Source organism: Daucus carota, chromosome 3 (genome assembly GCF_001625215.2).
Source record: "Daucus carota subsp. sativus chromosome 3, DH1 v3.0, whole genome shotgun sequence".
NCBI lineage: Eukaryota > Viridiplantae > Streptophyta > Magnoliopsida > Apiales > Apiaceae > Daucus > Daucus carota.
Window position 1 is genome coordinate 11,238,861 of NC_030383.2, and position 54,782 is coordinate 11,293,642.

At 34.8% G+C, this 54,782-nt stretch overlaps 3 protein-coding genes across 3 annotated transcripts; 1 reads left to right on the forward strand and 2 right to left on the reverse strand.

Moving 5' to 3' along the window:
- Window positions 1-14,363: 14,363 nt before the first annotated feature.
- On the reverse strand, window positions 14,364-16,981 carry LOC108212229 (zinc finger CCCH domain-containing protein 42-like). Its single transcript, XM_064089787.1, has 5 exons — window positions 16,673-16,981; window positions 15,302-15,370; window positions 14,705-14,950; window positions 14,537-14,568; window positions 14,364-14,439 (listed from the first exon to the last, which is right to left on the reverse strand). Exons 1-5 carry the CDS (start codon window positions 16,979-16,981, stop codon window positions 14,364-14,366), a joined length of 732 nt encoding a protein of 243 aa, XP_063945857.1.
- An 8,376-nt stretch (window positions 16,982-25,357) lies between these two features.
- Window positions 25,358-29,188, reverse strand: LOC108213093 (UDP-glycosyltransferase 82A1). Its single transcript, XM_017384834.2, has 2 exons — window positions 28,593-29,188; window positions 25,358-26,412 (listed from the first exon to the last, which is right to left on the reverse strand). The coding sequence occupies exons 1-2, from the start codon at window positions 29,074-29,076 to the stop codon at window positions 25,505-25,507; spliced, it is 1,392 nt and encodes a 463-aa protein (XP_017240323.1). The 5' UTR covers window positions 29,077-29,188; the 3' UTR covers window positions 25,358-25,504.
- A 22,984-nt stretch (window positions 29,189-52,172) lies between these two features.
- Window positions 52,173-53,849, forward strand: LOC108210378 (scarecrow-like protein 23). Its single transcript, XM_017381628.2, has one exon. It carries the CDS (start codon window positions 52,384-52,386, stop codon window positions 53,689-53,691), a length of 1,308 nt encoding a protein of 435 aa, XP_017237117.1. The 5' UTR covers window positions 52,173-52,383; the 3' UTR covers window positions 53,692-53,849.
- Window positions 53,850-54,782: the final 933 nt, after the last annotated feature.

The window sequence follows — 54,782 nt, forward strand, 5'->3', positions numbered from 1 at the left end:
AGTTATATATTTTTATTCTGAGAAAGAAAATTCAAAAAAAAAATAATATTTTTAACTACCTGGTCAAAAAACTTAAAAGTGTGTGCCCAAAGTTAAAACATCGAATAAAAAAAACAGAGGGAGTAATTTATTTATCATTAGATCATCTCATCAATCATTATAAATTATTAACTACTAATAACTACATATTTAATATATGTTATTAATTATATCTAATTATTATATCCTCATTAATCCCTCTATCCCAAAATAAGTGTCATTTTGACTTTTTTCACGTAATTTAAGGTGCACAAAAAACATACTTCGACATATTATTTTTGAAATTTTCTCTTTCTGAATAAAAGTTTAACATCTATATTTTTATTTAGAAAAAGAAAATTTGAAAAATAATGTGTAGAAGTATTTTTTTTACATTTAAAATTACGTGAAAAAAGTCAAACCGACACTTATTTTGGGATAGATGGAGTGTCTAACAAATACTAACAATAGTAATTTATTTATCATTAGATTATTTCATCAATTATTATACATTGATAATTACTAATAAATATATGAATAATATTTATTAATAATAATATCTAATACATTATTATAAAATAATACTTTTGAATGAATGTGTCCTTAAAATATTTGTAAAATACTCATAAATATCATTCATTTCGTCAATCATTATACATTATTAATTACGAATAACTACATATTCAAAATAAAAATATTCTTTGCGAGGAATTCACCAAGTTAATCCACTCACAGCAAAAAGTGAACCAATATACGGTTAGGCAACTCGAGTTATAGGTTATGATTATTAAAGAATTGATTTTAGGCAACTCGAGTTATATGTTATGATTAGTAAGAATTTATCTAATTCATCAAACTAATGCACTCAGATCAAAGAGTGAACCAATATACGGTAGTTAAAGACAACTCCAGTTATATGTTATGATTAATAAAGAATTTATCTAATGAGTTAAACAACTCGAGTTATATGTTATGATTAGTAAAGAATTTATTTAATGTAGTTATCGTATTTCTTGATAGATTAAGTTACTGTATCTTGTCAAAAAGACTATGCACACATAATATTATAATAATGGGTAATTGTTTTATGAATTTCCATATGCATGAATGTTAAGGGTTTCATGCATGAATGTTAGGGGTTCTGATCATGCTAATTTGATTTAGTTACGATTAAGACAACTCGAATTATATGTTATGATTAGTAAAGAATTGATCTTTAGGCAACTCAAGTGATATGTTATGATTACTAAAGAATTTATCTAATTCATCAAGTTAAGGCACTCAAATCAAAGAATGAACCAATATATGATAGTTAAAGGCATTTCGAGTTATATGTTATGATTACTAAAGAATTGATATGATGTTGTTAGGCAACTTTAGTTATTTTTAATGATTAGTAAAGAACTGATATAAAGTAGTTATCATATTTCTTAATAGATTAAACAAGTTATCTTGTCAAAAAGACTATGCACACATAATTACAATAATGGCTAACTCTGTTCCATGAATTTTCATATGCATGAATGTTAAGGGTTGCATGCATGAATGTTAAGGGTTCTGATCATGCTGACTTGATTTAGTGTAGTTGGAGTTTGGTTGTCGATAAGATTATTTCACAATATAGTATATAATATCATCAGTTCTCCGCTAATTTTCTTTCGGAGGCATCATCCAAGCAACTGGTTTGTGGTGATCTTTTTTAATCCACTTTGATAGATGTTTTTTTGGCTGTTTCTGCATTACATTTTCAAAACATACAAAAAAACCGTATAAACTCAAATATAGAAATGTTTAGAGGCCTTGCACGGGCTATAAAGCTAGTTACCAACAGTACTAGAACTTAATCATGGGAAATAGAAAAATAACAGAAAAAGAAAACTTACGCCATGTAAGCTGCAAGTACAGCTTGTCCTAGCATTTTAAACTCCAACAATCACAAGATATTCTCATCTATCAAGTAAATTGTCTTTTCATGTCCAAACACACCCGCATCGCATACAATCTTTATCGAAACGCCTGTATTTTTCATCCAGATTGTTGCGTGTTTGTACAATAAGTTAAAGCCTTTTGACACCTTTGGACTTGGCTTCACTTCAATGAACTGTGACTTAATTTTCTGCAACTGATCATTCTGATTTTTTTGTGCACTTGGCCGCAACCTTTCTTTCTTCTTAACCTGTAGATAATCAAACCATAAAAAATGTCAAGAATACACATCACATATATATTCCTACTACGAATCAAAATTCAACATCTCAAACAAAGAATTCACATACCACTGCAGTTGTGTAGCTGATTAATTCCTCAGGCCATGCTATAAAAGAGCCAAGTGCATCGCGGACTGTCACCATTTCACCACGTATCGGCACCGGAAGCAAGGCATCTGGTTTGATGAGGCTGTCGACAGAAACACACTTATGGTCATCTTGTATATCAATTCCATGTACTTTTTCTCTATCCACGCTAGGATACACCATACCAAATGCAACTTTATTTTCTTTCTTGTCCACAGATAATTCACAAGATCTTTGCCCCTACAATACGTAAATGACCAAATTAAAATATTAAGGCAAAAGGAATTTATAAATTCAGAAAATTATTTAATTAAATACAAAAAATTGAGGAAATTATACCGAAACTGCAGGAGGTGTAGGCTTAGGTTGATCATACATGACACATTCTTCCTCATCATCCACATTTGGTTGTGGCTCGGAACTTGCCTTTTCAAGCTGTGGACTTGCCTTTTCAGGCTGCTTTGGGGACTGAGGACCAACACTTGAAGCAAACATTGCCTTTAACTCAGCAATCTCTGCCTCAAGATTGCTTTGGGAACTTGCATTTGGTTTTTTTGAAGTTAGCACAACGTGAACAGGGGCAACGTATCTTCTTTGGGTATTTTGCATTTTCTTCCGCAAAAATCAAGAAATTTTCTACACCAATTTCATTCTGTAAGGAATCTCTATCTGCCTTTATCCAAGACTTGTCCATTTGAAACCACCTGGTATGTCACTAAAATTCAGCCTAATTTCATGATTAAATATTATTATGTATATCTTATGACCTATATTTCATTTAGCCTACATCAACTAAACATACTACAACAGCCTACATTCATTTAATCAAATGCACATATGATTTAACCCCACATGGAAGAATAATAAACAACATATAAACACAGGAACAACAACCACAGTCCTGTAATGCATGGTAACTATCCACAAACTTATCCTAAAAACATATAAGCAAGTAACAAATAACAACCGGAACTAGGGTTTCAGACAAAATAAATAAATTCAAAAAATAAATACCAATTAGCTTAAATAAAGCCACAACCAGAACCTAGTATCAATTAACAAAACAAATAACAAAATTAGGGTTTCAATTTCATGAAACCCCCAATTTTAAGAACTCGGATTTTGATTTACAAAACTATGGCATCAATTCATAAGCAGAAGAGAAGAGACAAACCTTGAAACAGAGAGAGAGTTGAGCAGAAAAAGCAGAGAGAGCGGCGGAGAGAGAGCTGAGCGGAGCTAAGCGGAGAGAGAGCTGAGAGCGGAGGTGGAGAGTGGCGAGAGAGAGCTGAGAGCGGAGGAGGTCGTGAGCGGAGCTGAGGTGGAGAGCGGAGGAGCGGCGCAGAGAGTCGAGAGAGAGGTGTGAGTGAGAGAGAGTCGAGAGAGAGGTGTGAGTGAGAGAGAGTCGAGAGAGGTATAAGTGATTTTAGTTTTTAGTTTTTAGGTTTTAGTTTGTCTGAATGTATGTGTTAGAGGGAAAGAAAAAACATTAAGGAGGGAATTTTCAGCTAAGGGAGGAACAAAAATTGGGAGGTCGCGTGCTTATTTTTAATATTTGAACTTAAGACATCGGTTTCGAAATCTGCGATGTTTTAAAACTATATGGACATCAAATAAAAAAGGGACGATGTCTATGATTATTTAGACATCAGTGGCCAAAGTGACCGATGTCTAATGTGTGATGTTTATTAACAGTTTTCTTGTAGTGAAACCAGCAACACTGGCAAAGTTTTTCACTAAATATACATCATATTTAAATACTTTACTTTTTATCTCAGATTAATGATTGAAGTGAACAAATTATATATATATATATATATATATATATATATATATATATATATATATATATATAGTGGCAATTCAGGGAGGGCTGCTTATATGAAGTTATGTAGTACACCACAATCTGAATCATTGATTTTCTTAAAACAAATAAACGAACAAGATTAAAGGTTATTATCGTAAATTTAACACAAATTAGAAACATAAGCTGATCATTTCAATCGAGAAGAATACACACAGGATACACATAACGCACCGAGCTCTCGCAATTGAAGATCGAAAACTCATTCTCCAAGAACAAATCGAGCAAGCATCGAGCTTGCTGCAAGAACAAATCGAAGCTTTGAAGGACAAAAATGAAGCTATTAGAAGGTAATCGATGTAACTTTCATTGTGACAAATTAGGGTTCCAACATAAAGCTTTTAAATTCATGTTTAATCAAAGATGTTTCTTAGGTAAATCTCTTATTTTCACTGTTTCATGTTTTAGGTTGATTTATAGGAGGAATCAGAGATTATGTAAGACGAAAAGGTATGAGAATAAATTTGATTTCATATATTTTTGTATATATTTCTGTTCTACAATAGAATAAATCTGATTTTGTGAATATATTTGTATATAGTTTTTGTGTGTTCTATAATAGAATAAATCTGATTTTGTGTATATTGTGTATATTCTTAAATTCTACTATGACTTCGATTCTATTATGGAATCATGATTTATTATATTGTAGAATATATGCAATTTTAGAAGATATCATAAATTTATTATTTTATTTAGATATATATTATTTGATTTTATTATGGAAGCTTGTTTTTCATCTTCCTTGTTCTCTAGTAGAATAAATTCATTGTTTATAAGATAAAGCGTTTTTGCTTCTGCAGTAGAATATAGTATTGGTTTATCAAATTTGTTATACAGTAGAATAAATTTTATTGTTTATATAATGGAGTATTTTTACTTATGTAGTAGAATATATTACTAATTTATCAAGTTTATCAAATTTATTCTATGTTAGAATAAATTATTGTTTATAATAGAGAGTAGATTACATGTGTAATGTGGTTGCTTTATGCTTACATTCTATAACTGAATACTTTTTGTATAAACTAGAGAGCAAATTGTTTGCGTATTATAAATGTTATTTAATATATTCTACTAATACATGTTTTTTAAATTCTATAGTAGCTATTTGATAATCATTTTATTGATTAAAATTTTGAATCCAATTAAATCCAATTGATGTGTTTCAGTGAGCTTCCTTCGATCCAATTAAATAGTGTATAAGAGTGTCTTATTTGCTCAATTGGTGGATCATCATGGGGAATTGTATGTGTATTTTGTTTGTTGGGTGTGTGTTCAAGGCCTTGATGTTCACGTTTTACTGCAACTCTAGGAATGATTTCAGTTGATGGTAGATTTTAGGTGGTTTCTGAAGTCTGAGTGGTGCTCTCAGATTCTTTCTTGTGTCTATCAAAGAATTATGTGACTCAGGTTTGATGCTGTTCTACTGCATGCTAATCTGTATTTTTTTTCATGTTTTGCAAGGGATTTGTTGGCTATTTACTATTGCGGCTTCTCCTTGACTTGGTGGAGATTGCCGGGACATTTGCATGCTACTGGCAGAGGTGTAAAAATGATGAAGTTAGATTGCTGGATATGAGTTTTATGGTTTATGTGCCTTCAGGCCCTTGCAGATGGAGTATTGTAACTTTTAGTAAAAAAAAATCATAATTTTTTATGCTTGTAATTTTGCTTTAACTTGTTATTTCATTTCTTAGTTTTTTGTTGGTGGTTTCTTGGAGAGTGTTCCTTGAAACTTTGGTTGAACTTAAGAGCTTTTTTTCCTCATGTTTGTATATATCGTTTAATCTATAAAATTCATATGAGGTGTCGTTTTCATTTATTAGAAAAAATTAAATTGCTAAAAACATAGTGGTTTGATGATTTTACTTTTGCATAAAAAAAATAGATCATGAAGTAGAATTCAAAATCTATTTTAGCATGATGTAGGTGGATTTTTGTTGGCTAGATTCTTTTTTTACGACTAACATATTGTAAAAGAACAATAACCCTATATTACTTTTATCAAAGTTTATATTTATAACATACAGAGACAATATTTAACTTTAGGTTCTATTGTAATGTAACCCATTATAGAAGTCGGATTCTCAAATGCCTTATAATCAACCGAAGAAATTTAACACAATTTTTTTAAAAAAAAATAGAAATTAATAATCATGAATAAAATGATCTTTAATACCAAAACTAAGAAATGCATCATACAAAACATTAAATTAGTATTTGACTAGATGTACCTAGATAAGTATGATATTATCTACAAAGAAGCTAATACAATCAAAGTATGATTTTACATCTGAAAGTTAATCACATAAACTACATTATCTGCAAAAGAAGTTACAATCTTGTCGCCTTCTTTGTGACACGTTCCATCATAGCTTCTCCGCTAACATATAGTTATTGGGAGCTCCAGTTCACAGAGAGTTTATCATCGCTGTCTTAGCTACTGCTTCTTTGCTCTTTGTTGCTCATAAGATATAAATTTTACTTGTTTGAGAAATGAAGGCTTACTCTTTCGATTTGCAAGCACCACGAACTGGTCAGAAGATGTTAAGATGATGATACATGATATGTGGAATGGTAATTACAACATTATTTTTTAGTATGAAATCTCTAAGTGCGCGAAACATGGCTAAGATTGGAGAGTCTTCATGATGCAACTATAATTGTTGAACGTGTGATTCATCTTTCAAAGTAAGCACACAACCGTTGCATGATCTGATTCTCTTTGCCTCGGTAGTAACACAAACAACAAAATCATAACACAAGGTACGCCCAGCTTATTTGATCAGAGTGTTTAAAAATCCGATTCAGGTGTTAGAAACAAGGCAAAAAGCGGTGAGAATGAAATAGAGATGGACATACTTACTAGGAACACATGGTTTTAAGTCAATGGTTAACTAAACAACCTGGATTCCATATCTAACCAATCGTTTCCAAAACTACTTTTGACTAACCAAGATTAGCTACAACAAGGTCCTCACCCTGCAAAGATTTTAATATATTAAAATGCATACAAGCATAAACATATTTAGATTAATGTCAAAAACCTATGTAAATAATCACATGTTTCATATCAGTAACATTAGTGGTTCCACTACAAGTATAGTCCAAATTTTATATGGTTTTTTAGTGAAAAAAACTCTTAATATTTAAACAATAATAACTAATAATATTAACATGGCCTAGATTCTATTATAAAACTGATTAAAAGGCATAACTTTAAAAAGAATACAATGTTCATAAGCAATACTTTAATCTATGGTAGATATTTGTAAGACATTATATGATTCTATAGTGGAACTGAAACTATAACACAAATTTGGAAGATAAAAATTAGAGATTCAATATATTTCTATTTTCGATTCTACAGTAGAACCATCAGAGATACCTAATTTATATTTATATTGTAAACCAAACAGAGCAAGTACAAACAATCAGTTCAATTAACAAAAGAAAAAAAGACAATCATATCAATTACCTTTCATCTTGTAAGAAATTTCTTCAGAAATAAGTGTTTAAATGCATAATAATGTCGGGTTGATACTGGATAGATCTTCATCCTCTCTTCTTGTTCGCTACAAAACTAGCCACACAAACTTAGATTAATCTATCATTAAATAAATTAAAAACCTTAACACATAGACACTTAGATATTATTACAGGACTCACAAAATATACTTAAATAATCATTAAATAATGCTTTAGATTACCATTATAAATTTTATAAGAAGCTACACTAGAAAAAAAAAAGTTAACCACAATAGTCTTAGTTAAAGTTAGAGTATCTAAACTATAAATTGTTGCTCGCTTCGCTACAAACTCGCAAAATTTAAAGGAATTTTCGTATATCCGCTACTACAAATATGCAACAAAAAAATGAAAAAAAAAGCCATCAGATACTGTATCGCACACTCACAAATGTGATATTAGCAATTACCAGCAAAAAAATTATACTCATGTCAAGGACATTTGTTCACAGAACACTACCACAAAAGCACAGCCACACACATTTTCCCCAATACAGCCACAATAACACTAACCACAACACTAAACAACAACAACCAAAAATCAAGGCCTAGATTCTACAAATGTATCATAACCATAGAACAATATTCAAACTACTAATGCATAATTAAAATAATAACATTATATGGTTCTATATTGGAAAAAAAAATAGTTGAACAAGAATATAACAAATATTACATCAAAGAGTATAATAACTATCAAGCAATACAACTTTATCAAATATATGATTCTATAGTAAAATAGAAATTAATAAAACACAAATGCACGAACAAAGCTCATATATAATATTGTTCTGTAGTAAAACAAAAACAAATCATCCACAAATCATATTACACCGTAGAATAAAAAATTATAACGTTACAGATAATATGCCTAATTTGGTTCCTTAGTAGAAGCATAAATTATCCACAACAAAAAATCACAACAAAAAAAATAGAAAATCACCAGATCAATTCTACTGTAGAATACAAAATTAATCAAAAAAAAATACAAATCTCACATATAATATGATTCTACAGTAGAACATAAATATATTATCTAAATTAAACTAAATCTAGTATTTAACTTCAACAATAAAAACACAAATCACATTCAAAAGCACCAGAACAACAAGTTATGATTGTAAAATCATAACTTTCCACAAATTACAATGATTGTGCAGTTTAAAACAGTGAAAGCAAAGAGAATAAACATAAAAATCAAATGAATTTCGAACATCACCAACTGATTTGGATCTGAAATCTGTTGAAAGAAGAATCTGTAATTCGTTTGCTTGCATTAGATACAAAGATCGAAGATAAATAGATCGATCGAGAGAGAGAGAGAAGAATATCGACAACGAATGAGACAGAGATAGCAAGCGAAAGTGGAGGAAGAAGCAACACAGAGAGCAAGAATACAGAGAAGGGAGAGAGTGTAGAGAGAGAAAGTACAGGAGAAAAGACCGTGTTTGATCACAACAGCAATGGGTAAGAATTCTATTTTTATTCAAATGTCATCAGCCGTTGGATGAGATGTAACTGAACGCTGGATATTAAATTTAAAGTTTACTATGTAACTCTATATAAGATGTCCCTCTCTAGAATTTTGGCATATATATATATATATAGGCTCATGATCAAATAGAAACCACTCTTAAAATAAAAACTAGAAACCAGTTTCCCTACCACTATTTATAACTACGGGTATCACTAATTTGTACTGCACTAATCACTGTTTTTATACAGTATATAAACAACGATTTTTATTATCAAAATTGAGAAAATCTTCTTATCTAAACTATTGATAATCGATTATAGATGATCAATTTCATCCGTAGGAAGGTTCTTGGCGGTGGGAAGCCGCAAGAGAAGTTGTATGTTGATGGTAAGTAGTCGTTAGTTTTGTAAGTTATGATGGAAAGTGTATGTGACTATTGGTGATGATAGACAATGGTGGCAAGTCATAGAAACGTCTGGTAATGATGGTAAGAGGTCCATTATTACGATTTGGGTGAAGATGATGGTCATATACGTTGCATATATGTGTATATATATATCTATATCCGCGAGATATGGTATATATAAATTAGTGATATGTTATGTACAAATTACTGATTTCTGTAGTTAAAAATAGTGATAAAAAACTGTCCGGAAACTGGTTTTTAGTTTTTAGGCTAATTTGGTTTCTATTGGAGTAGGACTCTATATATATATATATATATATATATATATATATATATATATATATATATATATATATATATATATATATATATATATATGCCTAGCACTCCATAGCATACTCTCTTATATGAAGTTACGTAGCACACCATAATAAATATATACAATATATACAATATATACAATATATATATATATATATATATATATAGTTAAGTTCTATGGAGTACACAAAAACATTGGAGTATTGGAGTACAAGTCTTAATTTTTTAGTTTAATCATAAATAATATATTTGATTATGCAAATTTATATACAATCTATTATTTATAAGTTGTCTTGCACATAATTGTCTATCAATCGTTAATATCTTTCAACTTTAACAAGTATTAACATTATTGTTCTGCTTATTAGTTATATTGCAGAACATAGAGTCTTGTAATTTATAAAAGTCATTATTCTACCTTTTGATTACAATGTTTATGTTGTAGAACATAATGTGCAGGTTATTAAATGTTTAGGAATATTATTGAACAAAAAAAAATTGAAATTTAGATGAATAGATTACATTTTATCCAACTTTGTACTCCAATACTCCAATATTTTGTGTACTCCATATAACTTTACACTATATATATATATATATATATATATATATATATATATATATATATATATATATATATATATATATTATGAAATATAATTGCAAATTTTGATTATTAAACAAAAAACGAAGTTATACTATTTTTTTTGTTCCAAAGATCATCTAAAATTATGCAATATCTCAACATGATTCTATAACAGAATAATAATCATCCAGAATTATTCTGTTGTATAATCAGTTTCGAAAATTTACTTTTTTCATCAAATTTTCAGCGTTAAATTATTTAAAATAGATATATTTTATAATATTCTATATTAGAATCACGTTTTATATGTATTCTATAATAGAATTTATAATAAAATTGATGATTTATAATAGCGCACTATGTAACTCCATATAAGGTCTATAAGGTCTAAAATTGTCTAATATTGTTATATAAAGTGGAAACCACTTAATCTTGTATAATGAAGTGTTCTTATTTAGTTTAATAAAATCAAGATGTGAAGATAGATGATATTTATATTAACAAGCTTATTGATCTACTAAATAATAAATTTATGTAATAGTTGGATCGAATGATAGTGGGACATATTTATTTGAATAAACAAATGTAGTTGAGTTTGTTAAAACAAATTCAATTGAAAACAAAGGTAGCAGTGTCGCAATCCACTAGCAAAAGCTTCACAAGCAACTTATACAACCCAGGTTATAATCATCATAAGATTAGATAATTCCCAAGAATTCGTAATCAAAAGATAATTGCAAAAAAATTCAAAGTTAAGGCAAAAAACTTTCCTCAAGTCCCAAGAAATTTGCTCATACTTTACTCTACAAGGTCACCTTCCACGATTACCAGAATCCTAAGTTTCGATTTTTCCAATAAAATATTCATTTTAATTTAATACATTTCATTACATAACCACAACAAAAGAATAAATAATAATGATGATACTTAAAATATGTTTCCATTATTAATAATAAGAGTAATTTACACTTTGCATCCCATAAGTTCTTGAGTTTTTTCGATTGGCCTCAAACAAGATTTCTTGTCAATACTCACTCTAATATTTAAAAAGCGCTTTGATCTGCACCCCTTTGACCATATTCCGTCAAGTTCACTGTTAAAGTTAACGGCTGCCCGGGTGCAGTGATTTTGTAGACTTCTTTCTTACTTATTCTTTTCATATAAAAATATTACTGTATTACCTCGGCAACCATTAATTTTAACAGTCAACTTGACGGAATATGGTCAAACGGGTGCATATCAAAGCGTTTTTTAAATATTAGGCTGCGTATTAACAAGAAATTTTATTTGAAACCAAATCAAAAAAGCACTTAAACTTATGAGGTGCAAAGTGGAAATTACTCTAATACTAGCATTTACCTAGTTTTGCTAGTCAACCACTAACATTTGAAAAGATGTGCATGCACTAAATGTATGTCATATTTAAATACCCTTTAACCTCAAATCAATAATGGAAGTTAGTAATAAATAATTTATTAACTTAGTAAACTTTATAATTATTTTTATTTCTAAAATTGTCACTATTTCAAACTTAATAAATTTTAAATAATTTATCTCATCCCTACATATTCTTCTAAAATAACACTTTCAATTTATGCGATGGTCAAGAAAGATAACAAGATTTTAATTTTTTTCAAAATTTCAATTCGAATGGTAAATTCGTTCAAATGTTGTAACTCAAAATACCCTTCTCCCACATTTGCTTCGCCATTTAACCGACGCCTTAGGAGTTATTTAACCGACGCTAAAAGTCCAGTTTGTAGTAGTGACACTAGTTACCTCCAAATTGCCTATTATATGAATTTTCGAACAATTCACGATTCTTATATATGAATTAGCGAAAATTTGTGTCTTGTGAAATCTACTTGCTTAGATGATATTTCTCTCATGCTTTATACATATTGATCGAAATTAATAATAGTTATTGATATCAGTTGAATGAATTCAACAAAATCAACATCCTTCCGTGGATTTTAATTTTCATGGGCCACGTGACTTCAACTTTTCAAGGAAATAAAAAATTTAAGTCACGGATAGAATTTGTTCAAAAAAAAAAGAAGTCACGGATAGAAATGACGGCAAGCGGCCGAATTAAGTTGGTCGAAAATAGCAGCCGAATTTAGATGGTTGAATTTAACGACCGCTATCTCATTTCCAACTAAGCTAAATACCACATATCTCCTGTGAATATGCAGGCACATGAATTATATATATAATCTTAACACTTAAATCATGTTTAATTGTTAGGATCAACATATAAGAGACTATACAATTAAATATCCCATGCAGCAAATAGTATCAACTTTTAGTTTTTTTATGTATCCAACAGGGTCTAATAATTTTTGGAATTTTTTCATAAATAGCCAAGATTAAAAGAAAATTTCAAAAATATTATCATTTTCCAAAAAAAATTGCAAAAATATTATATTTCAAAAAATATTTGTAAAAATACGGAGGTTGCATTTGCAACCATATCTGCAACTGTTATCAACCGTACTTGCAACCATGAATGCAATTTTTTTTAAAAAATGCTAAAATAATATGAAGTTACATAATAAGTTGCAACTTGTTGCAACGACAAAAAAATGAGTATGCCCCTGCGGGATCAAAAACAAAATCAACAAGTTGTAATCAAAAGCAACCTGCACCAACCAAAACTCAAAAACACAAAAGCAAAGTGTAGTGAAGAGAGACGATGAGGGTTAGGGTTAGAAAAAACTGTCGTTGGTGGGAGCGTCGTTATAATCATCGTCCAACGCCCGTCAAGAACACCACAACGATTGTACTCACTATGAATATGCCTAGGGTTTCGCGATTGGAGAAAGTACGGCCGAGGCAATCACCGGATAGAGAAAGAGCAAGGAGAGAGATAGAGAGAGCGAGGCGAGATGGAGGCTGAAGAAAAAGGGAGGAGAGAGAGAGAGAGAGAGAGAGAGAGAGAGAGAGAGAGAGAGAGAGAGAGAGAGAGAGAGAGAGAGAGAGAGAGAGAGAGAGAGAGAGAAAATGAGCTGAGAGAAGGAGATGGGAAGAAACGTGGAGAGGCAAGAATAAAGAACCGTATATAAGCAAATGAATTGTAGATTTTTAAAAAAGAAAGTAAAATGCAATTTTTGGGAGAAAATTGTATTATTGCAATTAAAATGTTAAAAAGAGGTATACTTGGTAAATACCCATAGTTTTTTTTATGTAGCTAACAGCAAATTGTTGGAACAATTTAACTAGAAACACAACTGAAAACTGGGTTTAAATTAAAGGAGACTTATATGTCTGCATCATTCTTAAATAGAGAAATAAGTTGCACTACTTATACTATTTATAAATACTAATAACACTTTAATATGGCGCAGCCAAGGAGAATTAAACAGCAATTACAAGTTCTGGACCAGGCATGTGTTCATTATAAGGCTGCTGCATCAGATCAATACTCAGTTTTTACCTTGAGTGGACTGGTGGGAAAGCTGAGGTGGGTGAGCTTCTTGGGATCCAGCAGGAGGAGCCTGAGCTTCAGGAGATCCCGCAGAGAGAACTTCAGCTTCATCAGATCCAGCACGAGGAACCTGCATGGGTAGGTTTGCTGGATGGTTAAATCTGCATGCTGGTCCCTCCTTGCAGACCCCATAGCCACCATAGAATGCACAGGCCTCAGTATCCTAAATCATCAAGAATTAAAAAAGGTAATACAAATTTTATTAGTCTACAGATATGAACCTATAGTAACCTATAGCAACCTGGTATGAATTACTAATTAATGTTTCATCGAAGTATAAGGGAATTTCACTTACAGATCTTAGAGGCAAGCCGCTGTCCTTTAGAGTGCAGGAGGAAACTTTGGGGTTAAGAAACCCAAAGCCAATATTGAAACTTCCTTCAGGCTGCTCTTCTGGTTTCGGAGATCCTATAGTAAGCAATCTTGCCTGGTTCGGCTGAAAGGGCTCGGCAACAGCTGCAGCAGTTTTCATAGAAAATGTGGTAGGGATTGACGAGGGGCTCCATTCTTTGTAGGGTACCTTAGGTAAAGGAGAAATAGCACAGAAACTTACATTAAGATATAATCTGAACTAATGAAGCTTGTCTGTAACCCAGACATGGAAGATATTTAGTCTTAGGTAAACAAACAAAATCATACGATATCTGGCTCTTATCTTAGCGACCTAATTACCAGTTGTGAGATGCTGCATATATATATAGTCTAATATACTACTAAATACCTGATTACCACTCCATTCAGAGGATGGAAAAATTTGTTCCTGTTGATACATGTAGGGGTTTCCCAGACCAATTTCATTTACTGGTGCAGTAAATGACCAGCTGCATTGCATAGTATCTTCCAACCCTGTATATCCAGAATGAAGGAATCCTCCTTCCATTGATGAAGGTTCCGAATTATCAAACCAACAGTTTAAACCATACTGGCAGGAACCATTTTGCCTGTAGTGAGGGCATTCTTTCGCTCCCTGATAAATTGTAAACAATATCATTTCTAGCCTAAAGTACTTCAAGTTAAATATCCCAATCATTTTGTTTGAGAACTATAGTGCTATGATTTATTGTAGGAGGATTAAGTTAAGATATTCTTTAAAAAACATACATTAGCAAATTTTATCCTAAATCTGACATGATTAACCGCATTACGTATAATACATTTTAAATTTCTTCAGATAACTTTAAAATAGTATATGTCTTACTATAATATATGAGTTTTGAAAATATATATATGAGTTGTCAAAAGAAATTGATAAATATAATTATCATGTCCTATAAGATGAAGTAGAAAATAAAAAGTTAAAGAAATGACTGAATAGTACTTGTGGAACTGGCCGGCCAGTGAAATTAAAGTCAGAAACTGGAGCCACCACGGTTTCATTTAAACATCCCTACATGTAAAAATATTTATTTAGTTAAACATCACGGTATATAAAAAGATCATATATTTTTACGAGGCATTGCCCCAAATTATTGAGTGATTTCACTGTGCCCATAATGGGGTAAATCCGGATCCAACTACAGTGGGTGTAATGATTTCATAGTAAAAACAGACTACATATGTGAAGCTAAGCATAGTGATCCACAATTTGTGAGGCATCATTCGTACTAAAAAATGGGAGGTAAGGTTGAGGAACAAATATGTCAACTTTCTAAAAATGAGTGTAAAGTGCTAATTAAATACCCCTAGAATTTATATATATATATATATATATAGGGTAGCACTGCATAGCATACCCTCTTATATGGAGTTACGTAGCACACCATTATAAATATATACATAATATATATTCTATTATATTTTTTATGAAATATAATTGCAAATTTTGATTATTAAACCGAAAACAAAGTTATACAATTTTTTTATTCCAAAGATCATCTAAAATTATGCAATATCTCAACATGATTATATAACAGAATAATAATCATCCAGAATTATTCTGTTGTAGAAACAGTTTCGAAAATATACTTTTTTAATCAAATTTAAAGTGTTAAATTACTTAAAATAGATTTATTTTATAGTATTCTATGTTAGAATCACGTTTTATATGTATTCTATAACAGAATTTATAATAAAATTGATGATTTATATTGGCGCGCTATGTAACTCCATATAAGAAGTCCCTCTTTGGAATGTTGGCCTATATATATATATATATATATATATATATATATATATATATATACATATACACACACACATATATATACATACACACACATATATATATACATATACACACAGAGATGTACAAAAGATCTGTTCAGACCGGATCCAGATCGGGCCAAAAAAATCCGAATTTTTTTAAAACCAGATCGGGCCGGGCTGGGCTTTTTTTAAAATCAGGCCGGGCCGGACTTTTCCAAAAATACTAGGCCTGATTTAGTTATAAAAAGCCTGGATTTTTCAAAAATCCGGATTTTATTGAAAATACGAGGCTTGTTTTAGGCCCTCGGACCGGGCCGGGCCAGACCGGGTTTTTTTCGGATCGGGTTTTTCAGATTTTTTTTCAGATCGGATTTCAGATTCCAGATTTTTTGAACATCTCTACACACACACATATATATGACCATAACCAATTACTCGGTATCCATTCAAACAAAGAAACTCAAACAATTAAATTCATGTTTGCATTCTAATACATGAATTAACATAAATTTTCAAAAGAACAATCAAATTAAATTATTTATACCTGAGCAAGCTGATTGTATGGATGGTTAAATTTGCAATTGGATCCATACATGCACCAACCATAATTCACAAAATAGAAGCAATTCTTCACCTCCCGCCTTAGTGGATAGGTCTGTTTCCGATCTCCATCTTTGGACACCATAGGACCTCCTCGGGCATCCTCATTTTCATTCACAAGATCCTTCATAGCTGAATTCTGAAGCTCTTGGCTCAAAACATCATCTTTCTTGTAACCTAACACTTCAAGACCCTGATAATCACTAAAATTAATTGTTCCAAACCTCAAGCTCTTGTTGCTAGTTCCCTCCATTGTCCCTCCACCCAAGAATTATAAACCCTAAGCTCAAAAAACAATCTCTTTTTCTCCCTCCCTGGTTAAGCGCAAAGACTTGTAAAAAGTAATACTTCAATGAGGTCATTTTAAAGAAGGAAAAGAAGAGTGTAGAATATTGTAGCATTAAATTTCTAGATTGAAGTTGGATTTTGCAATGAGTGCTGCAAATTTGTCTTATCTACGGCGATATTTATTGCAATCTTAATCTACTAATGTATCTAGGGAGAAATTAGTTAGATAGTTATTTATAGCATACATGACATTTTGCTCTCATAAAAGATAATTGGCCCTCCTGCCATCTGTTTTTGAATACTATGTACTTTTAAGGATGTATGTTTTTCTTTGGGCGAGTGAATTGTCTGTAAAACTGAAATATAGGCCCACTTGATGAATATTAAGTTTGGGCCCCCAAAACATGTTTTAAGTGGAGACTATAATCCCATATAAATTGAAATAATAGTTTATGAATTAAATAATATTTAAATAATTGAATATTATGACACATTCTTTTTATTATTTAATCAAAACATTTCTATTTGTTCGACGTTTAACAATTGATGTAAAGGGCACCTAACTCTCATTCTCATCATAAGACTTCTTGGGCCCCTAGCTTGTTATTGAATTGAATTGCTAAGGTATCATATATAAGGATTCGAGGAAATCTATATCTACTGATCACAGTTTCTTAAAAGAACTCAATTGCAAGAGGTTATCTTGGCTAGAAGATTTGTCTCAATCAAATTTGTCATAGATAAAAATATAGTCACTTGTAAGCAGAATTGGTTGAGCACATAATTGAGTGGGACAGAGGGAGTATATCATAGCAAGATATTTATGATTATTTATTATAATTATAAACAAATATTATAAATTTTGTTACTTTTCAGAGTTGCAATTGAGGTTGCATATGTAGTCTTACCTTATTTAAAAAAAAATAAATTCAAAAGTTGGATAGTATTGAAAAATCCTTAATATTATATATCTTGCAACGGCAAGCCATTTCTGATAACAATAATATTAACGAAACTTACGTACTATCCAGTATTATATTGGTATAAATAAGAACTTATTTAATTAAAAAATCATATTTACATATTATTTTTTTGAATTAAGTTATTAGAGAGGTTTTAACATTCTTATTTAATACAAATAAGTACTTATTAAGTACAGGTTACATACTATTTTCACCTATATATAACTAAAATGTGGAAAATAAGATAAATCTTATGATACTCTCAAGACCTTGAAAGGGGAATCTGCAATGGTACCAGCGGTGTATTTTATAAATTTGTAGGAAAATAATATATGAAAATTCAATGAAGAACATGACAAAATGGAACTCAACATTCTTGCATCCTCTGACATAAGTTTAAGTATGGAACATGATCAAATAAGCTTCGACAAGACCGTGTACAAAACAGAGCCATCGTTTTGCTTATCTAGCCAATCTAGGCAACTATGATCTTCTTCCCAAAAGCTGACATGTTTAGTTCTGTGGTCGTCAGTTGGAAATCCGATTGGGAGAATTTGTGGGTGATCATCAGACTCGTCATTAGTATTGATCAGTTTCGGTTGTTTGTTATTGTTGCAATAATGATTCGGGTAAGTGAAGACTAGGAGCCATCCAATAAGGGACCTGGATCTGTCCATGGTTCTGTTCCAGAAATTAAATCTTGCTTGTCTTTGAGCTGATGTTCCGATTAGCCATGGCAGATCTTCTGAACTTACGCTACGCTCCACTGATTTCAGCAACATTGGACCTTGAGATTGTGGAATACCTGTCAATTTTAGTTGTCGAATCAAATAGATAAGGTGTCCATTTCACCGTGTGCATATTATCACATGCTCTATATAATTTATTTTTAATATTTTATTTTATCAAATAAAAACTTGAATATGGAATTTTTGTTTGAGGATAAAAAAAAATCGACCATTCAATTAATACATCTTAAATTAAGTGTCTAGAATTTCCTAATTTATCCAATTTGGGACGGATTGGGTACATAATACGTTCAACACTCATGAATTAATTAAATTCATATTAGATTCAGTTATAATAAATAATGTATATTATCTAAAACGTATGAAAAGTAAATTTTAAAAAGTTTAACATGTAATTTTTTTATATAAAACTAACATGGACAAAATTTTTGGTAAATGAAAACAAGGAAATGAGGTCAGTATAAACTTGGACGTGGCATATATAAGTATATATAAAAATTCTTCAAAATTTAATGTGTTTTGAGAGTGTGTTCATCAAAGAAGGATATATGAAAATTTCTAAAAAGAATTTGTGAAATGTTATAATGTTAAAATGGTAAGTGAATAAATATGAGAGAGCAAAATCTTCATATTAAATCTTATCTAAAATGTGGTTAAAGATCCAAGTAAGAATTAAGGTAGCATTTTTTTAGATAAAATAAAATGGGCTGAGGACTGAATGAAAATTTATTAAAAAAAACTTTTATGAAGAAATAAGAAGTTACAAGAAAATAATAACTATTGATCAAAAAAAAAAATAACTAAAAGTGAGTTTAAATTTTTTATGATAAAAATTCTAAGAAACATGAATAATAGAGTGACACTTCCAAAATATGTGGGTTACATTTATAATATAAATAGTTAAGAATAAGATGATCAAATAAATGAAAATTATAAATATATTTTCTCATATTTATTACATCTCGATGAGAAACACATCACATTTACAAGTTTAATTTTTCTTAAGATTGATTTCATGTAGGTGTACACATTTCAATAAATAATGTACTGAGCAAGGAATGCTATAAAAAGAATCGCCTCAGCATATTTCGAACGAAGAACTTGTGATTAAACAAAACACTTGAGTAATAATATTGTTTAATTTACTTTCAAAATATAAAGTGATAACAATATTTTATGTAATTGACTTTTACAGATATTGTGCATGTGCCCGATAAAAATATTATCAGTATTCAAAACAAATTGCAAAAATATTATATTTCAAAAATTATGTATAAAAATACTTATAATTATATGTGCAACTGTTATCAACCACGAATACATTTTTTTTTTTTAAAATGCTAAAATTATATTAAGTGACATAATAAGTTGTAACTGGTGGCAACGACAAAAAAATGAATGCCCATTGTAATCAAAAGCAACCAGCACCAACTAAAACTCAAAAACACAAAAGCAAAGTGTGGTGAAGAGAGACGACGAGGGTCAGGGATTAGAAAGAGTTGTCGCTGGTGGGAGCAATTGTCAGTCCAACCAACACCGTCGTTCGATCCAATGCCAGTCAAGAACACCACAACGATTAATGTCCTCACTCTGAATATGCTAGGATTTCGTGATTGGAGAAAGTTCGGCCGAGGAAATCACAGCATCAGAGAAAAAGCGAGGAGAGAGATAGAGAGAGCGAGGAGAGATGGAGGCAAAAGAGAGAGGGAGGAGAGAGACAGAGAATGAGCTAGAGAAGGAGAAGGGAAGAAATGGGGAGAGGCAAGAACAAAGAACCGTATATATGCAAATAAATTGTAGATTTTTAAAAAAGGAAGCAAAATGCAATTTTGGTAGAAGATTGTAGTATTGCAATTAAAATGTTAAAAAGAGGTATACTTGGTAAATAGCATAGTTTTTTTATGTAGCTAACAGCAAATTGTTGGAACAATTTTACTAGAACACAACTGAAAACTGGGTTTAAAAGGAGACTTACCATGTCTGCATCATTCTTAAATAGAGAAATAAGTTTCACTACTTATACTATTTATAAATACTAATTATAACACTTTCATATGGCGCAGCCAAGGAGAATTAAACAGCAATTACAAGTTCTGGACCAGGCATGTGTTCATAAGGCTGCTGCATCAGATCGATACTCAGTTTTTACCTTGAGTGGACTGGTGGGAAAGCTGAGGTGAGTGAGCTTCTTGGGATCCAGCAGGAGGAGCCTGAGCTTCGGGGGATCCAGCAGAGAGAACTTCAGCTTCATCAGATCCAGCACGAGGAACCTGCTTGGGTAGGTTTGCTGGATGATTAAATCTGCATGCTGGTCCCTCCTTGCAGACCCCATAGCCACCATCGAATGCACAGACTTCAGTATCCTAAATCATCAAGAATTAGAAAAAGGTAATACAAACTTTACTAGTGTACAGATATGAATACCTGTCATCTCGAAAGAGACACACCCTCCCAGATAACCTGGTACAAATTACTAATTAATTTTTCATCAAAGTACATTAGGGAATTTCACTTACAGATCCTAGAGGCTGCTCTTCTGGTTTCTCTTCAGGCTGCTCTTCTGGTTTCGGAGATCCTATAGTAAGCAATCTTGCCTGGTTCGGCTGAAAGGGTTTGGCAACAGCTGCAGCAGTTTTCATAGAAAATGTCGTAGGGATTGACGGGCTCCATTCTTTGTAGGGTACCTTAGGTAAAGGAGAAATAGCACAGGAACTTACATTAAGATATAATCTGAATGAAGCTTCGGGTGTAACCCATGACATGGAAGATATTTGACTCCACAAACAAACAAAATCGAACCAAATCTGGCTCTTATCTTACCTCTCGAAAGCAAAGGGCATTTGTAGAGAATGTGTTTTCTCTTACTTAAGACTTTATCTTAGTTCAAAAATGTTAATACTTACACTAACACAAAAGCTAATAAGATTAGACCTCCCTTTAGCATTGCAAAAGGCTGCGGGGGAGAATGATTTTAATTGATTAAATCTCAATGGGACTAGACACATTAAAGTGACAGTTTAACATCCAGGAGCCTCATGTTAAGCGATCTAACCAGTTGTGAGATGCTGCATATATATTTAGTCTAATATACTACTAAATACCTGATTACCACTCCATTCAGAGGATGGAAAAATTTGTTCCTGTTGATACATGTAGGGGTTGCACAGATTAATTTCGTTTACTGGTGCAGTAAATGACCAGCTGCATTGCATAGTATCTTCCAACCCTGTATATCCAGAATGAAGGAATCCTCCTTCCATTGATGAAGGTTCCGAATGATCAAACCAACAGTTTAAACCATACTGGCATGAACCATTTTGCCTGTAGTGAGGGCATTCTTTCGCTACCTGATAAATTGTAAACAATATCATTTCTAGCCTAAAGTACTACATGTTAAATATCCCAATCATTTTGTTTGAGAACTATAGTGCTATGATTTATTGTAGGAGGATTAAGTTAAGATATTCTTTAAAAAACATACATTAGCAAATTTTATCCTAAATCTGACATGATTAACTGCAATATGTTTGATACATATTAAATTTTTTCTGATAACTTTAGAATAGTATATGTCTTACTATAATATATGATTTTTGAAAATATATATTTGAGTTGTCAAAAGACATGGATAAATATAATTATCATGTCCTATAAGATGAAGTAGAAAATAAAGAGTTGAAGAAATGACTGAATAGTACTTGTGGAACTGGCAGGCCACTGAAATTAAAGTCCGAAACTGGAGCCACCACGGTTTCATTTAAACATCCCTACATGTAAAAATATTTATTTAGTTAAACATCACGATATATAAAAAGATCATATATTTTTTTTTGTTATTCTTGAATGTTAATTCATACAGACATATTATTATTCATTATTATTGTTTAGAGAGAAGAAAAAATAATTTCCTAAAATTAAAGAACTTGGGGAGAATAAACTAAAAAGAGAACTCCAATCGAACATGTGCAAAGTTACACAGGTCATGTATGTTTTAGTGGCCTCTGATTCCTGTATGAACAAGCATAATCTCATACACTGCTATCCTTTTATACAATCATTGGAGATTTAATTCGGCAACAAGTCTTTGTGGCAATAATTAAGTAACAATAGGTGTTGTCAGGACAAGCTTTATCACCAACCATCAAGAAAGGATAACACGTTTTTCCTATTTTTTTTTACGAGGCATTACACCACATTATTAAGTAATTTCACTGTCCGTGCCCATAATGGGGTAAATCCACATGCAACTACAGAGGGTGTAATGATTTTATAGTAAAAACATATTATATATGTGAAGCTAAACATAGCGATCCACAATTTGTGAGGCATCATTCCTACTGAACAATGGGAGCTAAGATTGAGGAACAAATATGTCAACTTTCTAGAAATGAGCGTAAAGTGTTAATTAAATACCTCTAGAATTTATATATATATATATATATATATATATATATATATATATATATATGACCATAACCAATTACACAGTATCCATTCAAACAAAGAAACTCAAACAATTAAATTCACGATTGCATTCTAATTAGGGCTGGTAATTTTGGGTCGGGTTCAGGTCGGGTTGACAGTCGCGGGTCAAAAATTTTACCCAACTCGAACCCGACCTGCACTACCCGTGGGTAACCCGAACCCGACCCAAAAATTAATATTTATTAATAAATATATTTTTAAAATAATAAATAAATATTAATTTAATTCAAATAAATTAATTTTTATTAAATTAAATAATTTTTTATTAAATTTAACTAACAAATATTATAAAAATAATATAAATATATATAATATTTATATTATATATTAATTTTCGGGTAATTTCGGGTAACCCAAATTCAACCCGAAAATGACCCGTTTTTTCTGGGTTGATTCTGGGTCCACCCGAATTCGACCCGAACCCGAAAAACTCCAACCTGAATTCGTATTTTACGGGTCGAATTCGTATCGGGTTGTCGGGTCGGGTCCAATATTGCCACCCTTAATTCTAATACATGAATTAACATAAAACTTTCAAAAGAACAACCAAATTAAATTATTTATACCTGAGCAAGCTGATTGTATGGATGGTTAAATCTGCAATTGGATCCATACATGCACCAACCATAATTCACAAAATAGAAGCAATTCTTCACCTCCAGCCTTAGTGGGTAGTTCTGCTTCTGATGATCTCCATCTTTGGACACCATAGGACCTCCTCGGGCATCCTCATTTTCATTCACAAGATCCTTCATAGCTGAATTCTGAAGCTCTTGGCTCAAAACATCATCTTTCTTGTAACCTAACACTTCAAGACTCTGATAATCACTAAAATTAATTGTTCCAAACCTCAAGCCCTTGTTGCTAATTCCCTCCATTGTCCCTCCACCTAAGAATTATAAACCCTAAGCTCAAAAAACAATCTCTTTTTCTCCCTCTCTGGTTAAGCACAAAGACTTGTAAAAAGTAATACTGCAATGAGGAAAAGAAGAGTGTAGAATATTGTAGCATTAAATTTCTAGATTTAAAGTTGGATTTTGCAATGAGTGCTGCAAAATTGTCTTATCTACAGCGATATTTATTGCAATCTTAATCTACTAATGTATCTGAGGGAGAAATTAGTTAGGTAGTTATTTATATCATACATGACATTTTGCTCTCATAAAATATAATTGGCCCTCCTATCGTCTGTTTTTGAATACTATTCCTTTTAAGGATGTATGTTTTTCTTTGGGCGAGAGAATTGTGTGTAAAACTGAAATATAGGCCCACTTGATGAATATTAAGTTTGGACCCCAAAACATGTTTTAAGTGGAGACTATAATCCCATATAAATTGAAATAATATATAGTTTATGAATTAAATAATATTTAAATAATTGAATATTATGACACATTCTTTTTATTATTTAATCTAAACATTTCTATTTGTTCGGCGTTTAACAATTGATGTAAAGGGCACCTAACTCTCATTCTCATCATCTTCAGCCCCTAGCTTGTTATTGAATTGGATTGTTCAGGTATCATATATAAAGATTTGAGGAAATCTATATCTACGAATCATAGTTTCTCAAAAGAACTCAATCACTTGCAAGAGGTTATCTTGGCTAAAGGATTTGTCTCAATCAAATTTGTCATAGATAAAAATATAGTCACCTATAAATAGAATTAATTGAGCACAAAAATGAGTGGGATAGAGGAGTATATTATAGCAAGATATTTATAATTATTTGTTATAATTATAAACAAATATTATAAAATCAGTTACTTTTCAGAGTTGCATATGTAGTCTTACCTTATTTTAAAAAAAAAAAAATCAAAAGTTGGATAGCATTGAAAAATCCTTAATATTATATATCTTGCAATGTCAACTCGTTTCTGATAACAATAATAACGAAACTTATGTAATATCTATTATTATATTGGTGTAAATAAGAACTTAATTAATTAAAAAATCATATTTACATATTAATTTTCTGAATTAAGTATTTCGAGAGGTTTTAACATTCTTATTTAATATCCTGACAAAAAAACATTCTTATTTAATACAAATAAGTATTTATTAAGTATAGGTTTACATACTATTTTCACCAATATATAACTAAAATGAGGAAAATAAGATAAACCTTATGATACTCTCAAGATCTTGAAAGGGGAATCTCCCGTGGTACTAGCGGTGTATTTTATAAATTTGTAGGAAAATAATATATGAAAATTCAATGACGAACATGACAAAATGGAACTCAACTAGTGACAAAGTCGATCAAATAAGCTTCGACAAGACCGTGTCCAACTACATTCTTGCATCCTCTGACATTAGTTTAAGTATGGAATCAGTAAACCCAGCCATATTATTCATCATTCTGAATCTAGCTTCTTTTCCCATCATTCTCTCATTCAATTCCACCAATCTTTTATCTATTGTATCATCCTTCACTAAAAACTTTATACCACTTTCCAAATCTTGCTTTCCCAATCCGCTTAATCTAATGCCGAGTCGCCAAACCTCAACAATGTACTTGCAATTCAGAAACTGATCCCCGGCAATAGGATAACATAACATCGGTTTCCTGCATTGTATCGCCTCCACAGTCGAATTCCAACCGCAATGTGTTAAATAACATCTCACAGCCTTATGTTGAAGAACTTTCAGTTGCGGTGCCCATGACACAATCTGGCCAAACTGTGAAACCTTTTTTATATATCCTGTTGGTAATCCCTGACGCCAGTTGGCTCCTAGTACCCATAAAAATGGTCGTGCCAAGGCTTCGAGGGCTAATGCTAGACTTTTTACTTTCGTTTCTTCAATCGGGCTAACCCAACTTCCAAATGAAATGTACAAAACAGAGCCATCGTTTTGGTTATTTAGCCAATCTAGGCAACTATGATCTTCTTCCCAAAAGCTGACATGTTTAGTTCTGCGGTCGTCAGTTGGAAATCCGATTGGGAGGATTTGTGGGTGATCATCAGACTCGTCATTAGTATTGATCTGTTTTGGTTGCTTGTTATTGTTGCAATAATGATTCGGGTTAGTGATGACTAGGAGCCACCGAAGGGACCTGGATCTGTCCATGGTTCTGTTCCAGAAAATAAATCTTGCTTGTCTTTGAGCTGATGTTCCGATTAGCCAGGGCAGATCATCTGAACTTATGCTAGGCTCCACTGATTTCAGCAACATTGGACCTTGACATCGTGGAATACCTGTCAATTTTAGTTGTCCAATCAAATAGATATTATGTCCATTTTACGGTGTGCATATTATCACACGTTTCCTCCATAACAACTTAAAGAATGGTTGATTTTTTTATCAAATAAAAATTCGAATATGAGATTTTTGTTTGTAAAGAAAATTTATCAAACTACACCGTTAACACTTATATCCCGAGCAAATTTTTATATCCAGAGCTAAAAAAAAGCATGAAAAGACGAAATTACCCTCACACTATTTTTTTTCTTTTGTTGTTATTGTATATGCACGGGACAATTTTGTCTTTACATACTTATTTGCTCTGGATATAGCATTTCCCTATTATGTGTCCAGAATCTCATAATTCATCCAATTTAGGACGGATTGAATAAATAATACCGTTCAACACTCATGCATCAAGTAAAGTTCATATTTTATTCAATTATAATAAATTATATTATTAAAAGTGTATATTATTTTTAAAAAGTTTAACATGTAAGTTATTATATTAAATTAATATGGACTTAATTTTTGGTAAAAGAAAACAAAGAAATGAGGTCAATATAAACTTGGACGACATGGCATATATGATATATATATATAAAAATTCTTCAAATTTTAAGATTTTTTGAGGGTGTGTTCATCGAGGATATATGAAAATTTCTAAAATGAATTTATGATACGGTATAATGTAAAAATGAGAAGGAATAAATATGAGAGCAAAATTTTCCATATTGAATATCTTATATAAAATGTGGACAAAGATTGACGTTAGAATTAAGGTATAGCATTCCCTTAAATAAAATGTAACGGAAAGAGAGGATAATAAATATATATTAAAAAATATGGACAAAAGAAAGGTATAACAAAACAGTGACTAAAGAAAATTATGACTAAAAGTGAGTGAGTCTAACTTTTTTATGATGAAAATTTTAGAGAAACATGATAAGGAAGTGAAATAAACATTTTTAGATTTCTAATTCAAACAGTTAAGATTTATTGATTATGAAATGAAAATTATAAATATTTGCTCTAATCATCTTCAATTTAAAATACAAATTTTATTCTATTTTCTCATATTGTACGACATCTGCATTAGAAACACATGACATTTATCAATTTAAATTTTCGTAAATTTGATTCCATTTAAGTGTACACATTTCTATGTATAATAATATACTACTGAGCAAGGAATGTACTATTAACAGAATCGCCTCAGGATATTTCGAACGAAGAGCTCTTGTGATTAAACAAAACACTTAGTAATAGTATATTGTTTACTTTCAAAATATAAAGATATGCTATGCAGAGGTTATTTATTTAACTTGAATGTAGTATTTTAATTGTACGATTGCATACTAACATATATAGTACATACTGCCTCTATTGTTATCTTCCGAAAGAGAAATTTAAAAAAAAATGAAAGGAACGAACAGAATAATTGATTACTAGTATTTGTTATGTACAATCGTCATTATACATGCCAAATCAAGAGTTAAAAGGATTCGTCAAAATTAATGATAAAGAATATTAAGAACTATGCAACATGTCTTCGGATCATTCCCCGTTTATCCCGTGATAGGTATTTTAAATTATATAATTAATAACTTATGAAATATGTGTCATAGATTAACAAGCTCATATAATTAAATTTTAAAATATGCATCAAAATTCAAGTGATTAATATAATTTGAAATGGATGAAGCAACTTTACAGAGAAATATTTATAATTTTGTTAGTATCTGTCAATTCATTCCCTCCGTACTAATTAATGGTTTGTACAATTGTCAATTATATCCTCGATTTATGATAAAACAATCGCTGAGATTATACATCAATGACTATAGTGTGACAGGTCAAAGGGCTGTTCACCAAACGAGCGGTGAACAGCAAGCTGGAGCTCGTTTCGATACCTCTCGTTAAGAACTCGAGCTCATAGATATATATATGAGGTTTTCCTTACCTTTTTAACTTTGGGTTGAATATGTAGCTTTATTTTTACGAGAACACAAATTGAGTTATTCATCATTTATTTGATTACTATAAAATCTATGATAATGTATAAGCTTAACAGAGTCTGTGTAAGAAACTTGAAGAGGTAACAGAGGAATGATCAGAACGAGAATTCTTGGAAGTCGGATGAAAATAACAATTGTATTTGCGATGATTAACATGTTAAAGAACAGAAAGTCACCTGAATCAGAAATAAACCCGGTTCGGATCATGTCAGGTATGGCTTTGATCAAATGATATATTTCGACCATAGCGGGCCAAAATCCCGCTACTGGTATCCCCCTTTGCCTGCCAACTTTAATAGCCCATGAAGCCAACAAATCTACCATCAAACATGCAATTACACCCCCACCTTGTTCCTCCTCTGCTCGAGACTTCACAAGTATTCTTTCCAGAGACGCGGGCATAACGTTTTCCATAGCTCTTTCCGTGGCAAAGAAGTCACGAGGACTCCCTTCTTCGATCCCGTCCGGTATTCCAATAAAGGAGATCTCATTCCACCTGTCGATTTGATGTGATATCGAACGATGAATAAACTCTGTGGTGATGACTACAGGTTCGAAACCCTGACGAGCGAGAAGCGAAGCTAATTTGATTATGGGAGTGACATGCCCTTGTGCCGGATAAGGAACTAAAATGATTTTTGGTCTGTTTTGGTTAGTCATAGATTGTTGCTTTTTACGTAGAAGCAACTCTGTTTTACATGGGAGAGGAATGGGACTTGGTTTATTCTTAATTTATAGGACTCATGATCAGAGGAAAAGGGAAAGGATAAATAATTAAATGTGAAATTGTAAATCCATGTTCTTATTGAGGGGCATAACTGTTTGTTTGGCTGGTTACAGTTGCAAATAGTTATATATACAGTTGCGCATAGGGGGAAATTTGTTCCAACCATCAACTTAGAGCAAATACACAATGTCCTAGCAAATGCCTTATAAATATAATAAAATAATGTGTCGTAGTGATTTAGGACATCATCTTAATATATTAACTCCAACAACATGCCTCATTATTGTGCCTTATTATTAAAATATTAATATATTTGAATTGTTATTGAAGGGAAATGAAAAGGAGAGAGGAGAGAGATGTAGTGGAATGGTAGGATACTATTTTTTTTATTGAATAAGGCATGCATAGTGGTGCCTCAAAAATAAAGCATTTGTTACATGTCCTAGTGTTTTAAGGCACCACTAAGATATTGTTGGAGCATCGATTTGCTTCACATACCTTAAATTTTGATTTAGGACGTCAATACAGGGCACTCTTGGATTTGCTCTTACTTTTCAGTGACATGTCTAGAAGGTGCTACTAAAAATTCTAAGTATCTCCAACTGATCTATATATAGTATATTATATTATTTTTCATTAAATATGCGGGATAGGATCCTTAAATTTACATTACCTTTTCTAGGATAACGTATAGTTAAAATCATTATTTAAAAAATAATAATAATTTTAACTAAACGGTCAAAAGAGTTAAAAATGTGCGCCAAAAAATCAAGCGACTTGAGTGTATTTTACATTCAATCAAGTGGACTTGCCCTATCATAATTCCCACTGCATAGGGCAATGCTAGAGACCCCAAATTTTTTTTCCAAAATTTGTTACCAAATGACATGGATAATAAGTGGCGAAATTTGATTGGGTGATTGATGAATCTGCAGGGGGGCCTCATTATTATGGGAATGAATGCAACCAATGAAATTTCGTCACATCATTTGGGAAAAAAATTTGGGATAAATATTTGGGGTCCCTAGCATTTTCCCACTGCATATTCGTCCGACTAATTGCAAACCCTTTTGTTTGGCGACTGTTTCGCGGATATTGTGAAAACTAAAATCTACAAAATGATTAAAGAAACATAAACTAAATATGTGATAATTGAAACATTCAAGGCTGCAGCTGCAAAGCCATACCATGCATTTAACACGGCGCAATATTTAACTCCTGCACATGTGACATAAAAGATATGACCGGATATAACTGTAGAACCCACTGACAGCGCAATGTTCGTTGTTAGTTGTACTGTAACTTGTAAGCCTATCATGGAATAATAATTTGGTCAATTCTAAATTACACATATTGATTTGTGCGTGGCTGCGTGCGAGCATGTATGCAAAACTATTATTGTGCAGCCGGTAGGTAAGGTGGTGTTATTACCGTGTTTAATTAGCGCAGCAAGGAGGGGTGAGAGAGGGAGTTGGGGATTCTTCCGCCCGATTCCTCTCTGGTTACTTTTCCGGTTCCTGTCGAAAAATCGAGGAATAGCGAAGTAAAATCAAACGGCCAGTGAATATAAATATTTTTTTTTGAATATCATATTTTATTTTCAGGATTCCATGAAAATTATATATTTAATATATTTTTATGTTTCATTCAGATTATTCACAACCTCCTCTTCCTCTTTTAAGGTAACTGCTCATCATTTGGCCACTTATAAAAATATTGTTATTTATTTAACATAAACTTATTTTCCAGATATCTTGACCAAGTCAAAACCACAACTAACACAACTAAATTTTCATATAGCAGCGGAGCGGGGTGGAATTATATTAAATCCGCAATCGAGCGGGATGGGATTAAAAATATATCCCCGTGAGGAATGACACGAGGACGGGACAAGGAAAAATATATATGAGGTGGGGATAGGGAAATGAAATCCCCGTCCCGAACCCGCCGCGTCCCGAACCCGCCGCCCCATTTTTAACCCTAGTTTTGAAAGAGGACTAATTTGAAACGAATAGTATGTAACAGCCCAGTTTTGTATAATTAGATTTCGATCAGTGTTATCTTAAATGTATAACTTTGTATCCATATTTCTCTGCAAAATTCATGTTATAAGTTTGGGCCAACAGCAAGAAACGTCACAAATTAAACAGAAACGTGACTTTGTCACCTTGTGCGCAAATAGAAGGATAGGGTGTTGGGTTGTGCGAGCAGGATAAAACGGCTGGGACAGAACATCAAGGCTGCATTATTTTATCATTTTTTGTCTTGTGCTGAGATGCTAATGCTGAAGTGCCACTTGAACAAAACGGCAAGCCAATAGTTGGGTTTAAAGTTTCGGCGGTGCATTGCATCCTACACTTTCCACTTATATATTCTGGTGATAAGCATCAGATGCCTCCAAAATGTCGGCATGGCTGCAAATGTTTAATTTTTTTGACATGATTTGTTATAAAATTTAGTCATTATATCGCTCATATACTTTCTAATATGCATATTGGATGTTATATGGCCAACTCCTTAATCCACTACATATTTGATGTTATCATAATATGAAATTTAAAACATGCAATCAACTTGAACAAATTTACTGCAGCTTACAGAACCAAAATTTGTTTATAGGACCAACTTTAATTTTACGAAAAGGCATAAACCAACTTAAGTGTTACAGAACTGCATTTCAGCATCACCACCATCAGCATCGTCCCCGCCTATGTCATTCTCAGAAATTTCACCATAAGTACTGTCTTTGTTTGCATCTTCTATTTATTTCCTGCATCAACCACAAAATGAGTTTATATATAGCTATTATTAAGTTTACCAAAATTAACACCTGTTCCTTAAGAGTTAAGACCAAATTCTGATATCATTTATAGGACCTGTTAGATGAACCTAACTTCGCAATAGTATAATATAATCCGTTTCGGAGGAGCCGGCTTTGTACATGGCATCTCTCCAAAAAACCTATATTCTATCCATCTACCCCTCCCACAACGTGGGACAACTCCTAAAAATAATTGCATGTCAAACTGGGATGTAGTTGGATATCATTGTCCTCCATGTCAATGGTAAATTTGGAGATGTGATTGTATAGATGAAAATTTGTTTGCACCTGATTCTGTGTTTAGTACTTCCTCTCCCGGATATAATCAAAGAGGGAAATTGAAAGTCAATAATTAATACGTGGCTGTCATTAACTTGGAGCAATTAAAATGCGAAATAATTATGGTTGTGAGTTGTATACGATATTTTACGACAAATAGGGAATCGGGTCGGATTTTTTATCCATATCCGAACTCGACCCGATGTGTAAAAATAGTGCTTCAATAAGATCTTTAAAAATATAAGCGGCTCATCTCTCTCCTCTCTTTTAAAGAATATCTAGGTACTCTTGACTTGTGAGTATACTACGCACACGAAATTCAACTTGTGAGTAAATGAATACTCATGGCCGGTTGCTGTGAGGGGGAATTTAAAGAGTTGATAGGTCTTATTAGGGATGTGTTGCGTGAAGAGCATAAACTATTGTCAAATTATCAAGAAATCTAGAAGACTTTTAGAGACTTAAACTCGGATCCAAAAATTCATGCATAGCAGAATGATTGCATGTTGTTTTATGATGATTATAGTGACATGCAGTGATAGCCGTAGAGAAATTCAGGTTAAATCCGTAGCGGTCATGGTGATTTTTATTTATCATATCTTTCTCCTTTTGGCTCCTTAAATCGATCTGTTCATTCTCCGCTAGCTGGCTTGCAAGGTGGAAGGGAGCCCGATGATTTGATGACTCGTCCTGTCTACTAAGACATGTAGGTGATGGTCATGGATTTAGAATAAATTTTAATAAATTTTGTTGGTGGCGTTTGGCCAAGATTTAAAAGTCCAGCTTCTAAGTTAGAAGCACTTATTCGTGCAAACATAAAAAGTTAAAGAAGTACGTAAAAGAAGTTAAGAATACTGGCTGTTTATGCTGTAATTTTAGGGTTAAGTGCTAAAGAATATCAACTAAGAACAATAAAGTAAAACACGAGAAATTGGTTACGCGGAAAACCCTTGTGAGGTAAAAACCGCGGGAGGGTTCGGAACCCTGCCAGAAAGATGTTCACTAAGTAAATTGTTACAAGAGTTTGTAGTGTATTGTGTCCTCTCTATCTATTATTCTGTCCTATTTATAATACAATTTCTACAACTGAATTCTAACGTTACTCTAATCATCCTTATCCTCCCATAACAGATCGTGCGATGCGCCCTGCCTATCTCCACTCCTGCTTTGACCCGTTATTCTCTCTGATCAGTTAATATTTCGAAACTCCCTTATCCAGTCTTCAGGTTTAAGTATCATGTCCTGTCTCTGGTGTCATGTCATCTTGTCATGTCGAACGACGTGTCAATTGAGAATAATTGGGTAATAACAATAGCCCTTTGATTTTTGCCAAATAAAAATCAAAAATGTTTGGCAAAGATCAAATCTTTTAGCTAGATTTTCTACCTCGGTCTCTGCGCGGTCTAATCGTTCCCTCGTTTACCGCAACACTACATTTTCCCGTAACCTCCTCCACTAAGTCAGTTTCTTGTAAATCATTCTATCATCCATCCTTTCAGTTTCCCATTTCCCTTGTATCTTCAGTTTCTCTCTATCATGGCGAAAAAAAATTCCCAAAGCCCTAGCGCCCAAAATCCCTCATCAAAGAACAGCCCTTCGAAATCACTTTGGATAGCTACCGGTCTCATTGAGGCTAAAGACAACAATGTAAGCTCCATCAAAAAATCGACACTGAAGAAGATGAAATCGCAATTTGGTCAGGAGGCAGTCGTTGTTGTTCCCAGTTCTGACGAGCGGGCTGATTGGTACAGGCAGGGTTGGGTGTGCTTTTATTACTACTCGTTTGACATAGGGATTCCATTTCCATACTCAAACCTTATTCAGGACGTTTTGGTTGCTATGCGGGTGTCTCCAGGGCAACTCATGCCCTTTGCGTGGAGGACTCTCGCATGTCTTGAGGCCATCGAGAACAAACATCACTTCGGTATCAATGCAGATGTGGTGAAGTGCTGTTATGGCACCAAGAAGTTTTATGGGGTGAGGTTCGGCTTTTCGAACAAGAGAAGGGGCCACCCTTTGATTCTGAATGCGGAAGGGGTGAACGACAGGTACTGGAAAGAAAGCTATTGCTATGTCGAGAAGTCTACACTTGGAGAGGCTAATTCTTACTTTGTTGAGCGCTGGAATTCCACTGGTAATTGGCTGTCTTTTCCTTACTTGATGCTAATTTCTACTTGCCCTCTTTGTACTTATGTTTCGGTTCGTCTTATTTTTTGTACAGACCCTGATTTTGAATTTGACGATGATGATGTCAAGACAAAAGAGATTGTGAACAAGATATTACAGCTTCCCCTTGGAGATCGGCTCTGGCCCAACTGCCTGGGTCGTGTTGTCAGGAACTCTAGCCCTGTGAATGTTGAGGAGTATGCCAGTCGGTTGAATCTGGAAGTTGAAGTCGAAGATGATGATGATGATCAGTCAAAGTCTGTTCCCGTCAAGACGATTGCTCAGAGGACTAGGAGTAAGGCAATTGCTGCTGCTGTCAAGACCTCCGGGTCAGTTCAAAGCTTGTCTTCTTCCTCATCTGATAGCCTGAGAATCGAACAGGGGTTGGAAGTCAGCTCTTAGAGAATTTTTGCCAAAGGTATCCGCAAACTCTTCTCGCTGTTTTCTTTCCTCATCATGTCCATGTGTTTTTCTATCATTCTCTTGATTCTCGTCGAGCCCTATTATCTCGTTGTAGAATTCAAGCCCCCCGTCTTGAAACCTTTTGAGGGTTCTAGCAAGGAATTGTTTGTCAAGAGATGTCGAGAGGAAAAGCCCAAGAGTTTTGATTGTGTCAGAAGCCCGATTTCCTTTGGTTCAGGCTCTAGCCCTGATCACAAGAGGCTTAAACCCTCTTCTGTCAATACTCAATCTGGATCCTGTGTTCCCCTGATTTCGGATGGCTATGATCCTGAGGCCAAGCCTTCTGAATTTGCTCATATGCTGGATGGTTTACTGCTTTCCAAGTATGTGGATTCCTCCTCTGGCAAGGATAGTGGTGTTCTTGTGGATGAAGTTGCTGGCCATGCTTATCACGTGAGTCTTCCTTTTTGGCATCTAATTTTGTTTTTCTTTATCCCTTTGTTTTATCTAACTAGTCATCTTGTTTTGATAGGTGCTGCAAGCCTCTCTCTTGGCACGAAAAGCTCACAAAGATCTGGGGTCTAGGTTGTCTGCTTTGCAGTCCGTCCATGGTTTGTGCGCCCAGAAGTTGAGGAATGCACAGGAGTCAGCAGCTGCCAATCTGAAAGCTGGTCGCGAAGTTCAACAGGAGTTGGAGGAGTTCGTCAAGAAAGTGAAGGTTATGGAGGTGGAGATGACAGGAAAGGCTCAGGAGGCGATCACCCAGCAGGCGATGCGGACTCGCGTCGAGGTGATGCAAGAGTATTATCGGGGAGAGCATACTGGCTGGGATTTGGATGAGACCATCCGGATCTACAATGAAGCCTATCCTGAGGACGCGTTTCTGTCACAAACTGTGCAGACTGGGATTGCAAGGGATGAGTTGGTTGTTGAGGAGGCGAGTCCCTCTGGTGATGCTGAGGTCAAGGATGCGGCTCTCGCTTCCGAGAAGACTGACGTCCCCGTCGATGATGATGGGGTAAACAAGGATGATTGAAATTGGGTTCTCTGTTTTGTTTCGTAATCTCGTTATGTGGCGTACTTTTGTTGTCTTAAGACTAAATTTTATTTTTGTTGTTGACTTGATGGATTTGTCAGTTTGGTGTTGACTTTGATAAGTTTAATTTCTCGTAATGTTTAAATTTTATGATGATGTTGTTGCGTACTATGTCATTTCACGTTGTTTATTTTGTAGGTGCATGCACTTTGTAGTTTAGAATTTTTCTTTCGAGATATACGCATTGTCTTAGAATTTTTGTGATCTCACTACTGTTGTTTAGCTGTAGGAAAGTAGGAGTGGTCGTATGTGGTGTTCACATGAGGTGAACGTTCATATGATGCTATATCATGCTCATTAAATTAATTTATTATAAGCATATGCTTCGAGATAATGATAAATTAGATACTGGAAGACATGAGACATTTTGTAAGCATATATCGCAAATAAGCATTCTAAACGGCAATTAGGCTATTTTATTGAAGCTAACACGTTCACAGATAACCAGACATATAAAAAGGAATTGCATGTTCTCAAGTACTGCTAATGAAATCGACTTGTCCTAGCGACTTATTTAAGTAAATAGTAAAAATAAGTAAGTTCAAACATGATAAAACTTCAAGTGAAGTGCATTCCAAGTTCTGGGGACCTGCTTGCCGTCCGGGGTTGACAATTGATAGGCACCTTTGCCAACCACTGCGTCTATGAGATAAGGTCCTTCCCAGGTGTCAGCAAATTTCCCTGCGGCGGGGTCCGTTGTGTTCTGGAAGGTCTTTCTTAACACCATGTCACCTACTCGAAATAGTCGCACGTGAACGTGCTTGTTGTAGCTCCTGGCCATCTTCTGTTGATAGGACGTTATCCTCATCTTTGCCGTCTGTCTCAATTCGTCTACAGTGTCAATGTCGTGTGCCATCTCGAGTTGGTTTGTTGTGGGAGTGAGTAGTCCATATCTTGCAGTAGGGGTGAGAACTTCTGTGGGGAGTACTGCCTCCGCTCCGTAAACTAGACTGAATGGTGTCTGTCCAGTTGATGTCTTGGGTGTTATCCTGTCTGACCATAGGACCCATGGTAGTTCCTCTGCCCATTTGCCCTTGTGGGACGTCAACCTCTTCTTCAAGTTATTGATGATTATTTTGTTACTAGATTATGCTTGGCCGTTGGCTCGGGGATACCTTGGAGTAGACTTTATCAAGTTGATGTTGTACTTCTTGCAAAAGGATTCCGTCTTCTCACTTATAAATTGAGATCCATTGTCACAAACAATTTCTAAAGGGATGCCGAATCTGCACAGTATGTTTTTCTTGATGAACCCGATAACTTCCTTAGATGTCACTTGTTTGAACGCCTCTGCTTCAATCCACTTGGAGAAGTAATCTGTCATGGCCAGCATGTAGACTTTTTGACCTGGTGCTGGGGGCATTTTGCCGACTATGTCCATGCCCCATCTCATGAATGGCCATGAAGGTGTCGTTACATGCAAAAATTCTGAGGGTTGGTGGATCACTGGTGCATGGCGTTGACAGGCGTCGCACTTCTGTGCGAAGACAACTGCATCTTCCCTTAACGTGGGCCAATAGTAGCCCATTCGTAGTGCCTTGATGGCTAAGCTTCTCCCTCCGGCGTGGTTTCCGCATTCTCCTTCATGAAGATCACGCAATGTCATGTCGACTTCCTCTCTGCCAAGACATCTTTGTAGTAGTCCTGTGGCAGATTTTTTGAACAGAACTCCGTCAATCAGGGTGAACCGTGAGACTTTCATCCGTAGGACTCGTGCATCACTGGAGTTGTTTGGCAGTGTGCCATGTTGTAGGTAGTCTATGAAGACTTGTCTCCAGTCCTCAATGCTGTCATCTGTTTGCATGGTGTCAGTGCATAGAGCATATTGTTCTTGTAGTCTAAGATTTGCAGGTTGCATGATATGTATTATGGGGATGGATGTTATACCAGTGTTTTTGAGCACAGCTCCTAGTCCTGCCAGTGCATCGGCCTCCGTGTTGTGCTCCCTTGGCACCTGTTGAATGTTGAAGGTGTCAAACGACAACTGTAAGTTTTTCACTATGTCAAGATATGTGAGCATTTTTTGATCTTTTGCTTCATAAGAGCCATTAACGTGATTAACAATTAGGAGGGAGTCGCAATATATATCAATGTTTTTGACCTTCATGTCTTTTGCAGTTGTCAAGCCCATGATTAGTGCCTCGTACTCAGCCTCGTTGTTTGTTGCTTTAAACTCACAGCATATTGAGTATGCCATGTTGTCCCCTTGTGGCGATTTCAGCACAAGACCAAGTCCTGCTCCGTTCACGTTGGAGGCCCCGTCAGTGTAAAGTGTCCATGGCAAGGGGTCCAGGCATGCCGTGACACGTCGGAATTCTTCTTCAGCTTGAGTCATCTGTTTTGGGCTGAAATCAGCCACAAAATCCGCTAAAGCCTGAGACTTGATAGTTCTGGGTTCATAAACAATGTCATAGGTGCTGAGTTGAATTGCCCACTTCGTCATTCGCCCCGTCAACTCTGGTTTGCTCAAGACCGTCCTTAAAGGAAAATTCGTCAGGACATGTATTTTATGAGTCTCAAAATAGTGTCGTAGTTTTGTGGATGTCATTGTGAGTGCAAGAACCAGCTTTTCAAGAGGTGTGTACCTGGTTTCAGCTTCAACCAGGCTCCTGCTCACGTAGTACACTGGTGATTGTGTTCCCTCAACTTCTTTCACGAGGACGCTGCTGACCGCATGGCTTGTGACAGAGAGATAGACGTAAAGGTCTTCTCCAGGAGTCGGTTTTGCAAGGAGTGGTGGTGATGTCAGGTAGCGCTTCAATTCTGTGAGAGCTGCTTCATGGTGATGTCACGTAGTTTGCACCTGTCAGAAGATCGTGATATGAACCTGTTTAGTGCGGCCACTCTTCCCGTCAACTTCTGAACATCCTTCATGTTGTTGGGGCTGGTCAGGTCATGGATTGCCTTGATCTGTTCTGGACTTGCCTCTATACCTCTCCTTGTCACCATATGACCCAGAAATTTTCCTAATGAAACGGCAAAATTGCATTTTGATGGATTAAGCTTCATGTTGTATTGTCGCAAGATGTCGAACACCTCCTCGAGGTGTCTGACATGATCTTCCGCATTGAGAGACTTCACCACCATGTCATCAATGTATACTTCCATTGTCTTTCCTATTTGATCCTTGAACATTTTGTTGACAAGCCTTTGGAATGTTGCACTTGCGTTTCTCAGGCCAAACGGCATGGCCAAATAGCAATAGACTCCTCTTTCTGTCACAAAGGCTGTCTTTTCCGCATCAGACGGGTCCATTTGTATTTGATTGAAGCCACTTGAGGCGTCCAGGAAGGTTAGGAGTTCATGTCCAGCGGTAGAGTCTACCATGGTGTCGATGTGTGGAAGGGGAAAAGGGTCTTTAGGACAGGCTTTGTTTAAGTCCGTGTAGTCGACACAAACTCTCCATTTTCCGTTCTTCTTCTGTACTATGACAACATTAGCCAGCCATTCAGGGTAGTCCACTTCTTTGATCATTCCTGCTTTGAGTAGTCGTGAGACCTCCTCGTTGATTATTTTATTTCTCTCTGCTGCAAATTTCCTTCTTCTTTGTTGCACTGGCTTGTAGTTTGGGTCGACATTCAGCTTGTGGGTGATCACATCTGCACTAATACCCGTGATATCCTCATGTTCCCATGCGAAGGCGTCCAACCGAGTCGTCAAGAATTCCACCAAGTTTGCTTCTACATTAGGCGACAGGTCTTCTCCTACTAGCACTTGTTTGTCCCCTGTGTCTAAATTTACTTCAGCCAGTTTTTCCGGACCCGTCATCACCGGTGTTGGCGTCAGCTGAGGTTCGTGTTGGGTGGTTGGCTTCATACAGGTCTTGTAGCACTCCCTTGCTGTGGACTGTTCCCCTCGAATTTGTTGAACCCCCCATGGTGTTGGAAACTTGATGACCTGGTGAAACGTTGACGGTACCGCTTTCAGGTCGTGAATCCATGGCCTGCCCATTATCACGTTGTATGTGATTTCACAGTCTATTATGAGGAATTTCGTCAACATGTTGAGCCCTTGTGCATAAGTTGGTAACGTAATTTCTCCCATTGTCCTCTTTGTCTCGCCACTGAATCCCACAAGCGTCGTGGACTGTTTGATCATGTCACTGTCAGCGAGACCCATTTCCTGGAGTGTGTTTCTAGTCATTATGTTTGTTGCGCTGCCATTGTCAACCATCACCCTCTTGATTAGACAGTTTCCTATCTGAAGTGAAATTACCAGGCCATCTTGTTGAGGTTCTTGTACGGTTTTCCTGTCCGACCAGTTGAAGACCAATTCTGTCATGTCATCTTCCTTTGCGTCCTGCACATTGACCTGTTTCTCCTTGCGTCTCGCTATGCGTTTCGCCTGTGAGTAGGTTGCTCCACACACCTCTGAGCCACCTGCTATGAAGTTTACGACCTTTTGATAAGGTGGTGGTGGCAGCTTTTCCGGTGTTTTGGCCACAGATTTTCCCGTCATGAATTCCGTCAAATATCCCTTTTTCACGAGGTATTGAATTTCTCTCCTCAATGCAACACAGTCAGATGCCTTGTGACCATAGTCACCATGAAAATCACACCACAATTTGGACTCTGGGTTCGCCTTAGGTTTGTTGCTCTTCACTGGCCATTTTACTACGTCTCCCATCTTTGTGAATTCCCTCATCATGGCTGCGGGTGCTATCGTGAAGCCATAGCTGTCGTAGGTGGGGGGAAGGTTTGGGTCTTTTCTCCAGTCCGCGTACTCCTGGGTTGAGTTCACACGTGTCTCCTCCCTTGAACTTCTGGAGTCTCTAGTGTATGGTTTGTAGTCCCTGTCTCTTGTGGTCATGATCTTACGATTTGGACGATAGTATTTGTCGTCACGATCCTTCTTGTCCTCTTCAAGGCGCACCTGAGCCATCGCCTTCGCCTGGACGTCATCTAGGGTTTTGCAAGGATACTTGGTGAGCTCGTCGTATAAGGGCGAATCCTTTTCCAATCCCCTCCTGAATGCCTCGACTGCCGTAGGAGTGTCACAATTCGTGATGGTCACCTTCTCACGATTGAATCTTGTTAAATAATCTCTCAATGGCTCTCTGAACCCCTGAACTATCTTGTAGAGATCACTTGTAGTTTTTTCAAACACTCTGCTACTCGCAAACTGAAGGTTGAAGGCGTCAACTAAGTCGGCGAATGTCTCAATGCTTCCGTTTGGGAGGCTCACGTACCATTGTAGTGCCAGGCCAGTCAACGTTGAGCCAAAACCTTTACACATGCAGGGCTCTCTCAGCTCCTTCGCGATGGATACCGTAAACATTCGTTGTTTGTATTGTGCCACATGTTCTTGTGGGTCTGTCGTTCCATCGTAGGTTTTCATGACCGGTACCGCGAAGCGCTTCGGCATCTCCACCAGAGCAATGTTGTCATAGAAAGGGGAGTCCGCGTAGCTCGTAGGCGCAGCCTTTTCAAGTGGTTTCGGTACTCCAGGAATGCGTTGAACCATTTCTTTCAGGGCCTGCAATTCCTTGCGCATCGTGTCATGGCTATGTGACCTGGTGGACTTGCTTCCTTTCTTCTTCTTCTTTTTGTTTCCTTTGTCGTGTCCGTTGCTCCTGTCCTGTTTCTCTGGACCACCATTGTCATTATTCGGGCCTCCACCATTGCCATTGTCATTGATCTCAGGACCTCTCTGTTCTGGGTTTTCTGCTTCGATTTCTTCGTCATATTGCTCTTCTTCTTCGTCATCCATATTCAAACGTCTAGCCACGGTGTCTAACACCTCTCTTGCCGTGGGGTTGGACTTGGATCGGGCTGTCGTGAGCTCCTTCTGCAATGTTTCTCTCTCAGTCCTCCAAGCTTCTTGTTGAGAACTCATGTCGTCCTGCATTTTCCGAATTGTTTCCAAGAGTTGTTGTATCGTAGGATTGTCTCCCTGGCTCGTGGAGCCATGGTAGTGTTGATCATCTGTCGTCATGTGCGTGTTCTCGTATCAGAGCTTTAGCAAGTTTCCCACAGACGGCGCCAATTGTTTATGCTGTAATTTTAGGGTTAAGTGCTAAAGAATATCAACTAAGAACAATAAAGTAAAACACGAGAAATTGGTTACGCGGAAAACCCTTGTGAGGTAAAAACCGCGGGAGGGTTCGGAACCCTGCCAGAAAGATGTTCACTAAGTAAATTGTTACAAGAGTTTGTAGTGTATTGTGTCCTCTCTATCTATTATTCTGTCCTATTTATAATACAATTTCTACAACTGAATTCTAACGTTACTCTAATCATCCTTATCCTCCCATAACAGATCGTGCGATGCGCCCTGCCTATCTCCACTCCTGCTTTGACCCGTTATTCTCTCTGATCAGTTAATATTTCGAAACTCCCTTATCCAGTCTTCAGGTTTAAGTATCATGTCCTGTCTCTGGTGTCATGTCATCTTGTCATGTCGAACGACGTGTCAATTGAGAATAATTGGGTAATAACACTGGCTTTTGTTTCGTGACTTCTATTTCTTTCGCAAACACTTTAATCACTTATAAATCTTAACTAGTTTCTGACTTCCACTTCACTTTTTTATTTTAAGTAAAAAACACTTCCTTTAAGCTTACCCAAACGGCCCCGTTATGTATCAGCAAATGAGTGTTATTACGGAGTATGTTTTCTGTTTGTTGACGTGCTTGCGCTGGTTATGAAATTCTTAGAATATTATGTTTCTCTTATGACGAGGGCATATACTGTTTTTTCTTAGACCGAATCATCAATGTTAGATGAAACTTATTTAGACCTTTAGCATAGATGCATTGTTACTGGTAATGTTATGTTAGTAGCTCATATATTCATTGTGTTGCTTGTGATGTTGTTTTGCAATATATATTTGTTCATGTTTTAGTAGTGTGTTTTGCAATTGTCTCTCGCATATTTATCTTATTATTGTGGAGTATGTTTAGGTGCAAAATGTGAATATTTATGTATCGCAAGCAGTTGTTTTGAAATCATATTGCAAGTGGTATGTTGGTGAAAGTGCATATACACTCTTATGTATTGGACTCTTATTTTTATTACCTCTGGGGAGGGAGGGGAGGGGATTTGATGCTCTGGAAAGTTATATATCTACAGGATTTTTCTTTTCTCATGTTTCATGTTTAACAGAAACTCAATTCAGTTGCCTTATATGTTTGGGTTGTTTTATATGACAGCATACATACTAGAAATTGATTTGCAGTTCCTTTATTTTTCTTTTTTGGTTTTTAGTGGTATCAAGTATCAACACACAGTGAACTAGTATATGTAGTCTCTAGTCAGTTCCTTAGTGTGTGTTCTCATTTTATCGCTTACTTGATAGCTTCAAGAATCTTGCAAAGCTAACTGTGCTTCCGAGGGAATTTAAAGTATTTCAGGACATTTCTAATTCATGTCACTGAAACTCAGAAGTTTGAATTAATACATTTTGGGGCTAGAGTATGATTTTATTTTAAGACCAGCCCTACAAAGTCTGCTTATTGCTGTTTATTATTGTGTAAACTGAAGTGAAGTTCACACTTTCCCTGGTCCTAAGCTCGCAATTTCCTTGATTCAACTGTGAATTGGATCAATTTTTATTTATTTTAGATTTGAAAGTCTTGCCCTGAATTTGTTTTCCAATATTTAGGCTTTTCTGTTGCTTGAGATTTGAACAATTTACAGGCTTTGTATAATTATGGTCAGATGATTTAACACACGATTGATATAAAATTTCGCAGTTGCTATGTACCTTACTAGATTCTTGCAAAGCAGAGTATCAATTCCACCTTTGCTAGACATCTGCATGTGCTCTGAAATGGTGAAAATTGTTACAGTTTTGATAGTTAAGACTTTGGAGATGGTCCAGGTTTATAAATGGTCCCGGTTTTATCTGACCAAAACTGAATATGATTATTAGAGTTCTGAGTCTTCTGACATTGACAGGATTCAAGTGGAGTTTCCTAGTTAATTTAATAACCTTAGCACTGATATATCTGAGATGGTCATCCTTGGTTTAGCAGAGTTCAGCTAGTTGTAATTCTGTACATTGATATGTTACCTGGGAAGTAGTCCATCTTTTTGAAAGGATTTTAGTGTTGGGTCTTCTTTACTGAAATTAATAATATATGCATGATGAAAGTTTGAAGTTTATGAAAGTGGAAGTGGCTGTATACGCGGGTGTTTGGTCGGGTTTAAAACCCAGCTTCTCGGCTTAGAACCGAATTATAAGTCAAAATTCGAGAAGTTGAAAATCCTAGATTTTTAGCCACTTATTTTTATTATTGAAATTTTGATTTTGCAAAAATATATATCATATATGACCACTTTAAACAATAATTTACAATATTTTATTATTTATATTAATAATTTTTATACCCGATAAGTTGTGGATACTAAAAAAAATTATCTAAACACATAAATTAAAAATTACTTTTCACTTATAAATAATTTGTCGCTTATTTTTCAAGTTAAGTCAAACGGCCTTATTGTACATGATGTCTGGTGTATATGACAAGTTGATAATAGATGTGTCCGGAGCCATGTTCTTTTTGAAACATCTTTTTTTGAAGTTAACTTTCTTCCACGCAGGAAAAGGATTCAGAAACTTGTTCAAAATTATTGTGTCAAAGATGGTGTTCTCTCTTTTGTACATTCGGCCATAATATAAAGCAGTGTCCGGCACTTCTCAAACAAAGCCTTGACTAGGGGTGTTGTCAGTGTTGCCGTCTTTTGTTGTAAAACGTGGTCTCTGGTGTTTATATTGTCTTTGCAACAACAATGCAGTGGCTGTTTACAAACATAGTTATTTCAGTAAAGTTGTGCAACTTGTGACAGAACAGGACGCCTCCGGGGCTCACTCATGATGAGAATGAAAATCGGGAATGGAACGAGAACGACATAATGAGAATTTATATGATTTGGGTTCTGGAGTATATGATTATAAGGAAGATCTATCCGCATAATGGAAATATAGGGGTTGTTTGGGTTAGCTTAAAATAAGTGACTTCTTACTTATAGTGAAGAAGTGAAGTAGAAGTGAGAAGTAAATAAATTAATAAAGTGTTTGGAAAATAAGCAGAAGCTGTGAGAGAGAAGCTAGCATTCTCAGCTTCTTAAAAGTGCTTCTACTTCTTTACACAAACGGGTTAAGACTGCTTCTCTCAACCAAACACGCCCATAGATTAATAAAATTGTGATTAAAGTTGTGATTAAGATCTTAACCCCAGAACATGCCGGGTTCACACGTGAGAGAGATTTTAGTGACCCCACTTGAACTTTGCCACTTTGTACTATGGCACTCGAATGTTTGATTACACAACAATTATTTGAAAGTTAATGATGGAGGTTAAAAGTGTCACATGCAGAGGAAAAAACATGCGAACAGTAAGCAGCACTGTAACTATTTGGATTTACAAAAGGACCAAGTTGTGCTAGCTGCTAAAAACCCAGGGGCATGTAGTATGTTGTTGTACATTTTATACACAGAATCTTGAGCATGAGAGCTCTGAGACTCTGACTGAGTTCTATGAGTTGTTTTATAAAGTTCAGCAAAGTAAATTCAGGTAGATCAAAAAGCAAGAGTTGTGTGATTTCTTATTAAAGATGACATCTCGCACTCTAGGATAGACTCTGGCTAGTAGCTCTAGATTTTGGGGGAGAAAAAGTTACACGAAAATGAAAATAAGATGTTGATGGAGTAAGTTTTTAAAAGAGTTGTAGTAGTCTTGTAGCTCCAAGAAACTCCTAAAATGAAAGCTAGTGTATGTAGGTAGTTGGTCCAAAGTAGCTCAAGCTAGCTAGTTTGTCAAGAGTAGTTCAGAATTCTTATCTCTTTTACTGATCACGTATTACTACTTGTTCTTTTCTTTTCTTTTTTTTTTTTCAAGAGAATGAGATAATTCAATAAATAATAGTCATACGATATCTACAAGAATGATCGAGTCAAACAAACATAGAATAGAATAACATGTTTGTCTTCATACCAAAGAGAAGACAAATAAAACATAGAATAGAATAACATGTTTGTCTTCATACCAAAGAGAAGACAAATAAGCGATGTTGAAATTGACGATGGTATATGTAGAGATCCTTCCTATGTGTTCACCATCTCTTTCAAAAACTCCGTTTGAGCTATCAACCACAAATGCAATTTCCGGAAGGTTTTTATCGATAAATCCAAAACAACTCTCACACAAGATTAACAGAAAAATCACACGCTTTCACCAGGGAGAGAAATCAAACTATAATCGAAACAAACGAGAGAAAATCCAACTACAAACTAAAACAATTAGATCTGCACCACGAACCTACACTATGAGATAATCGATCCACTCACAAATCCAAAAAACCCTCTAAAAGAGGGTAAGAACGACAATCGAAAGTTTCAGTGATAGGATCTAAAAAAACTTTCTCCAAATAGGGAGATTTAATAAGAAAATTAATGAAACAAGTAAGAACAACTAAATAACAAGCAATTAAACGAAAAAATTTGGGGCTTTCCACCGGAAAATCGATGGAAGCCCCATCGGGATGAGAAAAAGGAGACGGCTAGAGAGAAGAGAGGAAAAAAACTAGGGTTTTTGTATTTTATACTCCCCATCTCATCTAATAATATATATGTGGAATTTTTTTAATGCTTCACTAATAAAATATAGTTGTGCAATTTATAATTAAAATTTTTTTTATATAAAATTATAACATTTGTATTCTTGTACAATAAAAGTAAACTTTAAAAAATAAATTATATAAGTATATTTTATATGAAATTTAAAATACGTGTCTAGCAATGAAAGAAAACATATGCAATTGAATGGGATTGAGTCACTACCGAGTTATAATCAAAATTTCACGAGTTGTACCTTATACAAACTCAACGCCTATATGCATTGCAGCATTGGCACTGCGTCATAAAAATCGGGTTAATCGGTTAATTTATCAATTTAAAATTTATCTATTTTAAGATTTTTCTTATATTTATACATTTGAAAATTTACAGTATTTTGACAATATTTTAAAATTTTATTGTATATAAAAATAAGTAGACGCGACTTTTTTTTTTCATGTGAGTTGTAATGATATTCAATCTTAGCATTCGTATTGAAAAATAGTGACATTGTATTTTATTGCGATTTCTCTAATTTGTTTTGTGGATATATAAATAATTATTTGGAAATTCACCAAAACTAATATATTTTTTTCTATGTTTATTTGCGATTTTACTATTTTTCGAAAATAGTTGCATAAAATACTAATTTTTAATAATTTTTATAAAAATACAATCTGCAGCTAAATGCAACCAAAGGCAACGTCAGTTAATTGGGCCGGGGTTGTAAATATTTTCAAAAATTTGGTATTTTTGCGAAATATTTGGAAAAAATGCAGTATTTTGACAAAAAAAATATTTTGAACTTGGATATTTATGAAAAAACGTAATTACTTTTAATTAGGTGACAGAATTTTATCAACCCCAATTTAATTAATAATGATGTCCTATTTATGTATGATATATCAACCAATAACATCAGTCAATGTTGATTGTATGTCATTAATTTTGGTTGTAAAATCGATATATATATGGGCCTTTTTTTATAGATAACAAAGTTTAAAAGAATTCTTCTGAAAGTATTATCACTCTTTAAAATAAATTGTAAAAATACTATATTCCTGAACATATTTCTAAAAATATGGTGGTTGCATATGCAACCATATCTGCAACTACCAGCAACAATATGCAACCAGAAATGCAACTTGGAGGGAAAAAAAATGAAAATTATATTTGTTTGCATAATAAGTTGCAACCAGTTGCAAGATAAGAAAATAACACCCCTGCGAGGGCAAACATTACAACCTAAAAAGCAACTAAAACAACAACCTACAAATCAACTCTAACAAATAATCCGCTAACAGCCTCTCTTTAAATCTACCAAATCGCAACGACCGCCTAAACACCGCCGTCTCCACCACACTCCATGGCAATCTCCCCGCTTTTATCGCCGTTGCAACATCTTTTGACAAGCTCTCCAACGATCTCCCTTCCTTCGTCGACACAATCAACGCCTCCTCTCTATTCCTCTCCTCCGCATCGCCGTTGTTGTCTCCTCCGCCGCCTCCACCGGAAATATTGTCGCCATCACAGGAATTTCTGTCAGAGTCGGTGGAAGCTAGGGTTTTAAGTGATCGTAGGGATGGTGTGTATATGTTTTTGTATGTATAGGTGTGTGTATAGGTGGGGTGAAGTGGAGTGAGAGAGTAGTGTATATATCTGTGTGTAAATCTGAGTGAAAGAGAGAGAGAGAGATGGGGAGTGAGGTGAGAGAGGAGCAGAGATAAGTAACAAATAAGGTAAAATATTTGAAAATAAAATTTAAAAGATAATATATTTGAAAGATTTTAAAGAGGGTAGTATATTTGTAAATAAGATCCAAAAAGTAGTATACATACAAATTCTCAAAAAAAAAATATATTAGTATACTCCATACATACGTACATACATATCTGGATATTTGGATTTTTTTTCGGGTTTCGGGTTTGGACCGGGTTCGGATCGGATTTGGATTTCGGGTCAGGTTTCGATACAAAATACCTAATATCCAAATTCAAATTCAAACTCGTTTGGGTCTAAAAATCAAAATCAAATCCAAAATATCGAGTTCGGTAAAATTCATTTGGGTCGAAACGGTGCCTAGAACTGCAGAACGATCACCTCTATTTTCAGCCAAAACCCGTCCAGCGTCCAACATTTTATTATCATGTCAATTGTACATTTTACATCACTGTCAGAGATATTTTTAAGAGATTGCTTACTGTTCTTTTTGATTCAAAGCTTTAAAGATTAGACCTCTTCACAGTTTTGCCTCGCCCCTGGTACAACCAAACTAGTTATGTGGAACATAGCAACACTTTTATATTATGAGCTGATACTTGATAGGACAATTCAAGATCCTCATTCACAAAAGTGAGCTATTATTACCAGTGTTCCCGAGTATATTTTATCTCTGGTTATCGAAATATTGAATATACTTGCGTTTTGTTACTCAATTTTCATTTTTTTTAAAATCGGTGTCTGGGTTAGCTTGAGTGCAATTTGACTAATTCGGTTAGACTTTTATTTATTTATTTATTGACAATTTCAGAAAAATTAGTTCATGCCGAGTACTATTTCATTATATGATCGCATCGGTTACAAGAAAGAAGAGTGAGGACCAATGACAAGCTGCAGACAAGAAACCAAAATTTTATTATTTTTAAAAGTTAATTAATATTTAAAGATGAATAAAGTGTGGGGAATGAAAAGAAAAGCCAAGAGGAAAGAAACAATGGAATTACATGCAGGTAACTTCTCTGAGTAAATCCAAGGCATGAAACAATAACCAAAGATTCCAGCTTGTCAAACAATATCTACGGTCGATTAAAACAATAGCTAAATTGTGGCCAACTTTTCATCAACAAGACTCACCTCTGTTATCATTTATTTTTTTTTTTTAAGCTTGTCACGGATGATTATAATATATCTTAAAATAAGAACTGGAATTAACTCATTAATCTACGATTCAAGATTTATAAAAAAAAAAAATTGATGAATCAAGGAGTCAAATCTGAATGATTTCTTATTTTTTCTGAAATTTGAATAAAAATATTATTTAAAAATTAATTAGAATCAAGGATTTTTAGGATGCTGATAATATCTGTTAAAAATGTGAGTATTGTAATAAATTTAAACATATACCTTCGAAAGTAATTTATATATACCGGAAATGAAAATATTTTCTTATAAATACAATATGCAATAAATGTACATAATTTCGACCCTATAATTCTTATTAAATTTTCTTATTTTTTGATGTTCTTGGACATGTATGGAATAATTTTTTATATCTGTCAGAGGAACAAGAGAAATATTGTTAGATCAAGAAAACCTTTATTAATCAAACAAATTCTGCTTTGCTTCATACTATAAAACTATACTTCGGGAACAACCGTAGAATAAAAATTATTTCACCGCAAAAAATAACAACGCACAGTGTGTTTGTACAGTAGAAACAGTAAGCCTCCCTTTCCAGTTTCCAGTTGTTGTCATTTTGCCATAATTATATTGAGCAGGACAAAGAAAACGAGAAGCATTCTATTGTATACATCGATGACGATGTTTTAGCTTTATTAGGGGATTTAGAACTGAATGATTAATTAAACCAGTGGGTACGCATACATATATTCTATATATATATTCTTATTCTGACCAGGGCCGGTTTTGAGGGAGTGCAACAAGTGCAACAGCACAGGGCCCATGAAAATTTAGGGCCCTCAATTTATGACTACTTCTTTCTATCTTTTGGGATACTCATGATAAATATAATATAATATTAATATCTTTTTAATTTTTACCATTATTTTATTTAAACACTAATCAATTCTCAACTCCCAAGATCCAGCCATGCACGTCTCTTCTTATTCCTTCTCTCTTCCCACAAACTAGTACATTGTGCAAGCAATAAATCCCACACGGTCACGCGCATATTTAAGTCTAACTACTTAAAAAACAAACAATTTTTCAGTTGTAGTAGTCTAATTTTGTTTATGATATTTTGTTATTTTAAATATATTAAAATTTTGTTTTGTCATTTGGAAGGGTCTCATTCTTAAAATCAGCACAGGGCCTCAATAAAGTACCAGACGGCCCTGATTCTGACTGGACATAGGATTCATAGGCTGGTTAGTAAAATGACGTATTCAAGGATAATTATATACGGATCATGTATTCATGTGGCTCGTTGGCTTTCGGAGTGAGGTTGGATTTAATGCAATATCCCGCGGTGGAATTTTATTCCATCGTAAATCTTGATCTAAACTTTGAAGGATAATTCAATTTATGAATATAGAGTATTATTTCACTGCAAACTCTTTTATTCAAAAAACTAAAAATCAAATTTATATATTACTAAATCCTAAAACAAACACTTCTAATTTCTTCAACAACTCCATTTCCCCTCCATCTTCACCAATCCCATCTTCACATCCGTCACTGCCTCCACCTCCGTTGGTGCCTCCGTCATCACTAGGAGCGTAGCCAAGCATTTAGCAGGGCGTCATTTGCACCCACTCACTCTTTTATATCCTCTTATATATTTTATATAAAATTTAATTTTTTTTATTTTTGACTCCCAAAATAAAATTTTAATATCAAAAATACATTAATTTATTAAAAAAATGAATCAACTGTTTATATTTAACAAAATTGGTTAAAATAGAGTATATTGTGAATTGTAAGTACAATTTTAAAATTTGATATTTGCATTTTTATAATTTAGATTCAGTGTATCATATTTTTTTATGAGATTGTTTTTCAACCCCAGACCATGTATTTAGACTACACCCCTTGTCATCATCACTTCCACCTCTATGTCGTCCGCCCTCTCTATAACCATCACCTCCATTATTTCTCTAACACAATCTCCACCTTCATCTTTATCATGCCGATCTTCGCCGCTGGTTCCACCTCCTTCAGCCCCCGTTCATACATCTTTTTCCCGACTCAGTTCTACTTCAAAACGTGACAGAGCCGCCACTGCTTAACCCCTTGCTTCAAACTCACTATCCATCCGGTAATGACACAACAGTTATGGCCGCCTCGACCTCCGCTAAACACAACGGGACAACCTAGAGGCAGACTTCAATGATTGAAAGACCCGACCTCCGCTAAACACAACGGGACAGCCTAGAGGCAGACTTCAATGATTGAAAGAGGGCAATTGATCTGAATCTCGGGACTATTTGAATAAATTTAAAAAAAATGCTTTTTGCTTAAAATTAAGAAATAGACTATATGTGAGAAATAAATTAAAACTTATAAATGAGAGAAAAAAATAAAAAAGATGTCTGTATAAAATTACTGATATTTTTTACCTCTTGTCCAGTTGTCCCAACCTTTTTAGACCAGCGAGAGAAAGAGACAGTATTTGCAATTTGGAATCACACACGAGAAACATAGATGTGGAGTTAAAATGACTCTATGTTTCTCCTTAATTATGTACTCGATTAAAAAAATGAGTAGAAGACTAGGAAGCGTCAATAATTATAGTCGCCTCGTGTATATTCAAATGCAAGCTTGTTAGTATTAGTTTGTTGTGTTAGAAGCTACTTGAAACAAAATAAGAAGTTTGGGGTTAAAAAATGAACAAGAATTATATCAGGATGATGTAATGTCGAGGATAATATAAGCATTAGTCGTCCTTAATCAAAATTATTAAAGTTGTATATGATAACATAAACGTAATATAAACATCAGAAGATAAAAAAAGAAAAGAATTCGGAAAGAAACAACGAGAAAGAGACAAGACGGTGACCCTCTCAACGACGATTACCACCAAAAAGCTATCCACCTTTCCTTCCCTCCCTCTTCCATCTCTTTTCTTTCCCATTCCTCCCCCTTCTCTCTCTCTGACACAAAACACTCTCTCCTCTCTCCTTTTCATCTCTCTCCTGCTCATCTCCCTCGCTCCGTCTCTCTCTCGTGCAACTTTCGAACATGCTTCACAGTCTAGTCCCTCACCTCCCCATCGCCACCACCTCCGACCCCAACTCCACCGCCATGAAATCCAAGCGCCCGCACGACCTCCCTTCCACCGCCGACGACGACGCCTCCGCTCACAAACGCCTCAACTACTCCGCCGAAGCCTCCCTCTCCGGCGAAAAACACGACGAAGACGGAGCTGAATACTCCGGCCTCCGTCTCCTCGGTCTACTCCTCCAATGCGCCGAATGCGTCGCCGTCGACAACCTCGAAGACGCCAGCGACTTACTCCCGGAAATCTCCGAACTCTCGTCTCCCTACGGCTCCTCCCCCGAAAGAGTCGCCGCTTATTTCGCCGAAGCCCTCCAAGCTCGAATCATCAGCTCATGTCTCGGAACCTACTCTCCCCTCAACATCAAAAACCTAACCCTAACTCAATGCCAGAAAATCTGCAACTCTCTCCAATCCTACAACTCCATAAGTCCCCTAATCAAATTCTCTCATTTCACCGCAAACCAAGCCATCTTCCAGGCCTTAGAAGGAGAAGACCACGTACACATCATCGATCTCGATATAATGCAAGGCCTCCAGTGGCCAGGACTGTTCCACATCCTGGCCTCACGGACTCGTAAAATCAGGTCGATTAAAATCACCGGGGTAGGCTCCTCAATCGAGCTCCTGGAAGCCACGGGTCGTCGTTTAGCTGATTTCGCTAGCTCCCTCAGCCTGCCTTTCGAGTTTTTACCGCTGGAAGGAAAAATCGGGAACATAACGGACTTGGCTCAGCTCGGTGTCAGATTAGCCGGAGAGGCAATTGTAGTCCACTGGATGCATCACTGCCTTTACGACGTAACGGGGAGTGACTTAGGCACGCTGAGATTATTATCTCTTGTGCGTCCGAAATTGATCACGATCATCGAGCAGGACTTGAGTCACGCGGGGAGTTTCTTAGGAAGATTTGTGGAGGCTTTGCATTATTACTCGGCATTATTCGACGCGGTAGGCGATGGGCTCGGGGAGGATAATCTCGAAAGGCACACGGTGGAGCAGCAATTATTCGGATGCGAAATCAGGAATATTGTGGCCGTAGGAGGGCCTAAGAGGACTGGTGAAGTGAAAGTGGAGAAGTGGGGGGAGGAATTGAGACGGATCGGGTTCGGAACGGTATCGCTGGCGGGGAATCCGGCAGCGCAGGCGAGTTTATTGCTGGGAATGTTTCCGTGGAAAGGGTATACGTTGGTGGAAGAGAATGGATCGTTGAAATTGGGGTGGAAGGACTTGTCATTGTTGACTGCTTCAGCTTGGCAACCACCGGCCGGCTGAGTGATTATTTTGGTTTTCTTGTTGCCCCTTGTAATTCTTTTCTTTCAAACAAAGATTCAAAATATGATCGAGGTGATTAGATGAACATTATCTTTGATAATAATAATTGTTCTGTAAGTTTTTTAATCCTCGAAATTGGATTGTATAATGTTGGTCCAGTTCAAAGTTGTTAGGATTCTCTTACAGGACTTATCACAATTCTGATTACTAGGCGGGTACGTGTTCACAATAATATCAATGCTCCGTGTCCGCGACATAAAAAGGGTCGGGTCTACTTGAAATCCAAACATGAAAAAAAATAAAATCACACGGATTGGATTGATATGAATTCGTGTATACCTGAAATTCAAACATAAACATGACATCGTCATGACACGGATTGACATGAATTTGTATATACTTGAAATTCAAATATAAACATGATACGAAAAAAATGAAATACCACGACCTAACATTTAGTACATGAAAAGAAATGAAATAACACGACATAACATAAAGTACAGGACACGAAATGAGAAAAATAAAATATTAAATTATATTTTAATATTTTAAAAATTGGTATTTAATTAAAATTTATATATTATTTGATATTATGTATATGTTATTTATGAAACTATTATTAAAATTAAATTACATACTATAAATCATGCTATTATTGTAAATTATTAACAATCTATTATTATAATTAATTAATTATATTATGCCTTGTCGTTATTTGATGAATAAATTTAAAACCGACGCGAAATTAAAATTCTGTACTAAAATGAAAACACACAAATTTCTGTTCCGTGTATGAAATTACCGGACCTACTTAGAGCATCTCCAACCGTACAAAATCCTTGGCTAAAAAATGAGTTGGCATTCCAAAATTAAAAAATATAGCCAACGTCTTGAAAAAATAGCACTCCAACCACGTGAACCTGTTGTCTATAATTTTAGCCAACCCTCTATGGATGGCTAAATTTGTCGAATCTCTGCAGGTCTGTAAGAAATATGTAAGAAGATTGCACATCATTTATTACCATATTAAATTGATATATTCTATTTTAACAATCTAAAATATTAACAACATACTATTTTTAAATTATAGC

Bases quoted from the DNA above. Each gene is read 5' to 3' on its own strand.
- LOC108212229 (XM_064089787.1), bottom strand. From the start codon at position 16,981: ATGGAGGGAACTAGCAACAAGAGCTTGAGGTTTGGAACAATTAATTTT. The intron at 15,371-16,672 runs GTATAAATAATT...TTTTACATGTAG, and splicing joins CATACAATCAGCTTGCTCAG to GGATGTTTAAATGAAACCGT. The intron at 14,569-14,704 runs GTATTTAGTAGT...TCTGGGTTACAG, and splicing joins CTGAATGGAGTGGTAATCAG to ACAAGCTTCATTAGTTCAGA.
- LOC108213093 (XM_017384834.2), bottom strand. From the start codon at position 29,076: ATGACTAACCAAAACAGACCAAAAATCATTTTAGTTCCTTATCCGGCA. The intron at 26,413-28,592 runs GTGACTTTCTGT...TAAAATTGACAG, and splicing joins CGGGTTTATTTCTGATTCAG to GTATTCCACGATGTCAAGGT.
- LOC108210378 (XM_017381628.2), top strand. From the start codon at position 52,384: ATGCTTCACAGTCTAGTCCCTCACCTCCCCATCGCCACCACCTCCGAC.